The 58,553-nt window shown below is 31.9% G+C and overlaps 2 protein-coding genes and 3 pseudogenes across 5 annotated transcripts; 3 read left to right on the forward strand and 2 right to left on the reverse strand.

The window, feature by feature from the left end:
- Positions 1-369: 369 nt before the first annotated feature.
- On the forward strand, positions 370-5,176 carry LOC129296115 (chloride channel protein CLC-c-like; annotated as a pseudogene).
- Positions 5,177-10,053: 4,877 nt separating this feature from the next.
- LOC129296111 (putative pentatricopeptide repeat-containing protein At5g59200, chloroplastic) lies at positions 10,054-15,337 on the reverse strand. The gene is made up of 2 exons (XM_054934712.1): positions 15,209-15,337; positions 10,054-12,905 (listed from the first exon to the last, which is right to left on the reverse strand). The coding sequence occupies exon 2, from the start codon at positions 12,744-12,746 to the stop codon at positions 10,851-10,853; it is 1,896 nt and encodes a 631-aa protein (XP_054790687.1). The 5' UTR covers positions 12,747-12,905; positions 15,209-15,337; the 3' UTR covers positions 10,054-10,850.
- A 4,689-nt stretch (positions 15,338-20,026) lies between these two features.
- LOC129296110 (dynamin-2A-like) lies at positions 20,027-41,582 on the forward strand. 4 transcript variants are annotated; one of them, XM_054934707.1, is made up of 22 exons: positions 20,027-20,470; positions 21,358-21,408; positions 21,500-21,620; positions 21,773-21,865; positions 25,408-25,469; positions 25,670-25,787; positions 25,933-26,275; positions 27,512-27,656; positions 31,067-31,168; positions 31,270-31,389; positions 32,019-32,102; positions 32,186-32,313; positions 34,654-34,735; positions 34,854-34,989; positions 35,868-35,944; positions 37,332-37,388; positions 38,521-38,665; positions 38,767-38,921; positions 39,282-39,395; positions 39,482-39,549; positions 39,905-40,074; positions 40,789-41,582. In XM_054934707.1, the coding sequence occupies exons 1-22, from the start codon at positions 20,330-20,332 to the stop codon at positions 41,001-41,003; spliced, it is 2,727 nt and encodes a 908-aa protein (XP_054790682.1). In that variant the 5' UTR covers positions 20,027-20,329; the 3' UTR covers positions 41,004-41,582. The 4 variants fall into 4 exon arrangements, with proteins under 4 accessions (XP_054790682.1, XP_054790683.1, XP_054790686.1 ...); XM_054934709.1 differs by having other exon boundaries at positions 20,404-20,470; positions 21,490-21,620; XM_054934708.1 differs by lacking the exon at positions 40,789-41,582 and having other exon boundaries at positions 39,482-39,580; positions 39,905-40,065.
- A 6,017-nt stretch (positions 41,583-47,599) lies between these two features.
- On the forward strand, positions 47,600-49,365 carry LOC129296113 (berberine bridge enzyme-like 26; annotated as a pseudogene).
- Positions 49,366-56,005: 6,640 nt separating this feature from the next.
- Positions 56,006-58,393, reverse strand: LOC129296112 (pentatricopeptide repeat-containing protein At5g28460-like; annotated as a pseudogene).
- Between the last annotated feature and the right edge of the window lie 160 nt (positions 58,394-58,553).

A 58,553-nucleotide genomic window follows, 5' to 3' on the forward strand; every position in this document is an offset into this window, starting at 1 on the left:
TCCTTCCCCCTCTTGCTCTGAATTTCCAAAAAAAAAAAAAAAAGGTTCCATTTGGGTTTTCCGTCGAGCTTTTTAGTTTGATTTCATCATCGTTCAATCATCTGTTATGGAGTTCCATTTTTTTTTTTTTTTTATGTTTCTATGGAAAAATGAGTCAAAAAAGTGGTCAATCTGTGCTTCCTTTTTTGGGGTTCTTCAGTTCGAGATCATATATCTTTTTGTTTGTCAGAGAAAGCTTTTTGCATTCTCGGAGTGATTTTCTTCAATTATTAAGCTAAAACAGCACCAGCCTGATTGATTTTATTTTGAATTCATGTTTCATGGATCATTACATAAACTCTGCTTCACTTTTGTTTCTTTGCTTGCAGGATGATTGAGAATTATCTATTTAAACAAGATTGGAGGTCTAGAACGAAAGTCGAAATATGCCAATATATTGTTCTTAATGGACTCTTGCATCTCTAATTGGTTTAAGTACAGGGCTTGTCGGATTTTTCAATAACCTTGCTGTGAGAACATTGCTGGTTTCAAGCTTCTACTCACTAACAATCTCATGCTCAAAGAAAAGTAAGCCTAATTCTTATAAATCATATGCAGTCTTGTTTATTTTTTCTGATTTTTCCCTTTTCCTCGGTTTCAAGTGTACTTGTTATTTTTCCTTGGGAAATACAGTGTATTATAAAGTTGAACCATATAGTTGTCTTTCAAGGATCCTCAATTTAGCCCAAGCTTTAGATTTCAAATTCACCATTTGTGTTCAGTTTGAAGAAGCATCTATTCATATTCATTGATAAAAAGGAGGATAAATTTTGTGCGTTCTTTACATTCTTACTCTGCCTGTGGGGTGTGAATAAATAAATATTAAGCAGATCAATCCTGCAAAATTTAACATAACAGTGTATGATTATGAATGAAAATGAAAAATGAAGGTCAAGAAAACGACAATTTGATATTTGTTGTCCTTTAATCTTTTTTCCTTTTTTTTTGGTCTGTGTGTTGATATTTTGAGTTTTGTTCTGATACCCTACAAAACCTAAAAGCATGTACGCATGCATGCTTTTGCATGCAATATAGTCAGATATAATTAACCTTCATATTTTGGAGTAACTACAACATTATCTTACTCCAGTGCAGGTATTATCAGGCCTTGCAGCATTTGCCGGTTGTAACATGGTTTTGGCTGTTGCTGCCGCAATCCTCTGTGCTTACATTGCCCCTGCAGCAGCTGGATCTGGCATACTGAGGTGAAGGCCTACCTCAATGGTATAGATGCCCCTTCTATATTGGCTCCAAGTACCCTCTTTGTAAAGGTTAGTTGGTGAACTATCGATATGAAATTGCATGTATGTGAATCTCATGTGTTCTGTTCATGATGATTTGCAGCTTCGTTACTTCTTATCAAGATGCTAGATCTGACTCTCTTTTCTTCCTAATCAACGTGTAAAGGACCATTTTCACACAAAAGTTTAAGCTATTGAATGAAGGTTTATGATTGATTTGGAATGTTTCAGGGGAGAATGTAATTCTTCCTTTTCAAATTTGTCAATTGCAAATGCCTCATCCACTTTAAAAACCAGAAACTACAGCTGTAAAATTTTTCTAGCATTGGGGAATATTGAGGTTTAGGGCTGGGTCATCTCATTAATATGTAAATCTTTTTGTTAGGATTTTGAGTACTTCTTCTTCCAACGAATGGTAGGGAAAGGGTGTGGAGTGGCTACTGAAAAATAGTTGGTTTTTATTGACATAGACATGGTTTGAAAATCTGCAGATCTTTGGTTCAATTTTTGGTGTTTCTGCGGGGTTGTTGTTGGTAAGGAAGGACCTATGGTACATACTGGTGCTTGCATAGCCAATTTACTCGGACAAGGTGGTTCTCAAAAGTATCGACTGACATGGAAATGCTGAGGTTCTTTAAAAATGATCGAGATCGAAGGGATTTGATCACATGTGGTGCAGCTGCAGGGGGTTGCTGCTGCCTTCCGAGCTCCAGTTGGTGGTGTCCTTTTTGCACTTGAAGAAGCAGCTTTCATGGTTATCTCCGTCTCTCCATCAATAAGAATCTAGGCATATAATTTTGCATATAGATTTTCCATGCAAAATAATTGACATAGGATAACTTACGTTAACAGCTGTTGCTGAAAGCAATGCAGAAATGTTAACGTCTTAATTCTTTTTTTCTTGTGATCAAGTTTACTTTATTTGATTTGATTTTTTTTTTTTTAAGGTGGAGGAGTGCCCTTCTGTGGCGTACTTTCTTTACAACGGCAATAGTAGCAGTAGTGCTAAGAAGTTTCATGGACTTGTGTCGGGGTGGAAACTGTGGTCTTTTGGGGAAGGCGGGTTGATAATGTTTGATGTTAATGAGCGAGCCTGCGTACAGCACTCTTGACCTTCTGGCAGTTGTATTCTGGGAATCGTTGGAGGCATTTTTGGAAGCCTTTACAATTATCTTGTGGACAAGGTCCTTTCGCACTTATAGCATCATCAATGAGTATGCAATCAAAAGCCCTTTCTACATTGAAGTCCTGACACCATGTCAAGGGCTGATTAATTTCATGTATATATCTATAATAACATTGGATAAAAGGAAGAAGTTGATCTTAAAGTGTAATACTATATTATTGTTGTTATCTGAGGTAATTCAAGTTGACAGTATTCTCATTGAATCCGTTCCGGTAGGGTGCTCAATGTTGAGAGTTCAAGGTAGATTTGCCTTGTCAATGCCAGTAAACTATGAATACCAGCCCAGCTGCATGCATTGTGAAATCATTTACGCATGTTTGTAAGGGGAGGAGAGGGGGGGGCAAGGGAAATTTTTATTCCAACATTTTCTAAACATAATCGGTTTTTCCCTCCTTTTCTAAAATTTCATCTACAGGGAAAATTTTTATATTTCTAAAACAAGGGAAATATCTGGGTTAAATTTTCACTTTCCTTCCCTTTTTCATTTTCCTTAATCTAATATACCTTAGAGTGTTAGGAATCATACAGTTCATATCTTAATAGAAGGCTCCTTCATTACATATGCATGTATAGAATGGTACCATAAAGAAGATCATTTGTATGGATTATATACTTTTATTATTTGATTGTATCAAGATATCATAGCTTTTTTCTGTATTATTTTGTAATCTGGTTTATTTATTCTTTTGTTGGTTGCTGATTGGTAGCGTTATGGGTTGCAGGAGGGGCCCTGTATTTAAATTGTACTTGTTGTCACGATCTCCTTTTTGACCTCTTGTTGTTCGTATGGTCTTCCATGGCTATCAAATTGCATCCCTTGTCCTCCTAACTTGGAGGATCAGTGTCCCACTGTAGGTCGCTCTGGCCACTACAAGAATTACCAATGTCCTCCTAACCATTACAATGACCTTGCTTCTCTCTTTTTCACTACTAATGATGATGCCATCCGCAACCTCCTTATAGGCGGCTCTGACAAAAATTTTCATCTTCTACACTTCTAATCTTCTTTGTTGCAATATACTTCCGTGGAATCATCACTTATGGAATTGCTGTTCCCTCTGGACTATTTATCCCTGTCATACTTGCCGGGGCCTCTTATGGGCGCCTTGCTGGCAGTCTTTTAAGTCCATTCACTGTACTCGATGTTGGATTGTTTGCCCTCCTCGGAGCTGCATCCTTCCTCGGTGGTACCATGAGAATGACTGTTTCTATTTGTGTCATACTCCTTGAACTCACTAATGACCTCCTAATGCTCCCACTGGTAATGCTGGTTCTTCTTGTTTCAAAGACTGTGGCTGATAGCTTCATAAAGGTGTATATGATCAGATGGTTAAAATGAAGGGGCTGCCTTATATGGAAGCACATGCTGAACCATACATGAGGCATTTAGTCGCAAGTGATGTTGTTTTCTGGCCCTCTGATTACTTTTTCTGGGGTTGAAAAGGTGGGGAATATCATCCATGCTTTGAGGATTACTGGCCACCATGGTTTTCCTGTGATTGACGAACCTCCTTTCTCGGCTGCTCCTGAGTTGTGTGGGTTGGTTTTAAGGTCGCATCTGCTTGTGCTTCTTAAGAGGAAGAAGTTCACAAAGCAGAAGGTGATGACAGGGTCTGCGATTTTGAGGAACTTCAAAGCACGTGATTTTGCAAAGCCAGGGTTAGGAAAGGGGCTCAAGCTTGATGATTTGGACATTTCAGAGGAGGAGGTGGAGATGTATGTTGATCTCCATCCAATTACCAATACTTCACCATATACAGTAGTCGAATCGATGTCTCTAGCGAAAGCTGCGGTCCTTTTCCGGGAGCTTGGCCTCAGGCACTTGTTGGTAGTGCCAAAGACACCTGCAGTAAGTCTCTCCTATGCACTTGACACTGCACTAAAGGTTTCAAATGTTTTTAAAACCTTGATCACTTGTCATAGAGGCACTTTAACTGGAGTTAAGTCGATTATGGAAGACCTGTTCAAAATTTATTTTAATCGCTGAAATGAATAACTTAATACATCAAGTGGTTTAAATCGATAAACACTCAGTCGAGATGAAAATAATAATATTGTATGTTACGCTAGCTTTAGCATCTATATTGGTTTGGAGTGATATTTGTATTTAAACTTTTTTGCAGAGACCTCCAATTGTTGGGATCTTGACAAGGCATGACTTCATGCCTGAGCACATTTTGGGACTATACCCTCATCTGGATCCACACAAATAGGGGAAGCAATAAGATTTTTGTAGATTATCATCTTCATCATCTCCCTCCAAAATCATTACAAAGCACCATGTATTCAATCCCTTTGAAACTCGAAGATTATCCGATTGAGGGTGCAGTTCTATAGATGTGATGAGTAGGCATTTGCAGCATAATGCATGAGTGAATTAATGAGCCTATTTCATTTTCTCTTTGGTTTTTGTAATTTCTATTCAGTTTATTTGACTTCATTTACACATAGTTCTTATAAGAAAGAGGCTTTCGGGGCCTAGTTATGGCAAAAACCAAATCATCTTGTTCATTTCATTATTCAGTTATTTACATATATGTATATATATTTATAGGTGGGCAATTATTACATCTTGTCTGAAAACCTGGTAATGAGGAAAAATTATTGTAATTTTATGGTTTGCATGATTGATATAGCATAATACTATCTTGCAATCTATGTAGTTGATCCTATTTGGTGAAATAAAATTTGTTATTATTGTTGTCGATGATGATGTGGTTGTCAAAGGTTTACACGCAACGTTGATACGTCTGAACATGATCTTATGAATGCTTTGAAACTGCAGATTCTGCAGAGACTATCTCAGGAGCAGATTTTTCTGAGAGCTAATTATACTTACTGATAACATTATTTTGCTTTCACTAAAAACGATTTTGGTGATTTTTAACATGAAATCAAACAGATCCTAACTTTAAAGGAACCTCCAAGAAAAGAAGCTGCCAATACGAGAGTGGAAGCTATGGAATCAATAGCAAGATTTTCTTCATGATCAAATCATTTGTTTACAGCTCAATATTTGTGAACCGACAATATATGATTCATTGTTGAAATGTGATGAAGATAAAAACTATCAACCACATTGTCACATCCGGTTCTCCATTTGAATTCTAATATTTAGAGATACTACCGTCAAACATGAAAGAAAGTGGAATGTAAGTACTGTTGTGTTTATGAGCCAAGGTTTTGATATAAGAAAGTCAATATATATCCGATCGACGCAACTTTTTTGCTTTGTTTTTGTTTTCAAGGATTTTGTAATAATGAGATATGTGTGCATATCTGCTAAAATTGGTCAATAATGTCAAAAAGGGATTAGTTGGACCATGTGATGGCTGCATATTTACGGTCTGCTTTTTGTTTTCTGTGTGTGATAGAGACTGACAGACAGGGAGACAGACCACTTTAATCTTTTTTCATTCCCCAAATCATGTTAAGTTCCATTTAGTCTTAATGAAAGGAGCAGCAGTTCGGCAACCACAATGTTTGTGGATCCCACCAAATCATTAAACCTGGTATTTGGCCCCTCTTTGATAATTAATTAATTCCTGAAGGGGAGGGACCCCCTTTTTTTCCTCCGGATCAGAAAAGTGGATCCGAATCTATGGAACTTGAAACCGAATCTTTTACACTTGATTATTAGGGTAAACTGTACGCATAGACCGGTTTTGGTTGGGCCGATTAACTAAAGACCCGAACCGGTCCTCATAAAACATCAAAGGTTCAAACTCTACAGCCCAATTGAACCTAGTACAATATTGGGCTGGGCTAGCCAGTTTGATCTGTAGCGGGTTCAAACACATACTCTATTTATATTATATATATATATATATATATAAATAAAAAAATAACAAACACGTCTTTATCAAATATGGATGATAATTTTTATTTTCTTCAAATGCTTCAATTCTATAAAGCCACTGGGATTCTTTTTACAAAATTATTTTTTATTTGTGAATATAATTTATTTCTTTTCTTTCATTCTAACAACTTCCTCATCCTATGGTTTAATGACTTCCTAATCCCATAAAGGTAATTGCGGTTAGTTACTCGGAGTATTCCATCATTCTAGCAACTTCCTAACTTCATGATCTGTGTAGGATTTGATTTGCCATTTTTTTAATTCATACATATAATTGAATTTTATAATCTAATACAATTATCCCTATTTTTATAATTAATTCAAATCAATTTGAATTGATTATAAAGTTGAGATTTGGATTTAATTACAGATAATTATTTACATTAGTCTCTTACTCTAATAACCGCCTAACTTCATGATTCATGCGGAATTCAGGTTGGGAATTAATTTTTAATTCATACATATAATCAAATTTTATAATTTAATACAATCATCTCTCTTTTAATTAATTAGAATCAATTTGAATTGATTATAAAATTTAGATTTAAATACAGTTAGTTATTTAAATCAGAATAAAATATATTGACATCTCCTTTGTTTTACCTTAATTACAAATACATTCGCTTTTACAAAAAATGACTAGAGCATAATTTAGATCTTTAACTTTATACAACGTTTCATTTTAATTTTTTAATTTTATAAAGTGTCTTTTTAATTTTTTAATCCTAACACTGTTAGTTTTATTCTAATAAATTTTTATATTAAACTTTTCAATATTGACAAAGCATTCTTAAATATTGATATATCAAGTTTAATTTTTGTTAAATAACAATGATTGGCACAAAAAAATCATTTGAAATTAGTGATGTTAGGGTTAAAGGATTAGAAAGATATTTTTTAAAATTAAAAAATTAAATTAAAATTTTATATAAAGTTAGAGGATTAAAAATATACTTTAACAAAAAAAATTATATGAATATTCTCTAAAATCAATAGTTACGAAATACACACGCGTGTCTCTTTTTTTTTTTTGTAAGATTTTATTTTCATTCACCCAACTATTAATTACTCATCTATTAATTACTCATTAAGTCACATATTCTAAACCAAAATACCCCTTTTAAACATAGAAGTTATATAAAAATCATGCTCAAGCTACCATTTTTTACCCTTTTAATTATATTTTAAATTTTTTAGTTATGCAAAATTATTTATTTAATATTTTTTTTAATTTAAATATATAAGTTGGTTAAAATAATATTTCAAGCACGTATATGAAAAGACTAAATAAAATAAGAATTAAATATAATAAGAAATAAATTAATCAACATAATTTACGTTTCTTTATAATTTTAATATAATATTTTAAAATTATTTATTTAAATATTTTTTACTTAATTATTTGTGAGAGAAGAAAGACAATTAGATTGTAGGGTAAGTTAATGATTTTAATTCTTTAACACAATTACAAATAAAAATTTAATTATTTTTTATAATTTTTAACAAAATTCTTTTAACAATGTTAAGAATTGAACTAAAGCATATGTTTTAAAAATAAAAAGGAGGTCGCCGTAATAAAAGAGAGGTCAACGTGGTTTATTTTTTAATTATTCTTTCATTCTAATAACCTTTTGCCTTCATAATTCACTCAAAATTCAGTGATAATTTAGATTTTAAATTTCATATTTTACATTTTAGATTTTATATAATTTATATAAATATATATTTAAATTATGCAATTTTATGGAACTTAGATTGATATAATTTAGATTTTAAAAAACTAATTTATATTTTATAAGTTTAGTGTTTAGACAATTATAACTTCCTAAACCCGCGAATCCTCCCTTTATTTACGGATTATCTGGGAAATCCATTTCAGAGATACTATTACAATTTTTTAAACTTCCTAACCACAAAACCCATGATCTTTATTTAAATTTATTTTAAATTTTTAACTGATTTGAATTTATATTAAAGGGAAAATTATAACAAAGAACTTGGAGAAAATAATACTTATTAGAGAGGATCCTAAAAATAGTAATTATTTAGAAGGATCAAATTAATACCAAAATATAAAATTAAAATACTAAATTGCTCCTGCTTCCTAATCAAATCTCCCACATTCCCTCTAACCACATCTCACGTATTTGACAGTTACTAGAAGTAGTGAATAACATAAATAAAAATACATTTGTTTGAGACTTGAGTGACACCTATTTCTATGAGAAAGTAAAACAAATGGTTGATAATTTTGCTAAAAAAAATAATGCTAGTAATTCAAGTTCAGGTTCACATATATAATAAAACAAAGAGGGGGAGCCAGTAAGGGATGAAAATCACAACAGATAAATAGCAATATTATTTTATCAAGGATTTGCATCTTTTTTTTTTTTCATTTGCTTTCATCGAAGTCTTGAGATGATTGAATTGGGTAGAATGCCATGAACTTCAATTGTCAACTATAAAATTTTCAAGGCAATATTAACAGACTTAATATTAACGGTTATAATAATCATTATTTACAATAACATTGTTGTTTATCCTAATTTTAATTTTATGATCCTTTAATAATAAATTTTAGTGGTTTTAGAGATGTGGTTAGAAGAAATGTAGGAAATTTGATTGGGAAGTAGGAACAATTTAGTATTTTTCATTTTATATTTTGGCATTTGGTCCTTCTAGATGATTGATATTTTTAAGATCTTCAACAATAAATATTATTTTCTCTAGGTCTTTTCCCATAATTTCCCCTATATTAAAAAAAAATCGTAAATCCTTGAACCCACATTCCATGATTTTTGGTTGAGTTTATTTGAATTGATTTGAATTTACTATGTATATTTGTCAAAGAAAAGTTACATAGATCAAGACATCAAGCCACGTTCCACTATAAAATTTGACATTAATTTTTTTTTTTAACACCTTCACCCTCAATTTCCGTCGTGTTTAACTTCTTTTCTTCTCTAGAGAATAAGAACTGAACTTCATTTAATTCAGAAAAGAATCATACAATAAAGAAAACTACTAGGACAGAGCAAACACAAAGACAACTAAAAACAAAACTCTTTCATCATATTCCATCTCCAATGAAAGATGGCTTATGATTATAAAGATACAAAAATTATCTATTAAAGCATGACCAAAACTAATTAAAGGGTCGGTGATGTTATTCGCCTTTCTATGCGTAAAGGTGTTCAACTTCTTTTACAGCATGAAATCAATTCTCACTATCGTGTTCAACTCCTTGATTAATTCTTGACAGAGTCCCACACTACCTCAAGAAGTAATGGAAAGTAATGGAATCTCAATGCTTATAGTCTTCGTCTTGAGTTCTAGGTATATATTCCTTCCAATTGATTGAAGATGAGCCAATATCAATCTTTTTAGAATGATATAACTCTTATCAGATTTCTCACAAAATTTATTCACTTCTTCAACATGTGTAACTTGAAGTCAAGGGATGCAACATAATTTAATTTAAAAATTAATAATTTTATTTAAAATAATATAATTACATTAGGACTAAAATTGTAATAATATAAGTAGATTACTTGTCATTTAAAAAAATATATTAAATAGGTTGATATGATCTTTTATATAAAATATATTCTTTATATTTTATATTTATTATTAAAATATTACATATCTAATAAATTTTTAAGACCAAATATTTTTATTTAATCTAGAGGGTGAAAAACCTCAAGTATAGATGGTGCAAAGTTGCAAAATTTACATATAAAACTTATAATTTTTTTCAAAGTGAAGGGGTGCATTCACCCACCCTCACTAGTGAATAACTTCCCCAATGTGCAACTTGCTATTCAACATGTGTAACTAGCTATGTATCAATCCTTTTATACACAGTATTTATCTTAAAAGAAATATACACTTAAGTAAATGCACTCTTCAAATACTTTCAGATAGAAATGAATTAAGAATTAAATTGTAGGGGATTATAATTTTCAAAAGTTAAATGACATATCTTCTCTTTTGTTTGGCAAAAATGATCATGGAAATCAGTCAAATTACTGATTTTATGATAACAAATGTTTCAAGGTTGCATGAATTGTGTCTGAATATTAGGCCCTGTTTGGAGGGTTAGATCTGGGATTGGGTGGTATCACATTTTGATGCTTGGTACATGATATTGAGCATTTCAATCCTAATACCAATCCCAACTTACATGAGATACCCAATATACCACTCTTAGTATTGGAAAATCAGTTGTGTGATTGGAAATTTCATACCAAGCTGCCCTTACCTCATTCCCTTTGTCACCCCCCCTACCCTCACTTGTCCTTCCTCCTCCATGCCCAATGATAGAGGTGGCCAGGATATCCCATGCCCCCAAGCCCCCAGTCATATTGATAATTGATAACACGACATATCAAATATTATTTTAAAACTTATTCCCACTCCCAATCTTATGCCCATTCCCATTCCCATTCCCATTTCCATTCTCAATCCCTTCAAATTCAATGCCTTGTACTAAACAAGGCCTAAGTGTCACTCTTCTGTTTCCCTCTCACCAATAATCCTTACAAGAACAAACCCCATTTTCAAAATGGTGGAATCTATTGCGATCCCTCACCACAATTTTCCTGCCAGTAATTTTCGCTATGAGCTTGATCATTGAATGGCAGTCATTGCAAATCCTTATATTTTTCATGATTCTTAATGTCGTGCATGGCTCAGTTGAGATTAGTCCATAGCATATTGCAAGCTTCTCACTATGCACAGCCAAAGCCCACTCTTTCTGCTTATCATCAACATCATGTAAAGCCAATTTTGTTGCAGGTATATATCCTTCCAACCTTGTCAAATAGTTCAACTCCTCTAGCTTTTCATAGATTCTTTTCCTTTGAGGGTGTCTTAGGTCTCCTGAAAAGAATTCATAAATGACACTATTGACTTCAATGGAACTACAACCTGGTTCCTTCAAGATTCCTCCCTTCTCCATCTTCTTTCTCAGTTTTGCAGCATAATTCCATCTTCCTGATGAAGCATAAAAGTTTGATAACATTATGTAGGATCCAGACTCTATAGAATTACACTCACTCAACAATTTCGCAACATGATCTCCAATCTTGGCATTTCTATGAATTTTACAAGCACTTAACAAAGCACAGAGCATTCTGTCATCAGGATGCACTCCCATTTTGCCAATGAAATCATAAGCTTCTTCAAGCCTACCTACCCTAGCAAGTAAGTCAACCATGCAGCCATAGTGTTGTACTTGTGGTTCAATCCGATATTCTGTTTCCATTGATTGAAATATCTCATAACCCAACTCCACCAAACCTCCATGGCTGCAAGCATTCAAGACGCCAACAAAGGTGATGCTATTCGGTACAAGTCGTCGCTTTATCATTTCTCTAAACAATCCAATTGCCTCAATGCTCTTTCCATGCATAGCTAACCCTACAATCATGGAATTGTAAGTGGTCAGGTCTCTCACCTTCAGCATTTTGAACAATGACTGTGCTGCATCAATATCACCACACCTTGAATACATATTGATTAGAGCACCACCAATGAATTGATTTAGCTTGATATTGCATTTGCTCATGTACATGTGTACCCATCGACCCAACTCTAAAGCACCCAGCTGCATACAAGCAGATAAAACACAAACAATGGTGACTTCATTAGGCTTCACATTATTTTCTTGCATTTCTCTGAATATCTCCAAAGCCCTAGTTAACTCCCCATTCTTCACCAACCCATCTATCATTGCTGTCCAATAGACCGTGTCACTCGATTGCAGTTTACTAAATAAAGCCATTGCCTCTTGAGTTAGCCCGTGATCGAAATAGCAAGTTATCATAAGTGTGCATGCAACAACATCACGCTCAGACATTTTATCAAACAAGTTCCGAGCATCTTCCAATCTACCACATTTCCCATATAGTCCCATAAGCTTTAATGCTATTGATCGGTTTAAACTCAGCCCAAATTTCAAAACCTGACAATGAACTCCTTTTCCATAGCCTAGAGCAAGCAGAAGAGCACAAGCTTTCAAGACTGAAGTGATCACATACTCATCAGGAAAAATCAACTGGTTGATCATTTGAGCATACAAGTTAAGAGCATCTGTGAAGAAACCGAGGGAAACCAAACCATCAATAAGAGCAGTGTAGAGGTACACATTAGGGTTTTCACTGTGGTGAAAGACCTTTGTGGCATAATCAATGGAATTGATTTTACAGTAAAGTCGGACAAGTTCAAAGACAAGGAAAGGATCTTGAAAGATTCCTTTCCTTATGATTTTGGCATGAATTGATCGGGCATGATTCATGTCTTTGCTATTCTGAAGCATTGAGATGAGGTTCCTGCGAAGGATGTGATCACTGTCATTGGAAATTGAATTCCAACAAAATTTTGGGTTTCCCATTGCAGGGGCCAGGTTTAAAAAGCTCATGTTGGTCTTCAAATGCCTATTTGTGTTGGCCTCCCATATTTTGCTTTTAATTTGGAATCTTAAGTCGTAGATCCACTATTGACGCACCTAACATTTTGTGTTGTTATTTCCAAATAGCATTGTACAATGCAGATGAAGGGGTAAGTTCATTTCCACTATCTGAAATACAAATAATTAGTGAGGATATAAAGTCATATAACATGATTCATTACTAAAATAACTAAAGAGCAGATAAATAAATATTGAATCATAATCAGTTTTCTCAAGCTAAGAAAGTCATACCTCAATAATTCAAATCTATAAAACATTGAAACTAAGGATGGATGCAAGTTTACTGACACAATACTAACAAAACAACAGGGATAAATATCATCCTTAACAAATGTGCAAAACATATATTTCCAAACTTATTATACCCTTGCTTGTATTTAACAAAAGTAGAAACTGAAACAGTAATTGTAAGTTGAACTCAAAAGAATTAACATCAGACTTTCTTTTCAATAATAAGAAATAATGATAAAACATTTTCTTGAATTGAAAGGTCATTTCCTTAGAGGGACCAACATAGAACGAGATATCCATTATGGGCACACTACCCATATGGGTAAGTCACCAATCATCCATGGTTTATAGAATACAGACCACAAATAATAAGAGTAGCTCACACATGATGAAAAACAAGTGTGGCTCACACACAAGTAACAAGCATAGCTTGCACACCATGAAATAACAAGCATGTCTAGCAAACCTAACAACAAGCACAGCATGCGGGCCACAAATAACAAGTATTTTGTGTTAAGTCCCTCCATCAGTGTTCAAAATCAAAGAAACTGACTCTCTTATATTATAAATTTGATCTTGTAAAAGATTCTACAACATATTCATAATCCATATTTCAAGCTTCCTCCCACAGACTTCATGCACGCAAAAAAAAAAAAAAACACACACGCACACACGCACACACAAACAAGATTTTTTAACAAACAAAGGTGGAAAAATCAAAACAGAATTTCCATTACAACTGTTTGTTATCAACTTCTCTTGTAGCTTTTTGTGTATTTCAAGAATTTTAATCCACAAAATAGACTCATATTCATAGCTTGTATGGACATGAACATTGTACATCAATTATTCAAATACTTATGAAAATCAAGGCAAGGTAGTCATGCATGTAAGCCTAAAGGGTTACTTAATTCAACAGTTTAAACCAATTCTCCTTTTCATTCATAAAGAGCTTCCAAAAATCATCTTTGCAATACAATACAATACTAAGCATAATAATTGGGCATCACACTCAAAGAATAATTTAAATCAATTCCAAATGAAGAGACAGACCAAATTCATGCTAAATCCCTTTATGATGACATGCTACTAACATTTGTAAACAGCTATAGCATTCTTCAAGGAAAAAAAATAAAAGTCTAGGTATGTATCATGGTCACTTGGCATGTGTTCTTTAATGATCCTCTTTGGAAACTCTCCCTATCAATGCCTTCATGTCAAAAGAAAGAACTATGATTAACCCCTTTCCAAGACAGAGAAAGTTATAATAGTCAAAATTATGAATTATCTACTCAACTGTGCTATATCTTTTCTCAAATTTACACTCAAAGAAGAGATCAAATTCCTTTTCTTGTCCAACAAGGCCTTTTCATAATAGCCAGACTTCACTCCAATTTTCTTCTCATTTAACTTCTTTCCAATACCATTGATTCAATTCAAGATCGAAATTAGTCAACAGAGAAAGTACACCCAACCTTTGCATGCTACTATAAGACAGCTGATGCAATATAACCATCCAAATCCTTCCATTTAAACAAACAAGCTTCCCTTTTCATATTCTCAACCCTTAACTAATCACTCTAACAAGTTTAAATACCATATTTTGAAATCTTTATGTATTAACATAGAATTTAAGTGTTGCGAAAATAGTTTAAACCAAATTGAGACTACTATCAATGACTACCAAATATACATAAATTTTCTTCTAGAGCCCTTTTAACAAACAGTTAATCTGCACTAGCCAACCCAAACATAAGGGTAAGCTTAATAAGACATAAGTCCCTATTTTATTAAAAAAAAAAAATCCAAACACCCATCAAACACTTTTAAATCATCATATTCAATAACCAGATTAATTTCCACTTTCAAGTTGACTAAAAGCTAACAAAGAAGGGAGGGTCCTAATTCCTTGAGTTTCGACCAACACCAAATCCCTATTCTCCCCTGTTTTGGGTTTATAATTGGCACATAAAGATTTTGAAATAGGTCTAAATAGTTACAGAAAATAGACTCAATGGTTGCAGAAAAGGAAGGTAAAGGGAATTAGAAAAACAAATTTCACAAAGAAAGAAGAAGAGAAAGAGCTGTAATTTGCATGAATGACAAGCCCCTTATCTAATGCTGAAACAAAAGAAGATTAGGAGAGGAGAGGGTGGAGCTCGATCAGCGGCATAACCCACCGACTGGAAGAAAGCGACGGCAAGCGTAGAACGACACTGAGCAACTCCGGCAGCCACACTTGAACACGAGCTCTATCGCGCCAATGCTTTGGCCTGCAAGAAATTAATAAAAAGCAAGTTTGTAATAGTGACAAACAGATGAGGCTATCAATCTAGACCATTGTAGCGTATTTATATCAGCACGATTATGTCATTATGATGTTTCACGGACCTCCCAGGCTTTTAGCTGATATTGATTTTTTTATGTATAATGATTAAATTATTTTTAACATTTAAAATAATAAAAAAAATTAGTCACCTCCATTATTTTGCCACCGACGAGGTTACTGATAGCAGGTTACCAAAGCGCTGACAATGGTGATATCATTTTTTTAAATTGATAAATGTGGTTAGGGGGTTTGATTCTACAATCCATTAATCACTGAGGTCATTTAATTATATATATAAAAATAAATAAATATATGTAGCCATCAAAGCTTCTAAATAACTTTTATATTATAACATAAAGTTATATTATTAATTCACAAATGATACTTATTATTTTATTAATATAAATTATTAATTTAATATGATCAATTATAAATTGAGAGTTTTAAAATTTTATATATTTTACTTATTAAAATCTAAATGTATTATTGTTAATTATGAAAAAATATTATTATCAAAATGTGAATGGATACTTGTTGATGAATAATTAATACTTATATAATTAAGCCTATCCTATTACCTTTTTGTTATAGTACAAATAAATTGTTATTAATTTTAAAAGAGTTGTTATTAAAATTTGAATAGATACTTTTTGATAAAGGAATAACACTTATACAATTAAGCATATCTTATCTGTTTTTTTAACTTGTTAAAATTCAAATGCATTGTTGTAAAAAATTTGAATGGATACTTGTTGATGAAGAATTAACACTTATACCATTAAACCATCTTCATTAACACTTATACCATTAAACTATTTTCAATTTTTTTAACTTGTTAAAGACTGAATGGATTTTTGTTTATTTTGAATAAGTTGTTGTTAAAATTTAATTGGATATTTGTTGACGAAAGACTTATATTTATATAATTAACCTCATCTTATTAATTTTTCTAACTTAGTAAAACTCGAATAGATTATTGTTAATTTTGAATGAGTTGTTATCAAAATATGAATGGCTACTTGTCAATGAAAAATTAACACTTGTATAATTAAGTCCATCACATCTCTTATTTCTAATATATTAAATCTCAAATAAATTGTTGTTAATTTTAAATGTGTTGTTGTTAAAATTGAAATAGCTTGTTGTTCATACACTTATTCTATTAGATCTATGCTTTTAGTCATTAACAGTAAGTATTCATTCTGATTTCCATGACAATGCATTCATAATTAATAACAATTTATTTAGGCTTTAAGAAATTAAAAAAAGTAGATAAGATAGGTTTAATTATACCAATATTAGCCCTTTATCAATAAACATCTATTTGGGTTTTAACAATAAATTTTTCAAAACTAACAACAAATCATTTGTGTTTTAACAAAAAGCTGATAGAATAGACTTAATTATACAAGTATTGGTCATTCATAAGAAGTACCCATTCACGTTTTAACAATAAATATTTCATAATTAATAATAATATTTTCAGACTTTAATAAATAAAATGCATGAAATTTTAAAGTTCTTAATTTACAATTGACCATATCAGATTAACAAGTAATATTAATAAAATAATAAGTCTCATTTTAAAATTAATAACACACCATTGTGTTATAACTAGCGCGCGCGCGCTCTTGTCTTATATAATTAAATGGATTTAGTGACTTAATAACTAATTAGAGTTAGGAAATGGGAGGGCTCGGCCAATAAGGGCTTAAGCCTTTAAGTTCAATTTTTCATTTTTTACTCATTTTTTGAGGCCCGACTTTTATTTGAAGGGCTCAAGGCTGAGCCCCCAGCCATGGTCTGAAAAAATTTAAAAAAATAAAAATAAAATTAAGCACTACAAATTAATTAAAATATTTTAAAATTAAAAAAATAAAAATCCTCATGATCTTTTAGAAATTAAACAACATAGAAACCTAGTAATAAAATTTAAATTTTGGTTAAAAAATAGTTTTTTTATAAATACACAAATATAATAATTATAGAAAAATAAAGAATATAAAAAATTTTATACTATAAAATTGATATTTATTAAATTACATTAAATTAATTTTAAAATAAATTAAAATTAATAATATTATAATGCGTTTAGGTTTAAGACTTTAGGCGAGTAGGTTTTGGCTTCAAACGTGTGTTTTACTAAAAAAAAAATCAATAATGACATAATAAGGCATAAAGGGCTACTCGAGTTCGAGCCCCTTTTTTATAGAGTTTATTAAGGTCATGCTTTCAAACCCAGTTACTTTTAAAAAATAATTTTTAAAGCTCGAATCTTTATTTAAACAAAGACTCCAAACTCTGCCTTCCATGCTTGACCCTTATTTTTGCCTCTAATAACTATTAAGATTTTTAGGTGGACAAAGGTTTGTGGAATCAAACCCCCTTGGTCGCATTTACGAATTTTTTTAAAAAAAGTGTCACTGGTGTTAAAGCTTTGGTGACTGGCCACGATGACCTCTCTAAAGGCAAGGGCTTCGATAGTGGTCCGGTGGCCAATGCAAGTGACAATGATAGTAACTTTTTTTATTATTTTATATTTCAGGAGCAACTTAATTGTTTTACATAAAAAATTAACATCAGTTAAGGATTAAGGGATTGTAATAAATTTTTAGAATCTATTAGTTTTTAACTGATATAACTATGCTCTAGTGGTCCTTAATTGATATTTTTCTAAAAGACAATATATTGGGCAAAATTTTTTCCAACATAAAAAGAAAAAACCGTGCCAAATTAAAAGTTTATTTGGCAAAATTCTATTTAGTAAAAGTGAATTTTTTGTAATAGGATCTGTGTTTGGACAATTTTTTTAAAGCTAGTTTTCTCCATATTTACCCTCATTTTTAGTTTCAAAAACTATGAATTTGTCAACTCCTCAAATTTATTTTCAAATCTTATTTGAATGAGCTCCTAAGAAGTCTTTTTTGATATACAAATGCACACGCAAACAGTTAAAAAATAACTTTCTAAAAGTGAGAAGTAAAGTCATCAATTTACTAATTTTTACTTGCTTTTTAAAAATCTCTTCTTTATTACAAATGCACACGCAAACAGTTAAATTTTTTTACTAAACTAACTTTTTTAAAAATATCTTCTTTATTACAAAAAAGAAATCTAAATACACATTTCATTGTAATAACTAATGAGTAATTTTTACTAGATTGACTTTTTTCAAAATTTTTGATAAACTAAATATTTTTGTGAATATGATTGTGAAATTAGTTTTGACATCACAACTTAATTAAGAGTCTATTTAATTTAAGAGGAGAGAAAAAAAAGGAAAGGAGAGGTGAGGAGAGAGGAGGGAAGGGAAAAGGAGGGGAAGGGAGCTCCCCCCTAATTTAGAGGGGAGGGAGGTAAAAATTTTCCCTCCCCTCCTCCTAACCAAAGGAGGGGAGGGCTTCACTCTCCTCCTCTCTTTCCAACCAAACACATCCTAAGAATATATATGGGTAACTAATAACTTTTGTAAAGTGTTTTTTGTTAAAATTTAAAGTTCTTTGAGAAAAAAATATAAAATAAAAATAGATTATCAAAGTATTTTTGGAATTTTGTTGGAAGTGGATTTAACCAAAGTAACTCTTGCTAGCTTTTCAAACTCACATTTTAGATTATGGGTATGCATTTACTTCCAAGTCCCCCCCACTAAAAAAATAGTATTTTTGTTGGCTAATGGTATTAGGAGTATTATTATTATTATTAGTTTATAATAATATGGAAAAAATAAATAGCACCAGTAATTGGCATTTTATATAGGACATAATAGGTAAATACACCAATGAAGCTTTGAAATATTTGTATGAATTTTGGTCATTATATATATATATATATCCAACTTCATATTTTTTTATTATTTAACATATAAATTTATATTATTTAAAATTTTATTAACATTCTTCAAACATTTCTAATATATTTTATTTTTATAAAAAAATTATAAATCATTGTAATCAACATTCTTTTTAATAATTATACATTTAAAAACATATAATTTATTAGACTGACTTTTTTTAAAAAAATATACCTTAAACACAAATTTTGTTACAACAAATGACTTTTATGAAATTAATTTTTATTAAATAAACTTTTATAAATTAATTTTTAGCATTTGATAAATTCATTTTTAGACAATGAAGAATCTAAGATACACTAAATGTTCATAACCAATGACAATCAACAAATTTTTTTTGCAAATTTATTAAACAAGATTTGCATGATTAGATATTTTGATTTGAAAGACGTACAGAGTTAAATAAAATTTTATATGAGAAATAATTATTATTGTTATTCATAAGAATATTAATACTAAGATTCTAGGAATAAGAACATTTTAATTAATTATTTTTAAAATAATAAAATTTTTAATCTTTTAAATTTATCTCATGTGGTCTTTGAATTTCAATTTTTATCAATAATGTTCCTAAAATTTTATAACTATATACAATGAGCTCTTATAATGATATTTCTTCCTCAAATAAAAAAGAACTAATTATGTATAAAGTTTTAAAATTTGATTGGTAAAAATTAAATTTCGAGAACTATATTAATAATGGTGGCAAATTTGAAGGATTAAAATTTCATCATCCCATTAAATTTTTATATAAAAAAGTCTTTAATTTTCAAATCTTAAATTATTATTATCATTTGGTGCGCGAAGCAGAGGCACTTCCTACCAAAATGGAAGTGCCGAAGCAAAAAGTTCAAATCTCGTTACTCAGGACGATAAAAGCCAACAGTTGGAGATTCAATTCCATTATGGTTAACAAGTCCTATTTCTGATCCCACCCAACCACCGCATTCTTTCCCAATTTGTTCTCCAATCGCCGGAATCGTATCTTGTTCCACCCTCAGAACCATTCTTTCCCTCCTCGTTCTTCCTCCGATCCTTTCAGCATTATCGGAATCCGAGCTCTGTTTCATGGTTCCACGATTTCGCTTTCTCTGTTGGAAATTGGAATATAGTCTCTGAATTATGGAGGCCATTGAGGAGTTGGTTCAGCTCTCAGATTCTATGCGTCAAGCTGCTTCTGTGTTTGCCGATGAAGATGTTGATGAGACGACACCCAGTAAGCGGCCTTCCACGTTCCTCAATGTCGTCGCCCTTGGCAATGTGGTAAGTTTTTATATTTGGTTCCTATATGTTCAGTGCGGGGTTGTAGAATTTTCGATCTGGTTTTTGTTAGACAATGCTCCCTGTTTGGATTGGGAATCTGTTATTCTGAACAGAGTGTCTGGGTGTGTAAACCAAAAGCATTATTTTCACCGAGGAAGTTGCATTTGGTGGGAGAAGGGAGCAACGTGTGGAAATGGGTATACGTAAAATCAGTTATGGTTGATAGATTAGGATTCTTCTTAGAATTGGGAGGCTGTTATTGCATTACAGGGTGTTATTGTGAGAGCAGAGAACCTAATGAGAGGATGAGAGGTTGCAGATAATGAGAGAAGGAAGCAACGTTTTGAATTGGGATATTGGATGCTTTTAATTCACTTGAGAAGTTTCACTATTTACGGATGTGCAATTGATCTATTACAAAAATGAACCAATGTAACATCAGGAACGTAACAATGATGTGGAATAGGTTTCATGTCGTCTTTGACAAGTCATTGTACTTGACAGATGATGGAATTCAAAGATTATGGTTCAGCAATATAAATTTCTAGGATTTTGGAGCTTTTGAGTGGATGAGAATTGGCCAGAATAGTGAGTTCGGTAGCACTTGTGGAGTAACATTTTAGGGTCTGCCCCCCCCCCCTCTCCAGAGCAATGCACAATTTTCTCTGGCGATGCTCAAAATAGTAACTGCGTAAGAAAATATATCGCGACCTCAATTAAAAGGGTAAAGATAAAAGGCATACCTGGGGTCAGTCAGAACTTTACTAATAACACTTGCTTTTCTGTTAATATGTATATGGTGCCTTGTTATGTTGTCCAGTCATTGCAAAAATGAAATCAGTACGGGTGTTTCCTTATTCCCTTTTTTTCTTTGGAATGACTTTTAGGGTGCTGGAAAATCTGCTGTCTTGAATAGCTTGATTGGACATCCTGTTTTGGTAAGTTATTTGGCTGATTTGCTTTTTTGTTGAGTTTGCTCACTGTTCTGTTGTTTTCTCCCTTGATGTGTCATAAATAAGCTTCTGACAGCCAACCGGTGAAAATGGTGCTACCAGAGCTCCCATAAGCATTGATTTAAATAGAGATAGATCTTTAAGCAGCAAGTCAATCGTCTTACAGATAGAAAATAAATCTCAGCAGGTTTCTGCAAGTAAGAACAGCTAAGATTATTATTTTTGGTTTTAAATGCATTGGGCAATGTACATTTCTCCTCAGCCTTGGATAAAAAATGTTTTCAAAGCCTTCTACTAGCACTGCTCCTATCATGTTTCTGATTGTCTGATTTCTATTTTGATCTTTCAGGTGCCCTTCGACATTCTCTACAAGATAGGCTAAGCAAAGGTTCATCTGGAAAGAATCGTGAAGAAATATCTCTGAAACTATGCACCAGCACTGGTAGGCCCATGATTGTTCGCCCTCCCCCATTTTAGCATAAATGAACGGGTGCTTTTGAGGAAAAGATAATAAACAAGCTTTGACTTTCAACTGAAATGGGTGATAGCATAAGATGTTTTTGAATGTTGGCTTTGTCTCCAACATTTTTTCTTTTTAATCTTATGGGTTCCCTTTGTTTCATATTGTGAAGTTATTGACCTCAAAGAGACAAAGATAGACAAGATGTGCGTTGATAATATGTGCTCCAATTGTACCATGGAATAGAAAAATACCAATGGAAAGAAGAAATTATAGATAAAACATACCAAAATTGTAGGTTACCTAATCATCCTAAAAGTTTGAGCTGCTAGGAGAAGGCTAATGAATTATATTATTATCACTAAAAAGTCTCCACCTGGAAGCCCTTTGGACTTGAAGTGTGGACAGTACTCAAGAATGGTGACAGTAAGAATCAAACTCATGACGATTTGGTCACAACTAGAGATTTTAATGCCATGTGAAATGCCATGTTGTCGTGGAAGTTGAAGACTTAAAGGTGTTGGATGAAAGCCTGTTAATGGATTTTTATTATATATTTTTAACATAAATAATAGCCTTCTATTGTCTCTAGAATATGAATACAACAACATTGCATGATGCCATTGTGCTTTATTATGAATTAAGTTTTTAGGAATATTATTTACTAAGATGTCTCGTTTAACAACTTCCATAAGCATTTTTTTCAGTTTTCCTCTACCCCGTCTTTATCGAGCTCAAGATTATCCTTTACACTCTCCTTACTGGTACCTCCCATGACCTTGCCTGTATATGACCAAACTATATCAAATGGTTTTTTACCATTTTTCCCTAATAGATATCAAACTTACCTTTTCTCGTACATGATCATTTTTGATTTTATCTTTTCGTGTATGTTTGTATATTCATCTCAACATTCTTATCTTTACCACTCCAACTTTATGCTTTCGTCCTTTGAAATCTAATATTTATTATCATATAACATAGCTGGTCTTATAACAGTTCGATAAAACTTCTCTTTTAAGTTTATTAGGTGCCTTTTCAATCACAAACAAGTTCTTTAGCCTTTCTTCAATTAAACTACCTAACTTGTTTTCTATGTGCAATATCCCTATCATGTTGAACAATAGCTCTAAAATATATAAACTTTTCCATTTAAGGTATAATCTGATCTCTTAATCTCACTTTTAAATTACTATTGATTGACCTTTTATCAAATTACAATGCAAATATTCCATCTTATTCGTACTTAGACCAAAATCTTTCAACTCTAAGGTCCTTCTCCTTAACTTAAATTTACAATTAATCTCTTTTCTTTTTTTTTTACAATAAGAACTATATCATCTAAAAAAAGTATGTATTTGAGAATTTTCTCTTGAATATATTCAGTTAAAACATCTAGAACTTGGTTAAACAAATAAGGACTCAAAGGTGATCCTTGATGTATTCCAATTCTTATAGGAAAGCCTTTTGTTTTACCGCTAAATGTTTTTATATTATTTGTTGGGCCTTTATACATATCTTATATAGCTTTAATATAGGCAACCTGAACTCCTTTCTTTTCCAAGGCTTTCCAGAATACTTTTCTCGGTACACGGTCATAAGCTTTTGCCAAATCAAGTATAAATCTTTACTTTTGCTTTGATACTTTTTCATTAATTCCCTTAGTAGATAAATTGCTTTTGCAGTTTCTTTATCACCAAGATACATAATTTGCTGAACACCATAAGGTAGTGTAATCAAAGGTGCTCACATAGGCACAGAGGCAAGGCAATATCCACATCCAGTTCTCTCACCCATGAGAGGTGCTGTCTTTAGTGGGGTGCCAAAAGGCTCACACCTTTTGCGCCCTTTCACTTGTGAAAGAAATACAACTTAGTTGCCATTGTCACTTGAAACAATCAGCTTCTAAGTCCAAGTTTAGAAATTATAAAACTCAATCTGTTAAGTCCGGCTCAATCTTTTACATTCTATGAGAACTGGGTGTAATTATCACCATAGGATATTTATTTTAAGGCAATTTTTTTTTGGGGTTTCGCAAACATTCACAAGAAAACAAAGCAATAGGGACCTCCACAGTGTCAACCAACCTTTTACAATGTTGAAGTCTATATATGAACATTCATTCACTAGAACAAGTATACAACAGCTACATGAACTATAGAATGTAGGATTTGGGTTAAATTCCAACATTGTATTCATGATCTGCCTCACTGTACTATTAAAGCCTGTAAACTCTCCAGTGCGTTTCATCTTTTGTTATTTTGTTAATGGCTCATGACTATCATGGCCACTGAATTTATTTTGTTGGTTCATATGTCATTCTTTCTTTCAGAACTTTCATGTCATAAGTTATTTAAAATTACATTTATCTGTTTTTTTTATTTATATAGTGTAATTTTTACAACTTAAGTGCCTTGATTCACTTGGACACGTGCCTTACTAGTGCCTTTTGCTTGAAGGCATTTTTGAGGTCAAGGTGGTTTTTGCCTTTGACTACCTTGCCATGCGGCATAAAATACTCAAACTTCTATTATTGTCCCCTTCTTCTTCTAGAACCTCTTAGATGAATATGCTTGTTTTAATATGTATTATTATCACCACTCTTATATTATTATAATTGGAAAGAAAAAGGAAAACAGGCTTATCAATTCATGTAATTAAATCTCCCATCCCTCTGCTTATTTATCAACAGACTTGAAAGAACCTAAAGAACGAAAGAAAGGCCACAAAGATAATCCTAGCTGATTTCATGACTAAGATTTTTCCTTTCAAATATGAGCTTTCTGTCCCAGCCAAATACATCAATGACCAGGGTATGGGACTCACTGCTCTAAGTTTCTTCCACCTTAAATTTGCTGGTGCTGCAGTATAAAAAATCAGTCAATTAAAATGAAACTTTGAGAACAAATTCGTTCAAAATAACTGCTTGAAACTTCGAGAACAAATTCCTAAAAGCAAAAAGCAAACAAAATTAGCTGCTGAGCACTTACGAAACAAATGGGAGTAGAATGACTGATTCATGTTTGTGTTGGTCATGCTCAAAAATACAAGCCAATAATATGACCTTAAAGTTTGAAAAGTTGCTATTTTGTAGCCTGCTGTGGCACAATTGTTACTTTATTGTCTGCTTAAATAATTACATTCATGATCCACTGAGAAAGGTGATCTTTTCAAATATACACTTAAGATTGACTTGTAAATCAAATTGTCCTTGTCAATTACACTGAGGATGATCTGACCTCAAGATCAATTCCAAAATCTATTTGAATTGTTTGTTAATCTGGCTTATAAATCCATGGATTTTCATGACAAATATCTTTCATATCTTTCATACATGATCTTAGTGTAGTTTTTTTATATTATGATTTACTGTTGTAGTCTTCACCAGCTTGTGATGAACTCAGAATCTTGTGACTATATGCTATGCTTTCCCATTTACCATAATAGTGATAGGGAAACAAACAGTGAAAAATGGGGAGGAGCAGGGGATGGATATTAGACTCATGCTTTTTGTTCTTCTTCAGCTCCACCATTGAAGATGATTGACTTGCCTGGACTGGAACAACGAATAATGGATGAAAAGTTGGTGAGTATGTGTGTGTTTATCGTTTATTAAGCTGTGTTCAACTTGAAGTATATTCTGCACTATCTAGTATTTGACGCCTGTATTTTCATTTGCTAGTAAATGTTATATTCATCTTCGGTGTATGGTTGTTTGGAGATACTTGCTTCAAGGAGAAATTTATTGTTATATTTGTTTATTGTCTTTATTCCTATTTTCTTTAGGTCAGTGAATATGCTGAACACAATGATGCCATTTTGCTCGTGATAGTTCCTGCTGTTCAGGCACCAGAAATTTCATCATCAAGAGCCCTTAGAGTAGCGAAGGAGTATGATGGAGAATGTAAGTTTTCAACTTTTTCTGTTCTTCCATCCCCTTCAAATTAGACTCTTTATTATGCCTATTAATTTTGAAAACTGAGTTTTGCTTAAACATTTTTGTTATATTGTTTTTTTAATTATTATTTTTCTCTTTGGGTCAATTGTAGCCACAAGAACAGTTGGTGTTATAAGTAAAATTGATCACGCAGCTGCTGAACCAAAAGCCCTTGTAGCTGTACAGGCTCTTTTATTGAACCAAGGACCCCCCAGAACTTCTGATATTCCATGGATTGCTTTAATAGGTCAATCTGTTTCAATAGCTAGTGCACAGTCTGGTAGTGCTGGGACTGAGAGCTCTTTAGAAACAGCTTGGCGAGCTGAGACTGAAAGTTTGAAATCAATATTGACTGGAGCCCCCCAAAGTAAGCTTGGTAGAATAGCTTTGGTTGAGGCTCTTGCTGGTCAGATCCGGAGTCGAATGAAGCTCAGGCTTCCAACTCTTCTTTCTGGGTACTTAATTTTTTGTCCATCCTATTGGTTTTGCATTCCTTTTAAGGAGAAGCAGTGATGTTCTGTATCAACCACTAACACACACACGCATACATACTGCAGAGTTGGACTCCCTTTTAAATTCTAACATATAATTTTCATCTAAGAAATCAAAATGATTAGTTGCTGGTTCTTTGAATTGCTACCTCCTCCTGCCCATTATGTTGTTTCATTATTTTACAATGAAAAATGTTATCTTATGAAAAGAAAATTAAGTTTATTGAAAAATTAAAATAATAAATAGGGAGTGGATAATTATTTTAAAATGTACACTTCTTATAACCTAATTGTTTTCCAAAGGACTTAATATACTCAGATTTTTATCAATACACAAGTATGTGACATGTGTATATCATTAAACAGCTCAAATAGTGAAGGGAATAGATGAACTCATGTAGATTGTCGACTGATGGATTCATGTTGTCCTTATGACTAGACATTTGTCTAATATGAATGCTTCATGTTGTGCCTTCTCTACTCATGGCGTTTCAGTATGCACATTGCTTTTTTTCTAAAAATGAAAGGGCATTCTGTGATAGGTTCTGGTGTGTTAGAGTAAAAAGAAATTATTCATTAGCCTACGGTATCTGAAATCTAGTGCCACAAATCAACAAAGACAAGGATATCTCCATGAGTAATCTGAATATTTACCGCATGACTTTTCGTTGCAAGCATCTGTCCTTATACAGTGATGACATGTACAGCCACAACCATCTGACACCTAATCCAATAACTAACACTTATATATGCAGGACACATGGACATCAAGATGCATAATACATAAGAAACATGGACGCTAGAACACTTAGAATAGTGCCAACATATAATAACAGTTAACAAGAAATACAATGCCCGAACTAGTTATCCTAATCGTAAACAAATACATAACTGCCTAATTTCCCCATTTTGTCCTCTTCTTCCTTTTAGTGTAGGTAATGATGGATGGAGGAGTCCTATGATTCTGATTGCATTTAATATGTTTGTCTGTCTTTGAATGTGTGTGCACGTTAGATCTGCTGCTAATGAGAAAAATTGATGGCTTGCATATGAAACTCTCTGATTTGTGTGCTTAAGGTTGCACTTTCTGCGGGCTACAATTGTTTTTCTTTTCTTAAATTTATGATATTTATTTCTTTTTTTCTTTTTTCTTTCTGTATTCTTTTATATATATATATATATATATTGGAAATGCTGCAGTCTACAGGGAAAGTCCCAAACTGTCCAGGAAGAATTAGTGAAGCTTGGTGGACAAATTACTAGTTCTGAAGGTACAAGAGCTCTAGCTTTGGAGTTGTGCCGTGAATATGAGGATAAATTCCTCCAACATCTTGCTGGAGGTGAGGTTAGTTCCTGTTATCTCTTGATGAACTGGAGTGCTTTATTTAGAAGCTACTACAGGGAAAACCATGAACAAGTGACAAATACAGATAAAGGAAAAGGGGGAAACTTTAAATGAATATACTGAAGTTGGTGTTGGACCACTAAGAACAAGATTGGAGTTGGAGCTGTGTCAGTATTGTCAGAATCTCCTATGCAAATGTGTACAAAGCATTTGATGTTAAATTTTGGCTTTTTCCCTGTGTGCGTCTTGAACAAATGCTTCGAATTACCATTGATAGCAACAACACTGGTAAGTAATTAAAAAAAATAGGGTTAAAGGGAAAATTTACCTTGAAAGTTTTTCATCAGGTAGAATTGGTATTCTTAATTTTTGATTGACACAATGTTAGGGCGCAATGTTTGCATATAATAATGTTTGACAAATGTTAACCATTAATTGAACAATTTTGAGGTCTAAAGATCAATTTTTCCCTGAAAGTTTGTCTGAAAGAGAAATTAGTATCCTAAACATTTGATTGGAGCAATTTTATCCCTTATAGTGAATGAGTCATAAGGGAGGCCTTCAAGAAATTGCTATCAAGTGGCAAGTAGAATCCTTTGTAGACAACTTAAATATGGAATTGGCTATTGCAAGTGGTGGAGTGGCCTTGCCTCCACATTCTATGAAAATTTAGTCTAAGATGCTTCGTTTGTCCCTCCCACCTTGGGCAAGTCTATGTTGCCCACAAGCAGATTTGAGCAAGTCAGTATATGCTTATGGTTAAGCTTATGCATGTCCGGACTTGCTCATGGATACATGTCTAGACTTACTCATGGGTAAAATAAGGGTAAGGGCAAGTCTATGGAGTGTTTGGGTAGAGTTGGTTTTGTACCTAGTGAACCTTGGGTAAGGCCTTTAGTTAGAATATGGGAATATGAACCATATCTTAATATTGATAATGAGTTATTGGCTCCTTCTTCTAATTTAAACATTGATAATTCAAAAATATTATGCTAATTAAAAGTTTAGGATGCCAATTCTTCTTTTAGAAAAACTTTCGAGGCAAAATTGCCCTTTAACCTTGGTTGGAATTGTACAATTAATGGTCAACATTGGTCAAACATTATTATAGGACGGCATTGCACTAGTTTTGAAGCTTGCATGGTAACACTACACTAATCAAAAGTTAAAGATATCAATTTCTCTTGGTACAAAACTTAAGGGCAAATTTGCCCTTTAAACCTATAAAATACTATGTTTGTTTTAATTATATCTTATTAAAATATTAATACTTTAATATGTAATAATTTAAATGTTATTATTATTTATAAATCTTCAAACACAATCTATGAGTCAAATTTTGAGATTTACAAATTCTTCACCAACTGAAAATTTTTGAAGGGGCAACTTGTAAATTTTGGAAAAAGACTTATAAATTATCATACTATTTTAATATATAGATCAACTAATGTAAAAAACACATTTACTTAATAAATCTTGAATACCCTAGTTGAGTTTTAAATTTTTGAAGGAGGATTTATAAACATTGGAGGAAAACTTATAATTTATCACACTATTTTAATTTACAACTTAGCTGATGTTAAAATCACATTCACCTATAAATTTTAAATACACTAGTTGAATTCTTAATTTTTAAAAGAGGACTTGTAAATTTTGGAGGAATATTTATATCATAATAATAATATTTAAATTTAAATTATTAAAACAAATATATTATTTTTTAATCAATTACCAATGTTGTTGCTAACAATGATGATTTGATAATCACATGGTAGTCAGTCAAAATGGTTGGCCAGCATGGTATTTTAGTCTTTTACATTGATAAAAATGACATTTGTCTTTTAGTATTTGTTTGTAATTTATGGGACTTAAATTGTTATAGAATATTTATTTGTAATTTTTAGGATCATTTTTAATTTTTGAGGTCATGTTTTGTAATTTTCTAGGTCAACTAAAGGTCAAAGATAATATTTATTAACCGTAAGGGAAACATTGTACTATTTTCAAATTTTGAAGAGGAATATTGCATTTCAAAAAGGTTTAGGATACTAGACATTCCTATACAAATAGCTGAGGGGCAAAAATGTCCTTCACCCCTTCTTTTGCCTTCCTTTTAATGTGCCACTTTTGGATTATTCATGAATTGATAGACCTTATGGACTGTATAACTCATTTCTAGTCATGTACTTGTTCATGTTGTAAAGCACCATTGCACCACTTACAGACCTGTAAAGATGGGATTTTCCATCTTACCTGCTCCTTCTTTCTTCATCGTCAGCCTAGAAAACATAAGAGTTGAATTACCTTTTACATCTTCCACGTTGTCAGCCCAGAAGGACCATATTTGCTTGCTTGGTTGGAAGTTCCTTTTGAATATAGCTGCTCCTAATCTCTCAATCCAAGCCCTTGGAGCTACTGTATAAAGCATTATTGAGTCTGCACACAAGCTGCTTATTACTGTCTTCAGAGCCTTGAGATTGTTGTATATAAACTTCTTCTCGCAGCGCTTCATTGAGTAGGGCATTATTTACATTTTTGTGATGAATATCCCACCATCTAAATGGTGCTGAGGATAGAATCACTGTAGCTGTCACTGGTTTTATAACTGGACTAAAAGTTTTGGCATAATCAAAACCCCTCTCTTTGGTGAAAACCTTTAGCCAAACAAGGCTTATGTCTAGCAATACGTAGAACCATCAAGCTAGGTTTCTTTTAAGCTTTGAAAACCCATATACTGATTACAGCCTGTGGCTTCTCTTTTAGGTGGTAGATGAACTGGAGGCCAAGTTCCACTCTTCGTCCATAGCCATTTTCCGTTGAGGAGTATTGAGAACCTCAACAATGGAATTATGTCATGTTTTTCCCCCTGATAAAAGAAAGATTTCTGCATATTTTTTGGCAGATCACTGACTTAGATCAAGGAGTCATAGGATGAACATTGGTAGGAAGGCTAGGAGATAGCTGTTGAATTATTGGAAAGATATCTGGGCATTTCTAAAATCTAGCGGTTAGACAACAAAATGAACTATACCTCACCTTAAAATTGATGACATGTACCCTTATTATCTCAGCAAATATTGTAAGATTCAGTTTCTTGCATTGATCCTTGGTTGATAATAGATTTGGATTGTGTTGCATATATTTGACCATTTTAAATTATTGCAGAATTTCCCCTTAACTCAGTTTAATAAGGAACAAACCTGGTGTTGGTGTGTTGGAAAATTGGAAGCTGCTCACTGAAATTGTTTGCTTATTTGTTTATATCTTGTTTGATTCTGAGTCCTAGCTTAATGGGACACCCTAATAGCAGAAGAGTAGTAGGACTGTTGACCTTAGGTTGCTTCGCAGATGTAAGGGTGTTGGGAGTAGCTGGTTTTGAAATCTAATGTTTATCCTTCCTTTCATTACAGGGAAATGGTTGGAAAGTAGTTGCTAGTTTTGAAGGAAATTTTCCTAACAGGATCAAGCAGCTTCCTATAGACAGACACTTCGACATAAACAATGTCAAAAGGGTAAGACTTCTCTGAATTGATTTTATTGGTTTTAGGTTGAATCATTGAATATAAGTTCGCAAGGTTCTCCTTTCTCATATGGCCCTTTTAGTTTATGTCAGGTTGTTCTTGAAGCAGATGGATATCAACCTTATCTTATCTCCCCAGAGAAAGGTTTAAGGTCCTTAATTAAAAGTGTTCTTGAACTAGCAAAGGAGCCATCACGTCTTTGTGTTGATGAAGTATGCTTCTATTGAGTTGATAATTCTATTCAGTAAGCCAATTGTGTCTAGGTGTATGCTTTGCTGACCATGATGAGATTAGAAATCTCTTTTCATCTTGTGTTTTTGTCTTTCTATGTTTTATAGTTTCCTTGTAAACGCTTGGCAGTAGACTTTTCATTAACCTTTATGATAGAATAAAATATCAGTAGTTCTCTGCCTTCTTGATGTAACAATAAAAAATATATATATATATATATATATAGTAGTTCTTCTCTTTCTGTTTCTCCCTCTTTCTCCCTGCATCTATATCTCCCAATTTTTCTCTACTCTAACTTTTTTCATCCACTGGTTCTGCATCAGGAAGTCTAGGTGATTTTTATTTTTATTTTTTAAATTTTGTTTTAATGCATCTGTTTCCGAACTAATTGTTGATATGACCCATATTGCGTCTTTCAACTAACACACATGCATTTAATTAAATTTCAATCCATAATATAGTACATATAGACCAATTACTTGTGTTTGTTTCCCTATTGATATCACTGCTTTGCAATATGCTTGTGCTCCTCTATAAAATCCTTCAGCTGCCTCCTCTCTTTTAAGCTTCTTTTAAGTGGATTGAATCTGTTGGGCAACTATCAAATTAGGTACATCGTGTGCTTGTGGAAATAGTTTCTGCTGCTGCACATGCTACACCTGGTCTTGGAAGATATGCTCCATTGAAGAGAGAGGTAACAACGCTTTGAGGTAATTATATATAAGTTGCTCCCTTTTTTAGATATTTAATTATCATACATCTATCCATTTTTATTAGATTGTGGCAATCGCAAGTTCTGCCCTGGATGAATTTAAAAGTGAGGCCAAAAAAATGGTGGTTGCCTTAGTTGATATGGAGCGTGCATTTGTTCCACCCCAACACTTTATTCGTTTGGTACAGCGGCGGTATGTACAATCTCTCTCTGAATGCATATGTGATAGAATATAAGAATTAATATATTTTGAGGAAACATGCAGAGGGAAACTTATCCTACTTGTGCATTTTATTTTATTTACTTTCTTGTTATATATTGCAAGTAGGTTTTACTTCTGCAAGAAGGTTTACTTGTGCAAATGGATCTACTTTTGCAAGTAGGTTGACTTCTTGGTTAAGAATACCCATTCTATAAATGGCCTAGGGTAGCCTATTTTATGAGAATTATTTTGATGAATGAAATACTTGTTTGCTAGGTAGCCAACTCTTCTCCCTCCCATGCTCTGTTTTCTCTCCCCCTCAAATTTCTGTTCTGTCTCCCTCTTTCTCCTCTTTGTGTCTGAAACTCCCCTAAATTCTCCACTGTTTGCACCTGTGGCTGTGTGTATGAGTGTGTGTTGCATCAATATGGACGTACGATCTGAAAAAAAAAAAAAAATCTTATGCTTCTCAATGGGATCACATAATTTTCCCATTCCTACGTGATGCAGAGTTTGGATTTGAGACTCATGATAATTCAACACCATGAATGATTCATGTGACTTGGAACTTTCTTGGGAATGAATAGTGTATGAGATTCTCAATGTATTTTGTGCTAATTTAGAAAGATGATGATGAAAAGCAAAGTACAATTGTTAAATGGGCTCTAATCTATCCCTAATCCTAAAGTTTGGAGATATTTTTGGTTGAAGAATGATGTAAAAGGAAGGGGTAGCTATTGACAGAAGATAATGGGCAAGATCCGTAAGTGAGAGGTCACAAGTTCAATTGTGCTTATAACTTCTATTAGCACCTTCCTCAACAACAATAACAACAACAACAAACCTTAGTGGGATAAGTTTTCTTTAAACATGCCCAATTCATTTTAAACGATTTTCAACTATTTTCTTGACAATAGATGCCACATCAACTCTTTCTCGCATGAGATCATCAAGCCATGACAAACATGGAGAAAAATTCAGTTATCCTATTCATACAGGGGAGCATTATACAAAATCTATATACAAAGAATGGAAACTATCCTAGGAAATTTAATAAATGTATAGAAACTAAATTTCTAAACTTAAGGAATTGAAATTCTAAGATTCTATTATAAATAAAAAATTAAAAATTATCTTAGAAAAAATAATAAATTACAATGTTTACAAATATTATGCCGTAATTATAATTAGACTCATAATTTGTAACAATATTTACACCCACACAAACGAACGTGTTATGCACAGAAAATAGGCGTCAAATTATTGAACCCATAAATCAGAACGAAGGCAAAAGAATGACATGACCATACATTAAATTCCTTATATGCGTATAAAACCACAAATCAAATTTTTTTTTCCCTAAACCAGATTGTGGTACATTAACCAAACTGCCATTTCATTGTATTGGATGCGCTGAGAATTGCAAGTGTAGTGGAGAGTTTCCAAATGTGTGTCTTGAGGAGAGTGGCACACTAGAATGAATCTGTGATTTGAGGAGGGTGCTAGAGATGAATGTAATAGACTCGAGGATGATTAGATGTATGGGCATACAATGGAAGATTGCAGTAGCATATTTGCTTACAACATTCGGTGAGATTTGGATCAAGCGTGTTGATACTGTCAATCGAGGATTTTCTAGAAAGAAGGTGATAATTATGGGGAAGAAAATAAAAAGTGCTATCATTGCTGCATGAAACCATAAATTGGATAATGATTGTAAAAGTGTGTCTATTAGCTGAGGAATCAGATACAGCGTGGTTTTATATATAAAGGTAGCAAATTGCTAATTGGAAATAGCTAGAAATATCAATACCAGGGGAGCGTGGCTTCGTTTCTTGCTAGACTTCTTTACATTTAGCTCCCTTTATATTTATATTACTAAAAATAATAAAAAAATCATAAAGAATCGTAATATAAATATTAAATTTGAATTTTTTTTCACATTTTTAAAAATCTCCTTTGTTTATATTTTTTTTTTGTCCAAAAAGTCATGGTGGTAAAAATCAATGAATATTTGACGATTGACTATCAATTCTTTATTATAAATTCAATTTGTGATTATATTTTTAATATTGTATAATATTTTTAATATTAAAATTAAACATATTACGTCGTTTATGATTGGTTTGACATTAACGAATGCTTTGATTAATGACCGCTTCAGTTTTATTCACCTTGATGAAGCAGGGTTATCAGCATCTATCAATTATTATGCTCCAAAAATCTCCTAGGTTGTCATGTTAATATTATATACTAAAGAAGCAGGTATTATTTGACTGAACATACATTGATTTGATATGTTATAATACCTGTTTCTTTTGCATTCATTAGAATGGAGAGGCAGCGCCGAGAGGAAGAGCAAAAGCGGCCCCAAAAAAAGGCAGTCAATGCAGAACCGTCAGCTCTAAATAGGGTGTGCAGTTATTTAGTCCCTTTAAGGAACTACAGGCTAGCATTTTGTCTTATCATATAAATGTTAAATTGTCTTGCATATTCCACAAATGTGATGGAAAATTAGTTTCCTTTTCTAGGATATCAGTCCTCAAAAAGGTCAACAAAGTGGGGGAAGCTTAAAGTCATTGAAAGAGAAATTTGGTCTGCATGACAAGGATTCACAAGAGACATCCAGCTTGAAGACTGCAGGGCCCGAAGGGGAAATAACAGCAGGTTTTTACTAATTCATCCCAACTGTTAATGTGAATCTAACTGTATCATGAAGGCCACTCCTTTTGCAGTAGTGTCATTAATTTACTTGTGTTTATCTTTTCTTCTAGTAGTTGTTCCAAGATTAAAAGCTTCAATAGCCATCCTACTTAAAAGAGTTACCTCCTTTTGTTCTGTTGTCATCCTTCTTATCAAACAACAGCGTGCAATAGATGTATAAATTCAAATATTGTTGCGCACATCTTGGTGGTGGCCGATCATCTCATCCCATCATTGTATCAGCATTGATTATTCTTGTCTGGCTCTACATTGCTGCAGTTATCACAATTGTCAGCTTGCTGATGTACCTTTTCTTCTTTTATTATGGCAATTCCAATTACCGAGTGTCATGCTAAAACATTTGTCCTCGTGTTGCTGCTTTTGCAATAATTGGTCTTGCACTTTTTGTATTAAGTTAAATATTTTAAAATGACAGTATTGCTGAAATACAGGATAATAATTGTACGGTTTATAATCTTCCCCCCCTTTTTTTTAAAATAAGAGAAATAAAGAAAACTCTCCTGGTTATCTTTTCAAGGCAATGAGGTTGTTTTATCCTCTCTTTTAATTCTCTTCAAATCTTATATAGCTAGTTTTTTCCAAAAGAAAAAATATATTTTCAAGTTAATGGATATTTAGTTATTAAACTTATTGTGATTTCCATTAGCAATCCCCTGATCTAGATATTTCATACTAAACTACAAATAATTTCTAGACAGTTCCTTGTCATTCCTATCATCCTATGTATTATTTTCTCTCTCCGTTGTAATGTTAGGTATCGTATGATATAAATAAGTAATTTGAATTAACTTCTTTCTCGGTAATGTCTCTTCTAAATGCAGGATACTTATATAAAAAAAGCGGAAAAGGTAATAATTGGAGTAGACGATGGTTTGTTTTGAATGAGAAGACTGGGAAGGTTAGTAAATCATCTTATTTGATGGGCTGATGGTGAGATTAAATGAACTTTGCTTTTTGTTTGCAAATAAATCTCATTCTGAAAGAAGAAAGGTGATGAAAACCAATAAACTAATGATATTGATATATTGATGAAGTTCTAATTCTTTCGCTATATGGAGAGAGGAGATGAGAATGAATAAGCTAGTGCTTACAGTAATATGAAATTTCTTAAAAAAGGCAGAAATAAAGACTTAAAGGACTGGATGGAAACAAGCACTCTCAAGATTGAGAGGGTAGAGTCTCTTCCAAAAGCTACCAAATTCTTGTTTGTTCCCTCTCTACATTGATCCCTCCATATCACCTCTTCTAACAAACTTCATCTCTCTCTTCCCCCTTCTCTCCCTGTGCCTCCCTCTCTGTCAGCTTACTCATATAGTATTTAATGTTCTTCCAGATTTCCTTCACATGCAGACATAACATAAGGATAAGGTAGGGCTCTCTGAGGTACTGCTTCTTCAAAATGGTTTTGGGACATCATTTTCCACTCATATTGGTCCCTATCTCTGGATCTACCTCAAGTTTGGGGTATGAGGGATACCAGTACAACCTTTCGTAGGTGGACTTTAGCTTGGAGGTTCCATTATGTAAAACGATGGTATTTGGGGAGAGGATCTCCTTTAGGGTTGTAACAGGGTGGGAATATAGGTATTTAGAAACTCAACGGAAATTGAAAATTGAATCTAATTTAATCAATTGAAAAATTAATTTTGTTACCATTTGGGAAAAAGATGACGCTGTAATTTTCAGTAAGGTGATTCTGGCGTTTCATGAAAATAACTTCACCAAGTTGTATGATGTCGTTTGCTAAGTGTACGACCTAATTTTCCAAATAATTGAAGACATATTTACGATATAACTGGGCATGAGATGTATGGGGAATTCAACATCCTCATGTATGATAATTCATACTGCTAAGTTAAGGGCTCTCATTAATTTGATGTTATCTTTGGCCAATTGAAAATTTTGGTTTTTGCAAGCGACCTGTGTTTGTATCTTAGAATTGAGAATGAAGTGTTTTGGTTTTTTTTTTTTTTTAATATGCACAACAGGAGTGTTTGAATCTTTGACCTCTGTCCACAACCTACCCCACCCTTATCATCTGAGCTAGCCTAGGTGGCTCAAGTGTTTTGGTTCTATTTGGGTATTCAATCTACCAAGGTCACCCATCAGTTTTTTTTCTTTATTTTTTTAATTTTTTATTTATTTATAAAAAGAATCTTAGAGTGCATATTACATTTGTCATTCGAGCGTATATGCAAACACATTAGTATCTGATGGTGATGCGTTGATTTGATGAGGAGAATAATCAAGTCTTGTTTGATATGCTATGATTTGCCTTTCTGCAGCTTGGTTATACAAAAAAACAGGAAGAGCGACATTTCCGAGGAGTTATTACTTTACAGGTTTGTACTTCTTTATTTCGCAGATATTCTTATATCAAAATGATCAGTAGTCTTGATGTAAATTGTTCCTTTACTATATTTTCAAATTTTTTTCATCATGTAATCTTTACCTTTGGTTTGGATGAGGTGAAAAAGGAGGAGGAAAAATTCCCAAAAATAGTAAAAAAAAAAAAATAATTTTGGAAAATTTTCCTCCTAGTGAAAAACAGAGAAGTAAACATTGTGCAAACCAAGAATGGTCAGAAGTATCAATGCAATCCAAGAATCTTCATGCTTAGGCATTAGACATCAAATATCGATGCATAGAAGGTAAGCATCAATAAAAAGTGAATAATGATAATGCTTTGAAGTGCAAGGCCACTGTATTGAGATGAAGCTCATGTATGGATACATAAAGGCCATGTATCAATACATTTTCACATGTATTGATACGTGTGATCCATTGAAGAAATTTGCACTTAAACACATCGAAAAACTAAATGTTCTGAAATTGTTTGAAAGTCATTTAAATTTTAAAAATCAGGCATTCTCAACTATTTGCAAAACATAATCCTAAGAACTCGATTCTTGCTCTTGCCAATTGAGCTCCCAAGTTGTTCTTTTTCCAACACTTCTTTTATTCTTCTTGAAGCTTCATTATTTTGCTCGACCATTTATCTTCATGATTTCTTTCCTTTCCTTGACTTGACTACATATGATATTCACATTAAATCTAGTAGTTAGTCAAATTTCTTAAGTATGATGTGTGTGTGTGTGTGTGTGTGTATGATATAAAGAACATTAAATAAATATATTATGAAAACTTTTTGCTCCACCATTTGACATTATCAAAACTAATCATGTAGGTTATCAAACCTAACAAATCATACCTAACAACACAAGCCTATAAAATTATTAGTGTCTACATGCTCAGGGCCTGATAAAGAATATTGGACTGATAATGAATTTTGACTCTTCAAGAATATTCTTGTTATTGACAAAATTCATTCATGGAATGGGGTATATAATGGGCTACATAAAGTTTCTGAATCCTGTTTGAGAAAGTGTTTTATTTCTATTTTTGAAGTTGAAATTCAAAGAATGATAATTAATTTTTGGCATATTCCTTTTTTATTTTGAATTTTATAACCAGGAATGCAATATTGAGGAGACTTCTGATGACGATGCTCCTGCAAAGGGTTCTAAGGATAAAAAGGCAGATGGGCCTGATTCTGGAAAATCACCAAGCCTTATTTTCAAGATTACAAGCAAGGACCCACATAAGACTGTTATGAAATGTAACTAACTCTCTTACTAACATATGCATCTTATCACCGCCCTGCCAAATCATGAATAAAACTGAACAGTCTATGTCAATGTTGCAACATGCATTTGGCAGCTGAAAGTGTAGTTGTGTTAAAGGCTGAGAACATGGCTGATAAGGCTGAGTGGATAAGCAAGCTGAGAAATATTGCACATCTTATTATAGGAGAAGATCAAACGATAGCTGAATCTGGTTTTCCTATGCGACAAAGTCTTTCTGATGGTTCTCTTGTAAGTTAAAATCTACTTATCCCCTCTTATTTAATTTTATTTGATCGCATAATCAAGCATTTGTATTCTTTCTTCTCCATACCATAGGGGGAACTAACATGTTCGTTCAGTTGGGCTTACACCATTAAATATGAAAAGCTTTCCCAGTGATGCCTTTTACTCCTCCCCAGCCTCTGGCCTGGCTAAGATGTATATTCTAAAAATCAATTATGAATTTCTTGAGAGTTGTGAATCTCTGCAGTTACATGTTTTCTCATATTTTTATATTTACATGCTTAACCAGTTTACCATCCCACCATGGTTTTTCTTTCTGGTGTCTAGAGTCTATTATGCAGCTACTGATGTTGAGTACTTTTGTAGGATGCCATGGCAAGAAAACCTGCAGATCCTGAAGAGGAACTTAGATGGATGTCCCAGGAAGTGCGTGGTTATGTTGAAGCCGTTCTTAATAGCCTTGCTGCTAATGTTCCAAAAGTCAGTTTCTTTTATTAGTGCTATGTTTGTTGTCTTGACTCTTGATTTATTTCTGTTGATGAAATCATTTAGTTTTGGCTGAGCAGGCAATTGTTCTTTGCCTAGTTGAGAAAGCCAAAGAAGACATGCTTAACCAATTATACAGTTCTCTCAGGTCCATGCTGTCTCCTTTTTCCTTACTTTCAGTGAGTTTTTTGTTTCTTGACGTGCCAGCAAGCCTTCCTTACTTTTCTAGCTCCACGATGCAAACAAACTTTGATGTTCTTGCGACTCCACTATTATTCTTTTACACATTTAAATAAATATGTAACTACAATCCTAGTTCTCGTGGATTTTTCATTTTTGTTTTAATGCTTTTTTACCAATAACTATTAATGACTATCACATTGAGATAATCATATTATATACACATTTTATACACAAGACATGATAGGCAGCATTGACTTCAATTGTCTTTAACATCTGAACAAACTTTTAGTAGCACCAATTTGATATGTTGTTGTTGACAGTGCGCGGAGCTCGGAAAATATTGAACAATTGCTCCTGGAAGACCAGAATGTAAGGCACAAAAGGGAGAGAGTCCATAAACAGTCCACCCTTCTTTCAAAACTCATTAGGCAACTTGGCATCCATGACAATAGGGCAGCTGCTGCTTCTAGTTGGTCTGATAGAGGGGCAGGTAACATTTTGCACGAAATGTTCTCGAGGTTCTCTCGTGAGAAAAATTTGGGGTATTTCAATTTAGATGATTAACTATGTCTTCCTCCCAAGTTGCTTGTGAAAGCATTAGCTTCTATGCTTTTGGGTGGCAATGTAACTTTTTCTTTGAAAACATCCTCAAAATTGTGCCATGTACACAGTGCAAATGTTTGGAAGCTTAATTAACTTTTCTTAGATAACGTGAGATATTACGATAGTTTCTTGCCATTCTTTGGAGACACTCAATATGCAAACGAAGGTTGATTTAGTAAACCTATACCTCCTACAAGGACATGAATACCTTGTTAATGGGTAATTTTTCTTCATCTTTTTGGTCTTAGTAAATCCACGAGACAACTTGCCTATAAATTTTTCCTTAACCAAAAAGATGAAGAAAAAAATGAATACCTCTCTTTCATGTTTTTAACATCGCTGTGTAGAATTCCCATTGGAATCAGGTGAATCTGTTTGAATTAATTATAATATAATTTAGTATAATGATATATAACTGATATATAGTAAGAAGGGTTTGAGTCATCGTGTCTATAAGAGGGTCAAAGCAATGTATTGGGAGATTCTTTTTGTATGAATGATAATTGAGTGATAAGATGAGTCTTATTTTCTCCCTTGTCTCTTTCCCCACTGAATACCATAACATGTAATAATTTCATTTTTCTATAATTTGTTTCTCCAGGAAGCTCTGCGCCTTCTTCGTCTGGTGAGGATTGGAGGTCTGCCTTTGATGCTGCCGCCAATGGTAGAAGTGACTCATATAGGTATGGATCTGGTGGTCATAGTAGACGTTACAGTGACCCATATCAAAATGAAGTAAGCTCAAGTTCAAACTCTAGCAGTCGCCGGACACCAAACCGGTTGCCACCGCCGCCGCCATCTAGTTCTAGGTATTAGATAAAGTTGCATATGATCTTGGTGATGATGATAATTTTTCAATCTTTTGGATAGATGCTTTCAGTTTTCTCTGCCTCGTATTGAGGCTGCCCCTCGGCCTTTCTTTGGCAAGGCTATGCTCATGTGGCTCAAGTTTGTAGATAAACGTTGGAGTGAATTACATAGACGTCTCTCTCTTGAGTTTTAATGAAATTACACATATTTTCTTCAATTTCGAAAACCAATATAGATTCCCCTTGCATTTTGTTTAAAAAAAAAAATACAAACTCCTTTTTATTTTCCTCTGAGAAAAATTAAATTGCACAAACTTGAGTGAAATTTTGTTGAATTTATATAGACATTTTTTTATAATATACGCAAATCTTGCCTATAAATAAATGAGAAGTTTGTGTATTTTCCCAAAAAAAAAAAAAAAACAGAGAGAGAGGTTTATGTAATTTATTCTGTTTTTAAAAGAAGATACTCATTTACTCGATAAGATCATAGTGTTTAAAATTGTGAATAACAATTGGTTAGTTGTTACTTTAACTCCCATTATAATTTCTCTTGAATGATATGTTTATAAATTTTGTTTATTAATTTTTCATTTATTTGTTTGTTTATGTGTATTCATTTAGTCTACTCTCTAGGGTATAACACACACACACTGTTAAGAGTCCAACCTTGTGCAGAACATGGACATTAAATTCACAAAAAAAAACTCTTGGCCACAATTATTTAATTTCAAAACTTTTAAATTTTTAAAATTTCATTTTAGTTTAGGGGTATTGATTTGATATTAAATGTCTGAACAAAATGACTTGCTCTTTATTTAAATTAATATATGAATTGATCTACTTCATTTGTTAATTGTCCTGCTTCACTTGTTCATTTATTTATGGAATGTTGTTAATTATCTTACTTCACTTGTTCATTTCCCTTGAATGAAATTAAATGAAATTCTGACAATAAATAAGTAAAGTAGAACAATGAATAACAATTCGTAAGTAAATAAACAGCATGTAGCATATGAATCAATAAATTATCTTAAGATGATTTAAACACTTGAAATGAAAATGAGTAGGGCAATTAATAATATTTTGTAAGTAAATTAATAAGTGAAGTATGACAATGAACATGTAAAATAAGAAAGTTTTGATATTAATTTAAATAAGGGGTAATTTTATTATTTTTTTAAAGTTTAATATTAAATTAGTACTTTTGAATTGCAGTGTAATTTCAAGAATATATGGACTCTAAATTTAAAAAAGTGTAGTCAATGAATTTTTATTGAAATTCTCACACAGAACAATATGCAAGATAAGCGTCCACTAAATTGTAAGGATGGATGAATTTTTTCCACTTAGCATAATAGCATGACAGGCGAGCTTTGAGAGTTTTTTTTTTTTTTTTTTACTTTGAGTTTATTTATGTGACTTGAATAAGTCCAAAACCTAAAATTGAATCAGCTTGACTCATATATCTAAATTATTTTTTATTTATTAATAAAATTAAATTAAATAAAAATTAAAAATATTAATTTTTAAAATAAAAATTGAAATTTCTTAAAAAAATAAAATAATATTTAACGATTCATTTACCGAAAAGCTCAAAATGTTAGGAATGAATTTGATTATATAAGGTTTTTTTTTTATGTTTAGGTATTTTAAACTCATTTCAAATAAACCTAACTCAAATTGAGTTAGCTTGCTTAAATTATTTGTTTTAATTTTTGCCATTTAACGTCAAGTTATTTTCACTTCAATTTTTGGAGCCTATAAAAAGAAATTCATATTCCTTTAAATTTTACATGCCATTATGTTGCTTCTTCTGATTGGCATTTCCCCCTTTGCCCATACCTTCATGTATAGTCAATTCCATTCAGCTTGTTTTGGGCGGTGAATTCCAACTATGACTATTCGAACCATTACATTATTTGATATGACTTTGGATATCCAATATTTAAAGTTATTCTCCCCGATTATGACTATTCAATTTGTCATTATTGAACATGTTAACGTAGCATGTTTGGATTGTTTGGTTAATAGTAGTCATTAATATTGTTTCAAACCTTTCAGTAGAATTATTTTGTCTTAAATTAGTGATTTTTATGTTTATTTTTTTATCCATTTATTTGTGTATTTCATATATTAGTTTTGAAACTATTATGCTGGATAAATAAAAAGGTCAAATGATACATGGGACCCTCCAAGATTGTTAATTATAATTAAGGACCTTAAATTTTGAAAATATAAAACCAAGACCAAAATTCTTAGTTGGAATTAAAAATTTTTGAGTTAATTTTTTCAATACTCATGTTTAATCTTTAGTACCCATAATATTTTTATTACTTAATATTTTGATGTCTTTTTAACATAAATTAGAGATAGATCTCATTTATGCTCAAAAAGGTACATCAAAATTACAAATTAAACTTAGCTTCCCTCGTTAACATGTCAATGTCTTCAATGCTCAACTTTAATATTTTTAGTACTGATATGAAAGAAGAAATTAAGTTTTAGTGCTGAAAACATAAAAGATTAGTATTGAAATATTAAGTATGAGAAATGAATTAAATTTTAAAAAATGAATATTGAAAATGTTATGGAAAGAGTATTGAAAATATTACAATATAATTGAGTATTGAGAATATCAAATATGATACTTACAAAATGAGTTAAGATACATTTTACTCCTGAATTTTTCTTAAAGAATAGTTTTATCTCTATACTAATAATTGAGGCAATTTTATCCTAAATTATTTTTTTACATAGCAAAAAAGCCCTTCTACAAAGTGTCTAACGCTCTTTGAAAAAATAGTTTAAGGATAAAATTACCTCACTTATAAGTACGTAGATAAAATTGCTCCTCGAAAAATAATTTAGAAGTAAAAAGTGCACCCTTACTCTTAAAAAATTAACTAAGAATTCTAATTCCAACCACAACCCATGGTGCATTTTTGGACTATCAAAAATTCATAGTCCTTACTTAAAATTAATTGTTTTAAAAGGTATTTATCTTAATTAAAACTTAACATTGTATAATTTGGCTCTCAAAGGAACATAGTATTTCGTTCAAAGTACAAATTATTAGTTGGCTTCTCTATCATAATTCATAAAAATTCTTTTTAAGCAAAATGCATTTGAGTTAACTGGTCAAGATAGTTGGATTAGTTTATCTTTGAGATCTTGAGTTTGAGTCCTAAAATATACACCCACATTAAATAAATATATTAAAGACGTCTTTAAGGTATCCTTGGGGCTATCGTAGATAATAATGATTGTACATAATGGAGTTTGGATTAATCTAAGCAAGTAATATCTTATATTTTTTTTTTGGATATTGGGCAATGGAATTAAAAAAATGCTTTTTTATGTGGTCAATTCTGTTCGGCTGATCAGTTAGTGATCCAATAATGAGAATAGTGCATCCAAAATTTAAACGTTTTAAACTATATGGAATTTGTTCATTATTCAAATTTTCACATGATCCACACACAGAAGACGTAGAATATTACACTCACGCATTTGAATCGAATAAAATCCATGCGTATATTCTTTCTCTCTCTGTTTTTTTTTGTGTGATATATAATAATTCTTTAATATTGTGCCATTGAAGATGATGATGGATGACGAGCCCAGCAGCTGTAATAAACTACATATATAATATAAAAGGAAGAGTTTGGCATTGTTTGCTTAATAAGGGAGTCAATTACTGACTTGACTGGCCGGGTTAATCGGGTGAGGGTCAAAAACTAGCAACGGCGCCGACCGGGATTATTTGAGACGAAATTAAAAATTAGGTTTATTTATTTTCTTTTCATTTTTGATGGCTGACAGTGGAAAACTCTATTAAAGGAGAGTCAATTGATGAGGTGGGCAAAACATCCAGGTGGCAACAATATATTGGAGGAAAGTATATCAAGGACATAAACTTCAGTTTTGCAATATTGTGGTTTACAATTCGTTTTAGAGCGTACAACAAATTCCTTATTTGCAAATCAAAGACATTAATATTTGTATTATTATATTGCTTCAGTCAGACCTCATAACTTATGTCCAATCCCCAATGTTTTTTCTTCTGATTTTTCACTATTCAACAAGAAAATTAAAGCACAGAAAGTATATATATCTTGCAATAATTATAACCATGAGCTAGCCATGAGTTCATTTGAACACACTTTTACTTGAATATTTTTGCTAATTTATTTGAACATTTAGTCATATATAAGTTTTGTTCCTTCTATATAACACCGTGAGCCATGATATATATATTCAAATAGTCTGAGAAGATATTCAAATAAAGGGTTTTATATATTCTTCAGTTGGAGAAGCTAGTGTTTGGAAGATAATTGGCATTAGTATTAGAATATATGTATTGATAAAGTCTCACATTGACTAACTAAAAAATGAATTGAAGGTATATAGGTTTAAGTTAAGTTTTACTCCCTTTATTAAAAAATATAAAACATTTTTTGAAGAATTAAATATTTAAAAATGTAAAATATTTTTAGTCTTTTGAGGTGTAATTGTTGTTTTTTTTCAAAAGTTCTCCTATTGATAATGATTTTATATTTATTATAAGGTACTTAATAGAAGTAAATATAAAAAGATAAGATTGATTGAAAAGTGAGCTATTACTTTATTAATGAATAAAATTTAATTAAAAATATTTTAAATTTTTGAACAAGTATCAAAATTTGATAAAAGCACATTGGATGGAAGGAGATCAACTGGTTGTGACCTCTGAGACATTAATAATGTTGCAGATATTGGCCACGGTGAATGCACCATATCAAAAAGTAAAAGAGAGAGAATTTCATCATTTCAAAAATAGAAAAAGAGAGAAAAAAAGAAAAGATAAGTTCTGCTATGATTTGTTTTGACTAATCTTGAGGAAGTGATCCAAAGCTTGGTAGTGGCCAAGAATCTTCAAGGTAAGTGGTTTTTAACAACTGCTTTCTCCTTTCTTGTGATTAGAAATTGAATTTTTGGCATTTTTAATTATCGTTGTTGAAAGTGAAAAAATACTTTTTTTTTAGTGTGTTTAATTGTTAATAGAAAATGAATCAATAAAATGTGATTTCTAGATGTTAAAATTCAATTACAAAAATTCAATATAAGGGAAACAATTTAAAAAGCAACAAATTTATAGGGATTAAAAGTATAGTTAAATTTTAAGGTGATCATTCTAATTAAAAAAAGCATTATTAATTAAATTAGTCATAAATAAAAATATATGTTTGTACTTTTATTTTTGTTTTCTTTTGCTTTTTTTTAACATAGCATGTGCTAATAAAAGTTGGGCATAAACAAACAAGAGACGTGACAAGAAAACTTGAAATCTGAACAAACTTGTAGGTTGGAATGAAGAATATTTTTCAGTGGATGCATGATTGATGCAGGTTACTTACAAAAGACCAACTTGTTTAATTCAAAATACAATTAATAATTATAGTCAACAGAGTTTGGCACGTCGTGTACGTAAATTCCAATGAGTTAGTCCAACATAATATTTTTAAAAATTCCTCTAACTATGTGTAAACGCATACATGCAAGCATATGTATACTTTCTACTTAGAACAATATTATAAATTAAAACCATTTTATATGTGATATATCCCTCCATTTTTCCCCCTTTTTTCTTTCTCTTTTTCTTTTTCTCGCTTTTTTCCCCTCTTTTTGGGAGAAAATCCAGGGTAAAATTAAATGATTAAAGGGAATGAGGATAATAAGGAAATTTCAAAAAGAGGGAATTTGAAAAATCAAAGGATTAGCAAAAATAAGAAGGAAAAAAAAAACTCTGCAATATCCAAAAGCCTAATAAATTAAATTTATTATCAAGGTACCATATCAAATAATTTAAACTTAAAATAATCTGAAATTGGAGCTTCTCTGTGATGATTATTGGCTCTAGGAAGATTCTGGATGGAAAGAACTCAGCAAAAAGTTTTGTGTGAAAATGTGAAGAAACAAGATCTGGAATTAAAAGTACAGTTATGGCTCAAAAAAGAAGCCTTTTGCTTTCAGAGTCAATTTGGCAATAAAAGTGAAGTGAGAACGTAGCTCTTACGCTAATTTATGATGTAGAATGAGAAAGGAGAAAGGGAGAAGAGGAGGGTAAAGAAGTGAAAGATAACAAAGAATTAGAGAGAGAAGGGGAAAGCTTAGAAAAGTAAGATAATATCAATTTTTATTCATACAAATAATGCATACGATACGAAAGAGTCAAGACTTTAGACATTATTAATAAACCTTAATCTAATCCTAAAAATAAATGCAAGAATATTTATAAAAAATCTAAAATTAAATGTAAATATTCTGAATGATACCATTAATCGACAAAATCCTATAAAAATAGCAATAAATGTAAAATTACCATAAGTAAAACAAAATACACATAAATCATAAATTCTAAAATGAATTTTCAAAATCTTCTAATTCATCTTTAAGGGTTTTTCTCTCTTTTCTTAATTCCATCCATAATACTTTTGACCAAAGAAAAGTTCATCAATAATAATTTTAAAAATACCTCGAGCTATACACATGAAACGCACACACGCACGTGTATGTTGTTCACTTGGCAACATTATAAAAGCATTTCATGTCCCTCCATTTTTCTCCACACATTTCAAACTCACACGCCCATGGCCATCGAAGTTCAGAAACTTTTGCTTCTTCTTCTTCCTCTATTCATCTCCATTTTCCCTTCGATTAGCCTCGAAGATGGTTTTGTTCAGTGTTTTTCCTCAAATACACCAAACCCTAATGCAACTTCACAAATCATATTCACTCAAAAAAATCCATCTTTCAAACCCATTCTTCAATCTTCCATAAGAAATCTCATGTTCTCACACAAATCAACACCAAAACCGATCCTTATTGTCACCCCACATAACATCTCTCACATCCAATCAGCCATAACCTGCTCCAAACAACAAGGTCTTCAAGTTAGGGTTCGATCTGGTGGTCATGATTATGAAGGTCTTTCTTATACATCCCACGAAGAAGAAGATCAACCTTTCATAATTCTCGATTTTTCCAACCTCAGATCCATAACTATAAACCTTGAAGACGAAACTGCTTGGGTTGAATCAGGAGCAACACTTGGAGAACTGTATCATGCAATTGCTAAAGCAAGCAGGGTTCATGGCTTCCCTGCTGGAAGCTGTCCCACAATAGGCATAGGAGGACATCTTAGTGGTGGCGGGTTCGGTACGATTTTCAGAAAATATGGTTTAGCAGCTGACAACGTAGTTGATGCTGTCATTGTAGATTCTCATGGCAGGTTACTGAATCGTACGTTAATGGGAGAAGATCTGTTTTGGGCCATACGAGGAGGAGGAGGATCAAGCTTTGGTGTTATAACTTCATGGAAAGTTAAACTAGTGCGTGTCCCTGAAACAGTAACAATCTTTGATATCTCTACACGCGTTGTTGAAGATGATGATGATGATGATTCTGTAATAACATTCATGAAATGGCAAGATATTGCAGATAAGCTTCCTGGGGAGATGTTTCTTCATGCAGTGATGGGAATTGAAAATGTGAATAGTTCATCGTCATCCTCTTCTAATAAAGCTGTGACAATTTCTTTCACTGGGCTGTATCTTGGAGAAGCTGACGTGGCAGTGAGTTTAATGAGCGAGAATTTTGCAGAACTGGTTTGCAGAGAAATAACTGTAAGCAAATGAGTTGGATTCAATCTGTTCTTTACTTTGCAGGCTTCTCAGTGAATTCCTCCATTGATTTGTTGACTCAAAGGAACCAAACATCTCGGATTAGTTTCAAAGCCAAATCGGACTATGTAACATCACAACAATCTATTCCTCTGTCCGGTTTAAAAGGGCTATGGAAGATTCTACTGCATGAGGACAATTCTCCATTGTTGATACTGACACCTTATGGAGGAAGAATGAGTGAGATTTCAGAGTCAGAATCTCCATTTCCACATAGAAAAGGGATCAATTATGGGATTCAATATATTGTGTCGTGGGATAATTCGAGTGATGATGAGAAATACTTGGAGATGATGAGAAGATTGTACGAGTACATGACACCGTATGTTTCGGAGAATCCGAGAAGAGCTTATTTAAATTACAGAGACTTGGATTTGGGAGTGAATAGAGATAAGAACACAAGCTATGAAGAAGCAAGAACGTCTTGGGGTTCCAAATATTTCAAGAACAACTTTGAGAGATTGGCTAAAGTAAAAGCTGCTGTTGATCTTGGCAACTTCTTCTGGAACGAGCAAAGCATTCCACCTTTAATCTGAGGATTTGTATAAATTCACTGATTTAATTAGTGTCTCAATTAATGTCATTATATTTTATTCCAGATGAAGTATACTTTAGCCCAATGATATTCATATGGTTGTAGATAAATGTTTGAAATGTATCCGTATAAAACTACAATTTAACTCAACATTTCATTTAAATTTAGTCATACAACATGGACACTCACTAAATGAGAAGATTTGGAACACAAAAATTCAGATCTCCTTAGTATCCCATAAGAGATTAGTCTATTATTGGCAGAGTATGCTCCTTGCGTCTCCCCAAAAACATTAAATAAAGCCAGACAAATTGTTGTCTCTGATTAGACGGGATTGAATAGTACATAACTTATCATCATAAATAATCAAATGAATTATATAAATATTACATCCCATGATTATTTTATTTTTAAATTTTTAAAAAATTATTAATTTTCTTAAATTATATTTTTGAAGACCGATAATAATATTTTTGCTAAATTAAAGAGAAAGCAACTTCTCACCTTGTTTCCAATTTTTTTATACTAATAAATGATATGTAATAAAAATCCCAAAAAAGTTATTTTCATCAATAAAATCAAAAAAATTATTTAAACTCATCCTATAAATTTAATTTTTTTAAAATACTCCTTTCAATCCAAAATATGAGTTATTTTTTGAAAAAATTTGCGTACCAATAAAATTTTTTTCTCATAATATGTATATATATATTGTTTTCCTTTTTCACCTTTACTCTTAATTACCAATCACACGGGATAAAAGTGAGAAATTATATATATATATATATATATATTAAATTGCTTATATTTTGAATTAAGATTAGTTAGAAAATGCTTATATTTTATACTAAAAGGAATAATATTTCATAAAATATTACCTCTAATGTTATATTTAACATAGAAAATCAGAGATATATTAAATTAATCATGACCCGGTCTGCTCATGATTCAACTATTGTGCCATCATTGACTCTTAATAACTACTATTCCTATTTCAATAATTATTTGATTTTTCAAAACCTTAATATTCATGTATTGAAAGAGTTTGAATCCTTGACCTTTGCTACCATTCACCTTTAGTACATATGAGTAGATGAGCTACTTTAAAAGTTTAAATGGAGTTAGCTTCCCCTCCGTTAGGGGAAGCCTTTCCCTCACCTCGTATGAGAGATGTTTATATTTAATTTGAATGAATTAAATTTAATGATTTTTATTTTTATTTTAAATTTATTAACATAAAAAATTTATAGGATCATTTTTATTAAATTTAGATTATCCATATTGAAAAATAAATTTATTAAAATTTTTTATAATTTATATAAATTTTTTATTTTTAAAAATAAAAATAAAAAACATTAAATCTAGACTATTTAGATTAAATCTAAAGGAGAGGTGTGGAGGAGGGCTACCCTTCCCTCCACCCTAAATGGCCTCTTTTTTAACCAAAACATGTGGCTTATATTTATAATTTATCAATAGTTTTTATATACAATGATCATGATCATGCGACATTTTTGATTTAATATGGATTAATACTGAGAGTAATAAAATTATAGATATCATAGACAAACAAAAGTATAAGTTTTCAACAACAAAAAAACGATATAAGTAATAAGATGTGAAATTAGAAATCTGAACAAACTCACACGACTTCTAAAGTCATATCGTTAGGCTAAGTTAGGTAATGAATACTTTTCAAACGTGAAAACTGGACCAAGATATTAACTAATGGTTAATTACTTATGAAGACCAACTTGTTTAATCAAGGGAGCTTAGGCCCGGAAAAAAGTGGAGAGAAAGCATACTCAATATTTTAATTACAGTGATTACATTTCATTAATACTTAAAAATTATTAATATATATTTTACTTTAAAAATTCAAAACAATTAACATATTTAGAAACACTCCTTATACCTTACTTGTAATTATAATGTCTTTTTCAAAAATTTGAAATTTAATATTTTTGAGCATTCTTTGACAAAATCATTGCCAACTATTTGATTAAATTAAACTATTGTTATCATGATATATAAAGCACTCATTGAATGAATATATTTATCACCACCGAATCCAATCCAAATATATATATATATATATATAGTAAGGATGATCATGGAAGTTATTAATATTTTAAAAAGGAGTTTTGGATTGAGTTGGTCGACGATAAACCGATAATGCTTCTAGAACTGTATACCTCAAGTGTTACTGATTTTTTGACATAGAACAAGAATGAGGCGGTGGTAGTCCTTATCTATACAAGATATTTAATATAATATTATTTGTGAAACATTAAATAGAGAGAGATAGTATGATGAAGGAGAAGGGTAATATTAAAACAAGAATAATTAATAAAATTTTATTTTTATCTAAATATCTTATATTTTGAAATATCAAATCACTTTTAAAAATGTCTTACACACATGTGCTTATATGATCCCTTGTTTTGACATTGAATGCACTAGATTATTTGATTTGATTATCAAATAACCAAAAGTTACCGAAGACATTTGGCCTCACTTCTTGATGGAGTTGAATCAACATATCTTACTAATAATAGAATTAAAAAAAATTAAAAGATAGCTTTCCTAGGCTTGAAACGTGAGAATACATATGATGTTGGAATAATTTTTTTGTAAGTACTAATTGACGGATCCGGTAGGATCATGCTTCTTATTTTTATTTATCCATGCTATATTTCTTATATTTAATTTTTGAATTTTGTTTGCACAAGTCAAAAATGGGAGATACTAGAAAATGAATACTAACATTAAAAGAAAGTTTTAAAATTACTCGTATAAAGCTAATCAACTTTATAATATAATAGATATTAATCAATTTAATTAATAATATCTTGGTGATGCATGGGAGTGTTGGAAAATCCTATAAAAATATCTATTTTGAGTCATGCACAATTACACTATCCATAAGAACTAGTTTGATACAGTCATCAACAACTTCCCAAGATTACGCAGAATTCTCATGGAAAACTAATAGGGTGATAGTACAGCAGCAATATTAATAGGAAAGAAAGAACTCATGAGGAAAAGAAGAGTTCGAAGACTCTAGAACGATATGCATTCAAACAAATTAAAAGCACATATTTATATAGGCTGAAAAATCATGGGTAGTTTAAAGGCAAATAAAGATTAAAGGGAAAATGACAATAAATTTTTTTTGAATTATAAAAATAATATTTTAGTCCCTTAAAATGCCATAATTCTTCTGAAATCTCTAGAGATTTCTCTGTCATTAAGAAATTAATATAAATAACTAAATTGTCCTTAATTTAAACTTGCAACTTGCTATTGAATTCTTGTGATTTTAAAGAAAAAAAGTTGTGAATTTTAAAAAAAATTATGAATGGTAATTGATATTTGTAATACTTAAAAAATATTAAGATTTTAAATGTAAACTTTCAACTGCTATTAATTCTTACAATTTTAAGGAAAAAAGTTGTAAATCTTTAAACAAAAATTGTGAATGACAATTGAAATTTGAATTGAGGGCAATTTGATTTATGGTAGTTCCTTAATGACAGAAAAGTTTCTAAAAAAATTCAAGAGAATTATAGCATTTTAAAGAGCCAAAACGTCGTTTACATAATTCAAAGAAATTTTATTGTCATTTTTTCAAGATTAAATATTATTTGATTACAATTTCTAGAAATCATTTTTGGATGTTAATATTAAAGGTAATTAATGATTATTAAAGTGCCTGACACCGCTTATAACTCACTCGAAGGGAGAAAAAAAGGGAGTTTTGCAAATTTAGCCCATATCATAGGACCAAATAAAAATAATAACCTGACCTTTTTTGAATTTGAATAATGGCTTTTTAATATTTATCTAAAATTTAATTTACAAAATTGCTCTTTTAAAATTATAATGCTCTAGTTTTCCTGAATGTCAGATAGCAAAGCAGATGAACGAAGACCTAAATTGTTCATGACTTTTTTATTTTATTAGTTTAGGTATTTGATTTTCTATAATAAGCTAAGAATTCAAAATTTTTTTGGGGAATGTATTTGATCCATTTTAGGAAAGTAATTATATTTTTTTCATGTTAGTGATTTGCAATACCACATCATTGATATACGACTATATATCAATTATAAATGAATTTATGTCTGATTGTCTGAATATGTTGATTTATGATAGTATATCATTGATATATAGAAGTATATCAATGATATAAATATCGTAGATCAGTAACACAAAAAATATATAATCATTTGTCCAAAATGGATTAAACACAATTTGCAAAAAATTATAGACTTTTAGCTTATCACAAAAAAACAAATACCTAAACTAATAAAATAAAAATATGAACAATGAGATAATAACCTATGTTTTCTGGTACTAATTCATACAAGTTTCATAATCAATAACAATAAACCACATATTATAAAAAAAAATGAACGACAATTTGGTGAAGATATTACTCAGAAATACGAAGATGGTGAATGATAGATAATAAATTTTGGCCTACTGTTCAACTTCCAAAAACTAAAATTTAATGATCAATCTTGCAAGTATTGAATAATACTGTTGAGAAATATTTGATAGTGATTATTGTGGGGCAAGAAAGGAAAGGAATGATTGTGAAAAGGGGAGAAATAAGATGGTCGTGCGTGCATGGAATCGATTCGGTTAGTTGAAGGTTAAAGAATTTAGCTCAACGTTAAAATCGTTCAATTATATGAGATATATTCCTAACACAATTCATACGAAAGTTATCGTTACATGTTTTATATATTTCTATTGTGGATAAAAAGGAAAATCAGCTCCAACTGATTTTGTGAATAGGCCATATTTCAAAATATTTGAAAATTTTATCCATAATTTTTGAAAGGAAAAATTAATCTTTTAATACTCCAACTTTTAATTTACTTGTAACTCAGTCCCTCAACTATGACTCACTGCGACTCAGTCCCTCAACTATAACTTGTATATGATTTAATCCCTCAACTTTTGACTCACTTTTAATCCAATCTCTCAACTTTTGTTAGCTCTATTTTTTTATGTTAACTTAGATCTCACATCAAAAAGCAAGAGGGGTTATTCTAGAGCAAAATATGAACATTTCTTTTATTCCTTTCATTTGATAAGGAAATTTTAAAAAAAAATTAAAAAATGAGGATCAAGTTATAAGCAAGACAAAAGTTGAGAACTAAATTGCAGTAAGTCATAATTGAGGGATTGAGTTACAGTGAGTTATAATTAAGAAATTGAGTTACAAATGAGTTAAAAGTTAAAAGATTAAAAAATTAATTTTTTCTTCTTGAGAACTCTATTTTTCATAGCCATTGAGCCAATATTCTAAAAAAAAAAAGCTAAATCTCAATTATATTGGCCTGTTATTATATGTACCAATCCACTTTTCTTTTTAACCTCTTTACTTGCTTAAATTCTTATCTTAATATATACTATATGCTAAGGTTTTTTTCAAGTTTGAGAAATGGAAGACTTCTTGTGACATGCATAAACATAAAAGCTCCAACAGAAAATGTTTTGAGTTTTGACCCATCACTCATATATACAAAACAACAAACGGGGCGTGTTAAAGGTTTTTTTTTTTTTTAAGATCCTATATTTCATATATAATATGCATTTGATGAAATCTTTATGTTCAATTAATATCTTTTTTTAAGAACAATTAATATCTTTTTTACTTGATCAAATTATCATCTTAGTATATATTAATAGTGAAAATATTAATTATTATTAAAAAAAACAGCTGCTTTTTTAAGTCAAACACTAAATATAGACATATCTACTAGCAAGGATTTAATTTTAATTTGTTATATTATAAGAAACTAACTCATTTTGCTAGACTTCAACTCAATTAATAAAAAATGGTAGCTTCAACTTAATTCCACCAATAACTTTGGGTTAATGGAAGCGACGAAGAGTCTTATTTGTAATATTTAATTTGTCTGTTTGTATAAAGAACAAAATGCCAAAATTTATTGTACAACATTTCAAAAGAATGAAAATTGGTTTAAAGCTCAGGTTAGCTTAGAGTTGGTAATTCAGGCCAGCCCAACCCCGCCTAAAAAAAAATTACCAAATTTAACTATATAAACTTTTTAAAAAGGTAAGATACTTCAAACCTATCCAAATAACCAGCTTGAATTACCAACTCCACGTTAGCTTACTATTTTCATGTCTTGGAAGAAAAACTTTTGCATCCTCGATCATTGTCGACCTCTTTATCAAGAGGCCGTAAATGATGAGAAAAGATAGACTTAGCCCTTGTTTTTGTTGTAATATTTTGACTTATTAATGATAATGATATCCGGCTTTACATTTTTGTTGAAAAAAAAAAGGGAAGAAAATTGAATCAAATAATTTATAAACTAATATATGACCATTTTTGTACTTTATTGGGGAAAAAAAAAAACTGTATAGTGCCAAGTAATTTCAATAAAGGCACAAGACAAACGAAAATAAAAAAGCAAGAAAAAGTTGAAAACTACTACTAAGGGATTGCAACGTTATAACTTATTCTTCGTCGCCAAGATATATTTTTTTTTTTTAAACAAAGATATTCTAGTATTCAACGGAATGATAAACCATGAAAAGATCATCCATATCTAATCAGGAACAAGCCTTTCATCAACCACCACCAATTAGAACAAAACATAAGGGTTGATCAAAAATACAAAAGCAAAATCAAGTTCATGGCTTTTTCTAGCCAAGCAGTCAGCAGTACAATTTAAATGCCTATACATGAAACTAAGAGAGCATTACATTTACAGAACAAGAACTCACGAGCTTTTAGAATAACATCCTGGAAAGAGTGGTCAAACAATTGGTCCCTGGAAATGATGTTGATAGCAAGAGCACAACCAATAAAGACCTCAACCTCAACATTCCTGTAACCAAGGTCCCAGCAAAGATCTAATCCATAATCATGCCACAAATTTCAGTTATAGCAGTAGGGTAATTAGGCAGCTTGTTGCAGTAGCCCCTAATCCAGTTACCTGCTTTGTCTCTAATTACTTCACCACGAGCTGTATCATTACTATCAAGAACTGAGCCATCAGTATCAAAACTCACAAACCCTCAGGGGGTTTCCATCTATCTATTAGGATCCATGTTGAAAACCGACTGCAATAAGTTGTCTGATAAAGCTTATCTATATCCGTACCATATTTGATCTTAAGCTGAAAATCAGGCATAAAAATTATAGTTCTTGGAATTAGGATTATTAAGTCCTCACAGCAATGAAGTCTTAATGGCATACGACATACATTGCATTACAATATCTCAACTCCATAAGATTGAGCTAAACAATAGGAAAGAATTGATATCTACCCAACCCAAGTGCATTTACTGTGCACCTGCTCTTTTGTGGTTGAACACAAATAATGACCATTTGACTATATATCCAAACCATAAACTAGTCACGCTCTACCGTACAAGAGGAAACCGTGTACCCTTGGATAAAAGTTTTTCAATTTGTTCATTTCACCAACTGCAGAGAGCCATTCAGTTAGAATTTCCAAGGTCACATAGTCAGGTCTGCAAGCATGTTCAACCATGCTATCCATAAGTTCAAATGCTTTATGTAACATTTTCTTATCACGAATCCCTTTCAAAATAGCATTATATGTAGTTGTATTAGGTCTAATCCCCTTCACTTTCATGTCATCCATAAAATTAAGAGCACTTTCTACATCATTAACCTGCACAGAGAATCAATTAAAATGTTGTATATAACAGTGTTGGGAGGAACCTTCAGTGTAGAATTCATTTCCCTGAACATTTTCATGGCTTCATCAACATTTCCATGTAAACAATAAGCATGTATAATTGCCCATAAGTGACCACAGAAGGCACAAGACCTCCTTTCTCATCTTTCTTAATAACTCACAAGTAGTTTTCAAAATCTCCAATCTTGCCAAGGAAGGATATTAGAGTATTATAAGTGAGAATATCAGGCTTAACTCCAGCTTGTTCCATTTCCTGTAGCATTTCATGTACTTTTTCCAACTTCTTCTTCTTGCAATATCCACTTATCAACACATTATAGCAACACAAGTCAAGACCAATCCGGCCTCTTTCAACTTTGACACAACAAGACTAGCATCATCCATCCTCCCAGCAAGACTCAAACCAGATATCAAACTGTAGAAGACGATCACATCTGGAGAGCATCCAGAACTCAACATCATGTCAAAATATTGCATGGCTTTATCAATGTTGTTCACGTTACAAAAGGCAGAGATTAGAGAGAGTATAGGTCACAGAATTCCCTTTTACGCCTTTCCTTTGCATCTCATTGAAAACTCAACAGCACTGCCAACCCTCCCATGTTTGCACAAACCATTAATTAGTGTATTGAGGGTGATCACATTTGGTACCACTCCTTCCTTGTTCATCTGATCAAATAGCTCATGTGCTTTATCAAGGTTGCTAGCTTTGCAGAAACCATCGATCAAGCAGTTATACGTAACAGTATTTGGCCTACATTCATTTTTCATCTGTTCCAACAAGGTCAAGCTCTCATCATGCCTCCCAACTTTACAAAGTCCATCAATCAAAGTATTAAATATGACCTCATCAGGTTCAAACATTCATCCCATTACTCCCTCCTTTTCCTCTCATTTCTTCTAACACCTTCAATGCATCATCAATCCTCCGAGACTTGCATAAATGATTAATAAGAATCCCAAAGGTTATAACATTGGGTTGTATCTCCATTTCTTTCATCTTGGCTAAGAGATCATTCATCCTCTTCACGTCTCTATCCCTTCCCAAACCTGTCAAGAGGGCATTGCATGAAGCAGCAGCTTCAACTGCACCACCTAATTTCATTACATCATGAAAAGATCCCAAGCAAAACCGAGTCTTTTTTTCCCACATAGGTTGGCGATCAGGAGTGTGAGTTTGATGGTGTTAGGGAAAACACCATGTTTACTTAGCTTTCTTACCAACCAACCTATCCTCTTCAGCAATGCTACCTACAGGGCTTCCCCTCTTCAATAATTCACCAAAAACAATATCACCAGTGACTTTGTTTGGAGGAAACACAGTATTTGGTTTACACATTTCATCAAGCACTTGGAATGCACTTTCAGTATGCCCCACTCTAAACAATGTACTGATCAATGTATTGACAACACAGGTTCTCTTTGCGCAGATTGGTCAAGATTATTGAAAACTAGAAGCAACTCGTCCACCATTTAGAGCCGCTCCAAGGCACTGAATCAGAAGAGTAGCCGATCTGAAAGTAAGCGGGATGCTCCACTGCTTGACTTTCTCATAAATCTCCAAAAGCTTACATTCTGAA

Source organism: Prosopis cineraria, unplaced genomic scaffold (genome assembly GCF_029017545.1).
Source record: "Prosopis cineraria cultivar Desert tree isolate PC_DT_omini unplaced genomic scaffold, ASM2901754v1 PC259, whole genome shotgun sequence".
NCBI classification, from domain to species: Eukaryota; Viridiplantae; Streptophyta; class Magnoliopsida; order Fabales; family Fabaceae; genus Prosopis; species Prosopis cineraria.

Bases quoted from the DNA above. Each gene is read 5' to 3' on its own strand.
- LOC129296111 (XM_054934712.1), bottom strand. From the start codon at position 12,746: ATGAGCTTTTTAAACCTGGCCCCTGCAATGGGAAACCCAAAATTTTGT.
- LOC129296110 (XM_054934707.1), top strand. From the start codon at position 20,330: ATGGAGGCCATTGAGGAGTTGGTTCAGCTCTCAGATTCTATGCGTCAA. The intron at 38,922-39,281 runs GTAAGTTAAAAT...GTACTTTTGTAG, and splicing joins GTCTTTCTGATGGTTCTCTT to GATGCCATGGCAAGAAAACC. The intron at 39,396-39,481 runs GTCAGTTTCTTT...TTGGCTGAGCAG, and splicing joins TTGCTGCTAATGTTCCAAAA to GCAATTGTTCTTTGCCTAGT.